Source organism: Helianthus annuus, chromosome 10 (genome assembly GCF_002127325.2).
Source record: "Helianthus annuus cultivar XRQ/B chromosome 10, HanXRQr2.0-SUNRISE, whole genome shotgun sequence".
Taxonomy (NCBI): Eukaryota; Viridiplantae; Streptophyta; class Magnoliopsida; order Asterales; family Asteraceae; genus Helianthus; species Helianthus annuus.
Genome location: NC_035442.2, coordinates 2,994,049 through 3,066,137, shown reverse-complemented (window position 1 = coordinate 3,066,137; position 72,089 = coordinate 2,994,049). Strand labels below are relative to the sequence as shown.

Sequence of the window (72,089 nt, the reverse complement as noted above, 5' to 3'; positions counted from 1 at the left end):
AATGACAAACCATGTCAGTCAGGTTGGATTGGTTAGCTAGACCGGTTGGTTTGACTGGTTGTGTGGTTTAATAGTTTGAATTACCCTTTTTTTGCATTAAAATTTATAGGATGATAGGGATGCATCATCTTGTAACACATTCACATAACTACATATTTCAATAAATGGAAAAAATATACACGTATAAATACTAAAGGTTAAAATGTCAGTTCGGTTTACATACCCGGTTTCAAGTTCCAAATCACTCTAAACCATTAGGACTCTTAAACCTTAAATCGAACCATTGGATTTCAAACTAGTCAAACCGGCTGACTTGCGACGGCTAGATTAGACTAATTTAATTTGAGTTACTTTTACATATTCAAATAATAAAAAAAATAATTTAAATCCGAATATGTATATATTGATGTTCTAAAATGTAACTTTGTAGTAATAGTAATTTACTAAAGTGTCATGTAGCCCTCAGTTAGTACCCTATAAGCCTCAGTGTTTCAATTTTTTACGACATCATCTTACTAATATATGTATTTTGACACGTTCAATTATAAATATTAAAATGTATATTTAATAATATTTTATTATTTCTATCATATTTTATATTTAAACGTTTTTATCACATTTTCTATTACCTTTGTCTTTATACGATTTAAAAATAATAATATATAGTGACCTTTATGTTTCTTTTAACTTTTAACATAATCGACATAAATTGTTATCAACTTGTTATATCCTTTAAGTAATAAGAAAATGTTAGTTACAGTTGGTAAAATATATGCCTTATGTCCCAGTTGTTGAGTATCATGTGTTTCATGTATAAGGCTTGATGCAAAGCTACTATCGAGCTGAAAGTCTCACTGTAACCAACATTTCTATTTCTACGGGGTAGAGGTAAAGTTGTCTATGTTTTACTCTCTTCAGACCATAACTTAGCTTTGGTATTAATGGGATTTACAGAGTATAAGGGGACCCGGGGTGGTTCACTAGTGATGGGTTCTAGTGATGGGAGCACCCAATCAAATCATGCCATGTCAGCACCCAATATTCTAGTGATAGTGATAGAAATGTAGTGGGGGTGGTATCACTAGTGATGGGGATTCCAATGTACAAGTATTAATGCACAATGTACAAGTCATACCCTATCAAAACTCAAAAGTTTAACGCGTAATGGTGGTAACGCGTTAGATATATAACGCGTTTTGAAATAGGTGGCGGCGGTGTACGATTTGAGTTTAACGCGTGATACTATATGATCACGCAGGTGCCCCGTGTGCTCTAATGATAATGATGATGTTTAAACATAAACATATAGTCAATAAATTTCTTAAAAACTACGTTTATAGTAAATTGTTAAACAAATAAGTTGATATTGATTACATTTTAATTTAATATCAACTACAATGAGTAGGAAGGAATGCTAGGTTTTTTAGGCTTGGAATTAAATAAGTGCACATTAACTTGTATTATTTAAAAAATTCGATATGGAAAGAGAAAACTCACAAGCATCAAACATGAGACATGGCTATATTGTAGACCTACCAAACGATTTGATATCTCATAAAAACCATTCATAAATAAAAGTAGATGGTTAGGTTTGATCTAAACGTCTAGCTTCAACCTTGTAGCCATAACTATCCAAAAAGCTTGCGGTCCGTAACTCGTTTGAAGCTTGCTCAGATGTAACTGGAAAAAAGCTCGTTTGATATGGCTCGGTTTAAAACTGAGTCAAGCTAGCTCGACTCGGTTAGAAAGCGAGCCTAGCTCTGCTTAGCTCGTAACGAGCTGGCTTGGCTCGCTCGTTAACTCAGATTATTTTATTTTAAATATATTTTATATTTATTTACATATAATATATTACAAAAGGACTAATTATTGCTTGCATATATTTAGAGTGCAATTGGATATCTACGGTATATTTATGGTTGATTGTCATGTTAATGAACTTGTATTGTATTTTGTTGAAATTGTAAACTTATTTTGTGTTTGATTGTACTTGATTTTTGTTTATAATATGTTAGTTTGAACTTATTTTGAATATGTTTTTTTTAAACTATTGAATAATATTGCACACTACCGAATTTTAAAAGTTGTATATTAAATTTTGTTTCTTAAATCGAGCAAAACCAATTCGAGCTGAGTTAGTTTGGTTAAAAGTTAAAACCCAAACCGAGCTTGAGCTTCGATTTTCAGCTCGATTTCAAATCTGAGTCAAGCCCAAACTTCCTCTAGTTCGGCATGACTAGTAAACAACCTGTCATATAAACCATATAAACCGGTTAAGGTGTTATGCTTTAACCGGTTTATAAAATTTATATCTTTTGAAAAACAACATATTTTCAAAAAGTCATGGTTTCACCTTTGGATATATGTTCCTAGATAGATCCCATAAATCCAACAAACATCATGAATGGGCCCCCTCAGTAACTCCCTTTCACACACAACTATTTTCTAAATCCACACCCCCTCCCTTTACACGACTTGTACAACTCCACATTAAACTTGTACACTTCTCTGGCTCAAGCAACTTTACCTCTGGTAAAAGCATAAAACCACAACCCCCTCGTATACAAATAAAACCAAAACACAATCCCATAAAACCCTCTTTCCACTTCCCACTTTTCCCACCATGGATTCCGGCCACAGTAGCAGCGGCGGCGACGGCAGCGCCACCGCCGGCGATGTACACTTCAACCACATCCCGATTCTCCAACCGCCGCCGTCTAATTTCTTCAATCCGTCGTCGTTTCCACACCCCCCAAACCCTAACCCTAATTCAATCTACACTCTCAATTACCCAAATTCGATCCACACAAACTCGAATTTGATACACGACCCGAATCCAGTGGATCATTTGGTGGATAATGATGATCCGAACCCGAATTTTGGACCGGAAACGTTAGGCGCAACGAAGAAAAACCCGAAAAAGCGTACACGAGCTTCGCGGCGAGCTCCAACCACCGTGATGACCACCGACACGACTAATTTCCGGCAAATGGTTCAGGAGTTTACCGGAATTCCAGCCGTGCCGTTTTCGTCCTCGGCTTATTCGAACCGACGTGATCTTTACGCCGGCTCGGCTGAGCCAATGGCCGTACGGATGCAGCAGCCAGTACGGCCATCGGCTCACAAGATTGTTCAGTTACAACCGTATTTGAATTCTGTTACTGCAAGTGGTAGTAATTTTCATTTGCCCCCTTCTGAAAGTCATATGTTTACAAAACAGCCCCTGAGTTTACAGAATTTGCAAAATCAGATGTTTCCGTTTCAATCGGTTTCTCAGCAATTTGATAACAATAGTATTAATAATAATGATCAGAGTTTGGAGCCTTTGAGTGGGTTTGTGGGTTCTTCATCGGCGAATTTGAAAAGATGGAGGGGTGAAAGTGAGAATTTGTTGAACTATGAAGGGGTGAACGGGAATTCTCAGAACGTCGTCGTTTCGTCAAGTGATGGTGAGCAACATCAGCTTGGAGGTAATGAGGATACGTGGTCGTTTTGAGTATGTTAATTTTATTATTATTATTTGATAATAAGATTTTATTAGTAAAAAATCATTTTTGTAAATTTGTAGAATTGTTGTAATTTTGTTTACTACATGAAGTAGTTGTACATTTGGTAATTGGGGATATAAAATTGAAATGTTGGTAAAATTATGCATGAAGAAAATATGATATCCATGCATGCTCATTTATATATAAATTAACTAAATATGTAGTATATAAGTTTTGTAATCTATTTATGATAAAGGAATATATAAAATAATCTATACTATATAATAAAAGAAACCTGATTTTGGACACGTGTCATTCATTAAAGATGTCTACATTTGTAATTTCCTACCTTTTCATACTTAATATTATTATTTACCAAATTGACACTTTTTTATTTAGTTTACCCTCATCTCATATTTTATGAAAAAAAAATATCGATTATTCTATCTCTTATTTTCATATTGCATTTTTTTTTTTAAAATTTAGTTTGTACTTATCGTTTCCGTTCAAATGGGACAGAAGTAAAATTATTGGGTTTTACATTTGTAATTAGTTGTTTTTTTATTAAGATGCTATCGTTCTATTTGCTCATGTTCAAAATGATCAGAAAAAAAAAAACTCTGTTATTTTTGTTTCTAGGAAATCATAATCATTTTATTTGATTCAATCATTCTAGAAGTTTTAAAACTAAAATATAATCTATCATAATCAAATTCACATTTCAAAACCCTCAAAATTCAACCATTCAATAATCACAATTACTCACATGTATAAGCCCATATATAATCTAACCTACTTTTAATAAAGGATTCCAATTAATTCTACGTGAAATTTATAAAGACTTTTTGTTATACACTTAATTTCATATATAATCTAATCTAACTTTTAATAATATATATATGTGTGGACGCTCGAAGGGCAAAAGTGAAATTGCACTAATTTTATCGTTATTTCACTAAATTTGTGAAAATAACGTTAAAAGCGGCGGACGGTTAATCATGCATCATCATCATGTGGTGGCGTTGATAGCAGAAAGACAAAAAGGAACATGCACTAATCGGTCTTTGTCCCGATTGCTAAGTGTTATGTGTCTTATGTCCAAAGCTTTATGCAAAACTACTATCGAGTCGGGGGTCTTACTGAAAGCAACCTCTATATCTTACTCTCCTCAGACCCTACCTTAGCTTTGCTATTTGTGGGATTTATTGAGTATGATGATGATGATGATGATGATGATGATGATGATTTAGTATATATAATTAGATTTATTCAACCCGTATAATACATGCGGTTTATAAAGATATAATTTTTTTATTATTTAGTTTATAAAATTACATTTATCCAACCCGTGTAATATACAAGGTTATAAAATTACATTTATTTAACCCATGTAATACACAGTGTTTTTAAAAATATAACTTTTTTTTATTATTTAGTATATATAATTAGATTTATTCAACCCGTACAATACACGGGTTTTTATTATTTGGTATATAAAATTACATTTATTCAGTACAATACATGAGGTTCTTAGAGATATAATTTTTTTATTATTTAATATATAAAATTGCATTTGTTTAATCCGTGTAATAAACGAGATTTTTAAAGAATAATTGTTTTAATTTAATATATAAAATTATATTTATTCAACCCGTGTAATACACGGGGTTCTAACCTAGTATAATATAATATTAATAATATTCAAGTTGTTGTATCAACTTTTAGCCATCACTTTGGCATTATGTGGGATGGGTATTCCTACCCTAGCTATATATACCAAATCTGATTAACGTGAAAATAATAAATTATGTCTATTTGTAGTTTTTTTTTTATTTTTTTAATTTTAGTGTAAACTGTATCTAAGTTCGTGTATGACCATAAGGTGGTCGAGGTACATAAGTCTCGACCCACCCATGTTACATTAACGAATACAAAAGTAAAATCTTAGTAATATACGAACTTAGAATACAGTTTCACTATATGTGTTGAGTTATGTCAAAAAGATCTAATTTGACTCGTATGGTTTAAAGTATACAGAAGCTAAGTTAGTAAATATGTGTAAGTTGACCAATAAAAGATGCTTGAGATTTCATTTTCATATGACAGAATAAAGAGTGAAACTCGGTCAATAATAATATCGATGAGATATAAGACATATCTACTTATATAAGAATGTCAGGTATGAAGCTATTTCTCTTGCGATACATTATAATACGATGCAGATAGTTTTACGCGAGTTTGGGAATACACCAATTCAATGGAGGTATATGAAATAATTTCGCGTAATTTATGGGTATGAGGCCAAAGCTTAGTCTTAGACATATATACGGAAACTACTTGTCAATACTCGAACACAAGGTTAATACGTTAAATAATTTTTATGCTTATGGTGGTAAAATTTTATTATTCATCAAAATTATTGTTATAGCTTTTCCTAAGAAAATAAACATATTTATGGTTCCCATTTTGGGTGTCCATTCACTTCATATAGTATTGTCAAATTACCATTATATCACTTAATTCCTACCTTGGTTATCCACGTTCACTAAAAAAAAAGTCATAACATATTGTCCAATAGCATAAATTAAGATTTTAGAAACTTTGAACATGTTTCGAACGTGTCAACCTTCTTTGGTCGTGGGAGCTGTCTCTGTTTTTGATGAAGGCATTCGGGGAGCATTAGAGGATATTGTTGTTTGTGGGGTGCCTTTTTTGGAGATCTCCAGTGGAGGTTGGCTTCTCACCCGACCCGGTTCGGATGCTTAGGGATTTGTACGGCTAAGGATGCCTCTTCATATGCTTTCGTGGCTTCAAGGGCCCAATCTTGGGGTTTACAAGACCACATACTCCGAGAATGTGGTGGGGATGTTTTAGACTCCGATTACAGAAGTGCGTTGGACCTTTTGCATAGTTCTCTTCCCGACTTTGATATTGGCGGTTTCTACATTAAAGACACCGCCCCTCCTAAATCCCATAAAATTCTAGCGAATGCCTTATATGGCGAAATTGTCAAGAGGTTTGAAGAGAAGTTTATTTTATCCCCTCGGCAAAGAGCTGTGTTTGAATGCCTACGTGCCCCACTGCCACACCCCGATTTCCACGTGTATCACCGGTGGGCCCGGTGGGGGATTACCGTGACGTAGTTGGCAACAATATAGTCAAACCACAATATTTAAATGCACAGCGGAAGCATAAAGATAAATTATATTTCAACCACTTGGTTGTAATATCTGAGTATCACGAGTAGTTGAAACAAATCCACAGAGGATCAAAATAAAAGATAGAAAAATAATTGTTCAACAGATATTGGCATCCCAAGCTTGCGAGACTCTAACGATGCTAGGAGTGGCCAGCCTATTACGTGTAGAACCTGCATTAATCTTTTTGGGGAAAATACGTCAGTTTACACTAGTAAATACATTCAACCGACACTTTTGTAAAATGTTTAATAAAATTGATTTGAATGCACAAGGCACAAACTCTTTATAACTTGAGATAATTTATAATTAAATCTTGTAAAAGAATTACATGTTTATTATGCGTTCGGTAGCCCGGGTCGTGCCGGGTTAAAGGTTAATAGACACGCCACAAAGCATAAAGCCGTGGCGGGAAAACCAACGGTTATACCTTTAATTATATAGACACAGTACGGGTGTACGCCTACACCCGTGTGTCAGGGTCGTGGCCATTTCGTAAAATGATGCCAAGGATATCCGGGACATGGTCATTAAGCTCCCAAAGGCGTAAAGCCAACAAAACAAGTTTTTAAACGGGTCACATTGATAATACCCAGCTACTAATGAGTTGGGGTCAATTGCCCGACCAAGCGGTATTTTACATACCGTAACCCAAGCCCGTATAACGGAAAAATAAGTTAAAAGTATTTACCTGAGCAAGTATTATCCTTAATAACAAATGCAAGTTTCTTTTACTGGTCTCCTATTCTGGAACGAAGGTTTAAACAACCTATTAGAATCCTAACGGGTCTTTAATTTAGCCGTAGCTTAGACCGGTTAGTTTCAAAGGATATTTACGGTTTAATCGCGTGGAGGGCGAAAACCGGGAATAGGACGTGGTTTGGCCCCAACAGGTTTGAAGACCTGTTTTATATGGGTATTATAACCACACTCTGTATTTTGAAGTATAAACGATAAGGTTTGACCCGTTTCGGCTAGTTTATGTAAACTAGTTACATAACGAACCGTGCGCGCAAAAGGCGTAACGGGTAACCGTAAGAGTCCTACACAGGTTTCCTAAGTTAATATGCCTTAAAGAGGTTGTGGTATCAGTAGAATACCTTCCATAATACCCGTAACGAGTTTAAATCCATTATATGCCCCGTAGGGGTATTTCGGTCACTTTTAAAGATTTTAAAAGAGGTTTCTGAGTTCTACAGGAAAATCTGAGTTTTCCGAACAGCTTATAGAGTCCAAAATACTCTATTTATTATTTAAAATTAGTAGCCACTGGAATCGGGTCAAAATACATTGTAGAACTCAAGTTATGTCCAAAAAGGGAATATTCGGTAGTTACCGAACCGATGCCATAACCGCAGGTTATGAGCAGGCTAAAAATAATTAAAAATGTTTAAAAATCCCAAAATATTATTTTACATCAGTGTGTAAAAGGTTTGGTGTCGAAATTTGGGTTTAGATAGGCTTTACGCTAAATGCGCCGTTTAATTACCAAAGTTTTCGTAATTGCGCTATTTAGCATAACTCCTATTCTACACCTCAGACTGACATGGAATTTTTAGGTACTTGTTTAGAAATCAGTAAGAAAGATTTTTGCTCTCTCACATTTCCCAAATTCTCGTTTTAAAGTCATAAGGGCGTTACGGTCAACTTTTAAGCATTTAACGGAAATGTGCTAAAGACTTGGACAAACAACGAACCGGTCACAGAGGGTTATACCATCATGTAACCTGGTCCTAAGAGAGTCCTAAGGCATATCTAAAACATACCATAACGGGTCAGAACTGAAGTCAAAGCAAAAGTCAAAGTTTTGCGACTTTCGGTTCCGAACCGGGTCAAAATAGTAAATGGTCGGATCAAACAAGCTTAGACTAGTTAATATACTTATTATCATGTTATATGAGTGTTAAAACATTATACATGCTATCTACATTACTGATTATGCATAAAATCGCAAAATAGCATTCTGTTGACTTTTTCTAAGCAAGTTTGACTCGACATTTGGACTAGTTAGAGTGGGAATCAGATGGTGCCCTTTTAAGGGTTTAAAGCCCACATGATTACCAACATATAACTACCTTTGATTCGACAAATCACTGGACCATTTGTGATTTATCGTAAAGTCAATCGTTAATTACGACGGTTTGACTTTTAAGCTAGAACTAGGCAAAAACTAAACCACAAAGGGTTAAACATACTTACAAGATTCCTATGCACGACTTGTGAAGCTTAGAGAGAATGCTAGAGCCTTAGAGATGATCAGAAATGTTGAATGAAGGTGTGAACAATTGCTACAACATGAATGGCCTTTTATAGTGTTCAACATCCTCCAAGATGGTGACAACTATGTCTATGGGGTGATCTAGATCATTTACAAGTGTATCCTAGTGCCTAGGAAGTGTTAGGAGTCGCCCATGTCTCCAAAAATATCTTGGTAAGTCGGTTTAACTGTTATAACAGCCAACAACCAACTTACTGTCGCTGGGCATCCCTTACGGATCGTAAGGCAGGGCCCTTGCAGTCCGTAAGCCTTTGGCGGGGAAAATGTTTTAACCTTTTGTCCCCTTACGGACCGTAAGGCAGGACTCTTGCGGTCCATAAGCCGTTGTCAGAGGCAAAAAAAATTTAACCTTTCATGCATTGAACAGACAACTGTCAATGCATGATTACTGGCCATGAATTATTAGTACCATGCCTTTAACCCATGCTTGATCAAATGTCTACCCCATTATGCAATGTAAAGAAGTTGAACAATGATAGGATTCATGAATAATGGTTTATTGAGCATTATTTTTCTTAGGATCCAAATTAGCAAACTTGGACCTCTTTTATTATTTGTAATTACCGGATTAAGGTACAATAGATGCTTATTAATTATGCTTAGGGTCTTGGGATTTATAACGAAGTCACTCAGAGGTAAAAGTTAACATGCTGACGCGTTCAAAAATCCTACCGTACATTTTTAATTAAATCCGGGTTTACAATACTTTTGTCGTAAGTGACACGTGTCATATATTTATTGGACACAAATTTTCGAGGTGTTACATCCTCACCCCCTTAAAAGAAATCTCGACCTCGAGATTTATTGAAATAAATGAGGATACTTTTCTTTCATCGTGGATTCTACCTCCCACGTGTATTCGTGACCTCTACGGGCATCCCATTTTACCTTCACAATCGGTATATATTTCCTGCGAAGTTTCTTAACCTGTCGATCCTCGATCCACATAGGTTTCTCAACGAACTTTAAGCTCTCGTCAATGTGTACATCTGTGTGCGGTATAACCAGTGATTCGTCAACGAAACACTTCTTCAGGTTACAGATGTGGAACACATTGTGGATACCACTGAGCGCTTCTGGTAAGTTTAATTTGTAGGTAACCGACCCGACACGTTCGATTACTTCGAAGGGTCCAATATATCTCGGGCTTAACTTGCCTTTCTTACCGAATCGCATCACCCCCTTCCAGGGTGATACCTTAAGCAAAACCTTGTCGCCTACTTCGAAATTGAAAGGCTTACGCTTCAAATCTGCGTAGCTCTTCTGCCTGTCTCGGGCAGCTTTCAATCGATCGCGAATTCGGGCAATTTTGTCCGTTGTTTCGAATATTATATCAGGTCCTGTCATCTGGACATCTCCTACTTCTGCCCAACAAACGGGCGTTCTACATTTTCTACCATATAGAGCTTCAAAAGGTGCAGCCTTAATGCTCGTATGGTAACTGTTGTTATAGGAGAATTCGACCAATGGTAGGTGGTTATCCCAACTGCCACCTAAGTCAATTGCACATGCACGAAGCATGTCTTCCAACGTTTGGATCGTACGCTCACTCTGTCCATCCGTCTGAGGGTGGTAAGCCGTACTGAAGTTTAGCTGAGTGCCTAAAGATTGTTGGAAACTTTTCCAAAAGTGTGACGTGTATTTGGTATCTCTATCAGAGATGATAGACACAGGCACGCCATGAAGGGCTACAATCTTGTCTACAAACAACTGGGCTAATACATCGGAGCTATGAGTCTCCTTTATGGGTAGGAAATGTGCTGACTTAGTCAGTCTGTCCACTATTACCCATATTGTATCGTTTCCCTTCTTTTTCTTTGGCAACTTGGTAATGAAATCCATCGTCACAATTTCCCATTTCCACTCGAGAAGTTCAGGTTGTTGTAGCAAGCCTGACGGTCTTTGATGCTCAGCTTTTACTTGCGCACAAGTCAAACACTTTGCTACGTAGGTGGCTATAGACTTCTTCAAGCCTATCCACCAAAAATTTGTCTTTAAGTCCTGGTACATTTTATCAGCACCAGGATGAACGGAATATCGGGAACTGTGGGCTTCCTGAAGGATAACGTCACGAAGACCTCCATAAACAGGAACCCATATCCTCCCATTCAATCTCAGAATTCCGTCTTTGCCACAGGATAACTGCTCCTCGGTTAACCCTAGCTTTTCGTTTGGATAGTTAGCTTCTAACACAGCTTCTTTCTGTGCAGCTAACAATCTCTCATTCAGGCTGTTCTTAATTTCAATGCTCTTGGCATTGATCCTTATCGGTTTGATTCTTTCTTTTCTGCTCAAGGCATCTGCGACTACGTTGGCCTTGCCTGGATGGTATCTTATTTCACAGTCATAGTCGTTTAGAGTTTCCATCCAACGTCGCTGCCTCATATTCAGATCTTTCTGATTGAACAGATGCTGAAGGCTTTTGTGATCAGAATAGATCACAAATTTAATGCCATACAAGTAATGCCTCCAAAGCTTTAGTGCAAATACAACGGCACCCAACTCCAAGTCATGGGTGTTGTAGTTCTTTTCATGCACTTTCAATTGTCGCGAAGCATAGGCAATCACCTTGCCCCTCTGCATAAGCACACAACCCATACCGGTGTGCGATGCGTCACAATACACGACAAATTCTTCCGTTCCGTCTGGCAACGTCAATACTGGAGCATTGCTCAGCTTTTGCTTAAGAGTATCAAAGGCTTCCTGCTGCTTCGGTCCCCAGTCGAACTTAATCTTCTTCCTAGTTAAAGATGTTAGGGGTGCAGCAATTCTTGAGAAATTTTCTATGAAGCGTCTGTAGTATCCTGCCAGACCTAGGAAACTACGAATCTCCGTAGGTGTCTTCGGCTCCTGCCAGTTCATGACGGCTTCAACCTTGGCGGGATCTACTTGGATGCCACGCTCACTGACTACATGTCCAAGGAACTGGACTTCACGTAGCCAAAATTCACATTTAGAGAACTTGGCATAAAGCTTTTCTTGATGAAGCAGTTTGAGAATACATCGAAGATGTTTCTCGTGGTCATCTTGACTTTTGGAGTAAATGAGGATGTCATCGATGAAGACAATGACAAATTTATCCAAATAAGGCTTGCAAACGCGATTCATGAGATCCATGAATGCGGCAGGTGCATTGGTGAGCCCAAAAGGCATCACTAGGAACTCGAAATGACCATAACGAGTCCTGAAAGCAGTCTTGTGCACATCTTTGTCCTTGACCTTCATTGATGGTACCCTGACCTTAGGTCAATCTTGGAGAAGTAGCTAGCTCCTTGCAACTGATCGAACAGATCGTCGATCCTAGGCAAAGGATACCTATTCTTGATTGTAACCTTATTCAGCTCGCGGTAATCGATGCATAGGCGCATCGAACCATCTTTCTTCTTGACGAATAGAATTGGTGCTCCCCAAGGAGATGAACTTGGTCTAATAAATCCCTTGGTCAGCAGATCATCTAGCTACGTCCTCAGTTCTTTCATTTCCGTGGGTGCCAATCTATAGGGTGCTTTCGCAATAGGCGCGGCTCCTGGAATGATGTCTATACTGAATTCCACTTGCCTTTCTGGTGGTAAACCAGGCAGTTCTTCCGGGAAAACCTCAGGATAGTCAGAGATGACTGGAATGTCTTCAATCTTGGGTCTCTCCTCCCCAATAGTCACATGTGCCATATAAATGACACATCCTTTCTTCAAACATCTGGATGCCTTTAGCATAGATACATGTGCAGGCAATCCATGTCAAGTATCTCCTTGGATGGTAAGTGGTTCTCCAGATGGGGTCTTGATTACCACTTGCTTCTGGTTGCACACGATTTAGGCTTGGTTATGCGATAACCAATCCATACCCAACACTACGTCAAAACCAGCGAGTTTAAAGGGTAACAGGGATAAAGGAAAAGAGTGATTCCTAATGGATATAATATATCCATCTAAAACAGTCGAGACTGCTCCCATAGTCCCATCAGCTAGTTCTACTTCATATTTCACATTCAAGTTTTTAACAGGCAATTTTAATAACTCGCAGAACTTATCATCCACAAAAGATTTATCTGCTCCAGAATCAAACAAGACTCTTGCGAATACATCATTGATAAGAAACGTACCGGTTATGACTTTATCGTTCTGGATAGCCTCTTGAACATTCATCTGAAAGACCCTCGCATTGGTCTTTTTACCATCTTCAGTCTTCTTCGCTATCTTCGGGCAGTTAGTCTTGATGTGCCCTTTCTCGTTGCAACTATAGCAAGTTGCATCCTTGAGTTTCTTGCACTCAAGAGTCTTATGCTCAGAGGACTTGCATATCCCACACTCCTTCGGTGGGGATTTCTTTTCAAACCTGCACCTTCCGAAGTGGTGCTTCTGGCAAACCTTGCACAAGGGCTTATCGCCCGACTGTCGGTCATTCTTCCTGCTCTCTGACCCCTTCTTGTGGTCACGATTTCCCCGATTCTTCTTGCTGGATCTACGTGAATCATCATTTTCACGTTTTCTTTTCTCACTTTCAGCGTTTCTCAACGATCTCTGTCTCACTGCATCCAGGGTGAGAGACAGAGATATATCTGCCACGGACCTGAAGGTAGCAGGCCTTGAGGCCTTCACGCTAGCTTTTATTTCTGGGGCCAAACCCCCAATGAAGCGCGCGATCCGTTTGGGTTCCGGTGTAACAAGGTACGGAACCAATCTCGACAGAGTGTTGAAAGTCGTGAGATACGCCTGGCAATCCAGGTTCTTCATGACCAACGATAAGAAGTCAGACTCTATCTTCTCAACCTCGTGCTGAGGGCAGTAGTTTTCTTTGATGAGAGCAATAAATTCCTCCCATGACATGCTATACAAAACAGCCTTCCCAGAGGCTTGAACCAAAGATCTCCACCACGCTAGGGCTTCACCCTTGAACGACTGGGATACAAACTTCACCACGTCTCTCTCAGCACAACCACTGATGTCCACAACAGTGTCCATTTCGTCTAACCAGGTCATACAATCCACCGCGCCCTTCTCCCCAGTAAAATCTCGGGGCTTGCAGGAAACAAAGTATTTATACGTGCAACCCTTGGCGCGAGGTGCGTCATCGACCACTTTCTTCTTAGGATGGACGCTATTCTCATTGGATGAGTGCCTATCGTCGTCCTTCTTAGGCTTGGACGGAGTCGAGGGCGGTTTGCTGTGAGATTTAGAGTGGGTTTTTGGCTTTGAGTGTGGTGTCGATAAGGTTCTGCTTCGGGATTCGTTGTACTCTTCATATTGACGATCTAAGGCTATCTTTACAGCGTTGTCTACCAAAGCTTTCAACTCAGCGCCCGTTATATGAATTTGGGCGTTATCATTGTCATCTTCTTTCGAATGACTATTAACTCCACTTGGGTCAGCCATCGCAACTTGAATCTGTTACAGAAGATAATGACAATGTTTTATTCAGGAGTTTATTATGGAATTGTCTTTTATGGCAATTCATTAACCATGGTAAACATAGACCATATCTGGTTAATTTGTTACTCGCTTTTATTTAGGATTTGAACATAACTTATCCTAATTACAAATAATATTGTTAGTGGCACCAAAAGCCTAGTCACGAGGACGTTTTATATATTATTAGCCAGGATTTCAGAGAATCAAGGCATGAAGGTTTGAACCATAGTTCTTTTACCTTTTCTGACAGGGAGTCATAGACTACAACTGTCTTTTGTCTTATTTGACAATAAGTAGGGCCCGTAGGCACTTCATCACTAATGGATGTTTGATAATCGGTCATCTTTATTGACGACTTAACCCTTGATTTACAAATCATTAATTTGGGTTTTGGAATCCTTTGAAGGATTCTTATATAAGAATGACGCGTGCGATTTAACGAATCACATCTGCCAAGAACGTTAACATGTTTACAGAGGTTAACGGAAATCTGAATCTTTCAATCAGGTCTTACCATCTTGGCCGGGTCTTATAATGACACCAAGCTAGGTTTCACCATTAAGATTCTTTATTTAGTAGGCAGATTAACTTAAAAGGAATGATTTTTGATTCACTTCATATAATAAGATATATAATGACAGTAATGAAATTTATAAACTAATATTCCATTAATCATAATAATGGTTACACACTGCCCTAAACGGAACTTTTTAATAGACAAATACCTACGCAGAGGTTTACAGAAAAACAAGTCCACACAGGGACCAAATACGAGGATAGGTGTCCCCACAGGGACAAAAGATAAGTCCACGCAGGGAATGAAAGGCAATTGTCCACGCAGGGACTAAAACAAATAGATGTCTAGACAGGGACTAGCATAATAAATGTCCACACAGGGACTTGGTTTAAAATAGAAATTACATTAGAACATATAAAGACTAATGATCCTGTTTCTTCTTGCCCTTCAACAGGTTCGCCAAACCCTTGAGGAACCCACGGTTGTTCTTACGTTCCTCTTCAAAATCTCGTTCCACACGATTCAAACAGTGGAGGATTTCTTCCTGTTCTGGTGGAGAAAAACGCGGCTGTTGTGACGGTTGTTGAACCGGAGGTCTAGGAGGTGCTGGATACCCATGAGCTGAGTAATCTACTCCCCAAAGATTTCCATATTGTCTGTCGGGATGGAGGGCGTTGTACCTAGCCGCTACCACGTATGGGTCGGCTTCATAATTATAATTGTAGTCAAATGGTGGCGAAGACGGTGCAACTGGTGCAACTGGCGCAGAATTCGCCTCTTGGACTGGGCTTGAAGGCCCCTCTTCTTGCAGTGGCGGATAATGACTACCACTGGAGTGTCGAGGGGTGCTGAAATGAAATTCCCCTCTTCGAGTGGACATACGTGCGCCTGATCTCCTACGCCTTGGCGGATCAGGAGGTGCTTGCTGAACTGGTGGCGGAGGAGGTGGTGGCGTAACTGCCACGAAACGCGGATCCTCGGAGGGATCTTGCTGCTGCTGATGATGCGATACTTGATGAGAGGGCGTAAAATACCACTCATGCTGGTTGAATAGCGCCTGGAAACTGTCTGGACCTTGATAGGGTGTTCCGTGGAAAGAAGATCCGTCAGAGATCTCAATAGGGTGCGTGGGAGTACCGCGCGCAGGTTCTATGGGATCCGTGTCCTCATCCATATCTACCGCATTATCTTCGGAGAAATGATCTTCTGGTCCCAACGGGTTAAAGCCCGCTGGTTCTTGGATATAGTCTGCCGGGTTGAACCGGCCTTGGAAGAAAGGAGTGGGATCGCCAAAGGAACGATGCGAAACAGAACGTTTGAGAGGTATATAGGAAGGTTGAGGGTTACTGGGATCGTTTTCCGAATTTGGCCCAAACGAGTGACGGTATGAAGGCGTCGAGCTGTGTGAGATAGACCGTCTTGCTGGTTCAAAGAGGTTTCTTCTATGTCTCTGAGGCTTTTCGCTCCTCGTGCTGGAAGGAGCTCGCATGTTCGAAGGTCCGGCCTCGTGATCATTATGAGTAGTGATCGGCCCTTTGCCTCTTCCTCCTCTTCTAATTGCTGGCGTGTAACACCCCAAAATTCGAATTATTAAATTCATTAGCATGTTATCATGATTAATAAAATGTGAGAAATATGTTATTTAACTTGGTTACCGATACAAGTTAGATAGTAGTAATAAAGATTGGTGCATAAACAATTACCACACTAAACTTAAGGGGCTAAAGGTGACATGTTATGAAAGTTGAATTAATAAAAATGAAATAAAAAAAAATAAAACACACACATCAGATGTGTGTGTGTGTTCGACGCCAGAGCCAAGAGAAGAAGGGGAAACCCTTTCTAATCACACAAATTCATCCAATTGAAGCCCTAATCATGGCCATTGCTCATGCATGTTGGTGATTTCTTGATCATCTAGACTTACTAAAGCTTAAGGTAAGAAGAATTTGGCATTTTGATGAACTTGATTATGTTAGGGTTCAAGAAAATCCATGAGTTTATATGGAATTAGAATGATGTTGAACTAGGATCACCATCTAGAACATTATGTGTGCTTAAAAATCGGCTAATCAATGTTGGAAGTGAAAACCCACATAGAGTAGAGTGGGTATGAGTTGTATGCTTGCTAATGTTATCATGTTTAAGTAGAATCATGGCCGAATTGTTAGTTATCTTAGTGAATTAGAATGAAACCCATGTGTAGCGTAAGAATGATTATGATGAACATGTGAATTTTGATATTAAGATTATGTTGTTGCACAAGATGTTATATGATAGGTTTTGATAGTAAACATGATGTAGAATTGATGACAATGTGATATTGCTTGAAAAAAAAAATAGTTCAAGAGATGAATTTGGGAAGAACATGCTTAAACCACTTGTACACTATGCTTGGAAAGTAGATCGCACACCAAGTGTTTGATGAAATGCCTAGTATAGGTTAGTGTGTGTTATCACTTGTATGGAATGTTAATTAAATAGTAATGAAGGCGATTATGTATTATAAGTATGAAAAGTGCTTAGTTATGATTGTTGTGTACAAAATGACATGCTACGTGTATCGAGTAACAAAGCTGATTAGAATTAAAATTTGTTGCGCAACAATTTTGCAAAAATCATATAAAATCATAGGAAGGACCTGTGAGGTCGAGCCTTATATGCTCAAAAAGCTATTTAAACATATTACGTTTTGTGTTTGAACATGTTTGTTGAATTCGGATGTTAAACAGGCCAAAACAGTGCCCAAAGTCGGCAATACTGTTTTGACAGCAAGCTGTTTGGAAGCATTTCAGCTTCTGTGCTGATTTTGTAAAAATCATATAAAATCATAGGAACGTCCGATTGTTACGATCTTTATATGCTTAGAAAGGTCTCTGAGTGTAGATCATTTCATATTTGAACATGAAGAACTGAATCAGAAGATAAATGGGTTAAAATGTGTCGTGAACAGCTGCTGCACTGAAAGTTGCTGCACATTTTTAGTATAAATATTAAGTAAAAATAGTTGTATTGTTATGCACACTTGTATTAATCATGAACTACTGATTTTAATAAATTATTAGTAAGTTATTTGATTGTTTTAAGTGTCTAAAATACTTACCAACTAGTTTATGCATATGATTGCACCAACGGGTCGAAATGGGTTGTTGATAGAAAATAGTAGAATGGATGTGTAAAAACCAAGGTGTTAAGAAATGGTATGAAATGTTTAACGTATGAAACAAGTTGCCTAACTTAGAAAATGTTATCATTCGAAGTATGGAATTTTGAAAGAATAATGAACATGATGTAAATACATAATTATGCATGCTAGAAGCTCATGTATGACTTTTGTGATGATGGAATGATAAATTGTTAAATTGATTAGCATTGTAGTATTATGATACATGTTGAACTCGTTAAGCGATTGACACGTGAATAGAAGTGTGATTAGTGATGCGTATGATTACGTATACTAACTATTGAATGGATGTAATGGAATGAGATAATAGGAACGTGTCAAGGAGAGCTCAAGCATAGGAGGATAACGGGTCAAGATAAGGCAAGGTGACAAATACACTTATTGGAGTACTCAAGGTAAGTGATTTCCGTAGTCACTTCTTAGTTTGTTTAAGTAATACAACGCTTTTTTTAATTAGACATGATGTTTGATGTCAATTATGCGTTGAAGTCTTTCATTGTGCATAATGGGAATAAAGTTGATTAAGACGCCCTTGATGGGTATGTTGGGCGAACAATCTTAAAGTAGACTATAAGGAAGCTATTCGATTAGTGTAATGGTTATGGTCTAGTGTGAAAATGTGGAGTATGGTTTTGTATGTCATAAACCACTTAATGCGTAAATAACCATAACGGGTCGAAAATAAGCATTTGAGCGATAATGGGTTAAGAGGATGCAAGACATCCGAGAATTTAATCTTTTATGATAGATGTCAACGAAATTATTAAGTTCATATGAGATTGAGGTCAAATAATCAGATTATGTTGATGTACGCTCGAACGGGTCAAATAGTTAGAAAATGATTATAAGTCGAATGCATGTAAGTTAAGAATTTCCTTAATCCGGATGTAGGATTTTAAGTTCATATGAAAGAATGTGAATTTACAAGCATGTAGGAAGAAACGGGAGGTTAAACGGGTAAACGGTTTAAAAGTTATGCGAGTTTTAGTGCGTTCGAACGATGAAAACAACACAGCAGAAAAATGGCAAAAGCAGAGGCCGTCGCCGACGCCCCTATGGGCCGTCGCCGACGCCTCGTGCTTTTTCAGTTTGCTCCGACGTCCTGTTTTCCTGTCTACGGGGTTTTTAAGCTACGGGAAAAACTAAAAGCCGTCGCCGACGCCCTGTAGGGCCGTCGCCGACGGCCTCCCCATGTTTAGAATGCTGAAATTTGTTAACTAAGTTGTTTAATATATCGTAAGCTTCAGTATATCAACCGTGGTCTATGGTAAGCCTTCTAAACCAAATTTTGGGTGTTCTCTTGATGTTTTTGGGTTCTAAATCCAAGAATAAGCACCGTATAAATAATGTACGAATACGATAAGTGTATACGAACAAGTTAAACAAGAATTGGATGTAAGTAAAATATGCGTAGACACGAATATGTAAGCACGCAAGTACGTATGCAGGTATGCTTGGTTTCAATATGTTTGGGTAAGGATCTCACTAATAATGTGCTTGAGATTGGTAGGTAATGCAGGAATGAGAACGACGGATTCTCGTGGAATGGAAGCTGAACTCGGAACGAGAGATTCCGAGAGGATAGTCGGATAAATCAAAGTTTACTTTGTCGAATGTTATACTATTTAATTATATGTGAATTTGGTTGTACGATGATGTCAACGACTAATGGTTAGGTTGTATGTGATGCCCACAGGTACTACTCGGACTCCTTCTACCTTTAAGGATGATAAGCGGGCGTGGATCGAGTCGAAGAGCAAGGATTGTACGGAAAGAACGGTCACATAGTTTGAAATACGTAATGCTTTGAAACGTTAATTTAATGTAAATATTGTAAACCTCTTCCAGTAAGCGCTTAACATTTTCGTATTTGAGCTTTTATGTAAGTAATGTGTCTAATAAAGATAGAAATTTTAAGACTCGTATTTCCGCTGCGTCATTTTAAAGCTATTACGTGTTAGGGTGTAACAAGTTGGTATCAGAGCCCTGGTTTGAGAGAATCAAGTAACAGGAGGTAAATACTTGAACTCAAACCGGTGTGCTCTCGTGACCAAGAACCCGTGCAATCCAAGACTCGATCGAGGCCTAAAGGCAAAAGCGAATGTAAGTATGTATTAGATTATGTATTTGAAGGAAACTAATAGTATGTTTTGTGAAGGGTAAGCGCAATTGTTGGAAGAGATGATCCGTGAATGCGGTCTAGGACCGGCATCGAGGCAAGCAATGAAACGAATTGACCCCAGGTACGTAAACCTAACGTATGGGCGTATGAAATGGTATGGTTAAGCAAGTGAAAGAAAAATTTTGAACAAATTATGATAACGACATGGTAAATAAGTTTTGAAAATGTTACACGAGCCGAGACTAAATTCTTCGGACATAAGGTGGCGATTACGCGAAGACACGAAACTAGTACGTGGAATGTGTACCTGGCCAGTACACAAGAAACGTATGACGTTCGTGAGACCGTGATAATTATTACAGGTATGTCCGATAGAGTTTGGTAGCTGCTAGGCGTATGGGTGAAATGGGTAGTAAGACTCTCGGGGGATTGAGAGTACCTTGTAGGAATGAAAGATGTGAATGCAATGCTTGAATCCGCGAGGCGGATTCAAGGAATGAAATATGCGAATGCGATGCTTGAATCCGCGAGACGGATTCAAGGAATGAAATATGCGAATGCGATGCTTGAATCCGCGAGACGGATTCAAGGAATGAAATATGCGAATGCGATGCTTGAATCCGCGAGACGGATTCAAGGAATGAAATATGCGAATGCGATGCTTGAATCCGCGATACGGATTCAAGGAATGAAATATGCGAATGCGATGCTTGAATCCGCGAGACGGATTCAAGGAATGAAATATGCGAATGCGATGCTTGAATCCGCGAGACGGATTCAAGGAATGAAATATGCGAATGCGATGCTTGAATCCGCGAGACGGAATCAAGGAATGAAATATGCGAATGCGATGCTTGAATCCGCGATACGGATTCAAGGAATGAAATATGCGAATGCAATGCTTGAATTCGCGAGACGGATTCAAGGAATGAAATATGCGAATGAAATGATTGAATCCGCGAGACGGCTTCAAAGAATGAAAGAGGTGAATGCAATATTTGAATTCGTGAGGCGGATTCAAAACATGAAAGGTACGAAAGGTATGAGTAAGGTGTTCGAATCCGCGAAACGGATTTAAGATATAAAAGACAAAAACTAGTCTACTTAAGAAGAAGTCAATAGTTTGACCATGATTGTGTCACACAAGTCATATAAGTAAATGTAAAGCAAATGAACAAAAGTATGATAGGAGTGAAAATATCCGAAGTGTAAGTAATTACGAACCAGACAAGTAAATGTTTCTTAAGTGATATGATTCAAATTATGCTTAAATTTTCATATATATTTATATATATATATATATATATATGAATGTATTTATGGAAATAGGTTGCATGCGAGAAGGTCGAAAGGATAAACGGGTCATGCGGGTCAGATGGCGAATGCCATTTGAACTCGTTAGTTAATGTTTTGATATTTTAAGTTTTGTACTCATAGGTGAGCTTGATGAATGGACACGTAATGTCACTAATCGGAAAGGAATGATCTTCGTATGGTATGGATAACAAATCAATGGAATCTACTTCCGAGAGGTATGTATAAAAAGAATCATAACTCAAATAGGAGGTTATGACTCGACTAGAGACTGATGTATTAGAATAGAATATATATATATATATATATATATATATATATATATATATATATACAAACCGTAATGCAAAAATGTAAAATGAATTTCAAAATGTTCGTAATGATCGTCGGGTAGTATTGAACTTGAATGCTCGTAACTGTGGAAATTCTGATAGAATATACGAGACAGCAAGTATCGTTAAGAAATGCTAACCTTGATGCTCGGCTTGTTGGCCATGTTCATTTGAACAAGACCTTGTAGAAAAGATACGCATGGCATAATTAACAATAGTAACCTTGGAAATGATGCTTAGTCTTCGTGATAAGTACAGATAAGTAGGTTTGAGAAGGGTGATTTTGGTTGTAATAATAAGTCTTTGAATGAATATAGTATGCGTATGATAATATATCGACCCCTCCTAAGAGCTTAAAGGTAATCAGAAGTAATGATAGTAATGGAATGTTTAGGATGGCTCATAGTGAACAAAATGAAAGATTGTACATGATGTATGAGTAGAATGAAATAAATCGACTTATTTCGATGAATGAATGTAATATGCTTAAATAGGAAGCTAGAAACAAGCCGCAAACCTAAGTCTATACGAGTAATAATTGTATACATTTGGAATATGTTCAATGAATGAAATGCTATGGATAATATGTGCTAGAAACTAGCAATATAAAGTGAAAGACACTAATAAGAGCTCTGGATCAGACCCTGACCATTGTGTGATTATGAAAGTAAAATTACTAATTTAAGAAGATAAGAACAAAGTGTACGATTATATTTATGGTTAAGATTTTTATGCAAAGACCCCGAACGAGTTATGTGGTAGTGTGCCCATTGAATGAGTACAATAGAAAGGTAAATGTAGGAACGAGAGAGGTTTCGGGGACGAAACCTTCTTTAAGGGGGGTAGACTTGTAACACCCCAAAATTCGAATTATTAAATTCATTAGCATGTTATCATGATTAATAAAATGTGAGAAATATGTTATTTAATCTTTTTGGGGATTCGAATAAAAGATAGAAAAATAATTGTTCAACAGATATTGGCATCCCAAGCTTGCGAGACTCTAACGATGCTAGGAGTGGCCAGCCTATTACGTGTAGAACCTGCATTAATCTTTTTGGGGAAAATACGTCAGTTTACACTAGTAAATACATTCAACCGACACTTTTGTAAAATGTTTAATAAAATTGATTTGAATGCACAAGGCACAAACTCTTTATAACTTGAGATAATTTATAATTAAATCTTGTAAAAGAATTACATGTTTACTATGCGTTCGGTAGCCCGGGTCGTGCCGGGTTAAAGGTTAATAGACACGCCACAAAGCATAAAGCCGTGGCAGGAAAACCAATGGTTATACATTTAATAATATAGACACAGTACGGGTGTACGCCTACACCCGTGTGTCGGGGTCGTGGCCATTTCGTAAAATGATGCCAAGGATATCCGGGACATGGTCATTAAGCTCCCAAAGGCGTAAAGCCAACAAAACAAGTTTTTAAACGGGTCACATTGATAATACCCAGCTACTAATGAGTTGGGGTCAATTGCCCGACCAAGCGGTATTTTAAATACCGTAACCCAAGCCCGTATAACAGAAAAATAAGTTAAAAGTATTTACCTGAGCAAGTATTATCCTTAATAACAAATGCAAGTTTCTTTTACTGGTCTCCTATTCTGGAACGAAGGTTTAAACAACCTATTAGAATCCTAACGGGTCTTTAATTTAGCCGTAGCTTAGACCGGTTAGTTTCAAAGGATATTTACGGTTTAATCGCGTGGAGGGCGAAAACCGGGAATGGGACGTGGTTTGGCCCCAACAGGTTTGAAGACCTGTTTTATATGGGTATTATAACCACACTCTGTATTTTTAAGTATAAACGACAAGGTTTGACCCGTTTCGGCTAGTTTATGTAAACTAGTTACATAACCGAACCGTGCGCGCAAAAGGCGTAACGGGTAACCGTAAGAGTCCTACACAGGTTTCCTAAGTTAATATGCCTTAAAGAGGTTGTGGTATCAGTAGAATACCTTCCATAATGCCCGTAACGAGTTTAAATCCATTATATGCCCGGTAGGGGTATTTCGGTCACTTTTAAAGATTTTGAAAGAGGTTTCTGAGTTCTACAGGAAAATCTGAGTTTTCCGAACAGCTTATAGAGTCCAAAATACTCTATTTATTATTTAAAATTAGTAGCCACTGGAATCGGGTCAAAATACCTTGTAGAACTCAAGTTATGTCCAAAAAGGGTATATTCGGTAGTTACCGAACCGATGCCATAACCGCAGGTTATGAGCAGGCTAAAAATAATTAAAAATCTTTAAAAATCCCAAAATATTATTTTACATCAGTGTGTAAAAGGTTTGGTGTCGAAATTTGGGTTTAGATAGGCTTTACGCTAAATGCGCCGTTTAATTACCAAAGTTTTCGTAATTGCGCTATTTAGCATAACTCCTATTCTACACCTCAGACTGACATGGAATTTTTAGGTACATGTTTAGAAATCAGTAAGAAAGATTTTTGCTCTCTCACATTTCCCAAATTCTCGTTTTAAAGTCATAAGGGCGTTACGGTCAACTTTTAAGCATTTAACGGAAATGTGCTAAAGACTTGGACAAACAACGAACCGGTCACAGAGGGTTATACCATCATGTAACCTGGTCCTAAAAGAGTCCTAAGGCATATCTAAAACATACCATAACGGGTCAGAACTGAAGTCAAAGCAAAAGTCAAAGTTTTGCGACTTTCGGTTCCGAACCGGGTCAAAATAGTAAATGGTCGGATCAAACAAACTTAGACTAGTTAATATACTTATTATCATGTTATATGAGTGTTAAAACATTATACATGCTATCTACATTACTGATTATGCATAAAATCGCAAAATAGCATTCTGTTGACTTTTTCTAAGCAAGTTTGACTCGACATTTGGACTAGTTAGAGTGGGAATCAGAGGGTGCCCTTTTAAGGGTTTAAAGCCCACATGATTACCAACATATAACTACCTTTGATTCGACAAATCACTGGACCATTTGTGATTTATCGTAAAGTCAACCGTTAATTACGACGGTTTGACTTTTAAGCTAGAACTAGGCAAAAACTAAACCACAAAGGGTTAAACATACTTACAAGAGTCCTATGCACGACTTGTGAAGCTTAGAGAGAATGCTAGAACCTTAGAGATGATCAGAAATGTTGAATGAAGGTGTGAACAATTGCTACAACATGAATGGCCTTTTATAGTGTTCAACATCCTCCAAGATGGTGACAACTAGGTATATGGGGTGATCCAGATCATTTACAAGTGTATCCTAGTTCCTAGGAAGTGTTAGGAGTCGCCCATGTCTCCAAAAATATCTTGGTAAGTCAGTTTAACTGTCATAACAGCCAACAGCCAACTTACTGTCGCTGGGCATCCCTTACGGACCGTAAGGCAGGGCCCTTGCGGTCCGTAAGCCTTTGGCGGGGAAAATGTTTTAACCTTTTGCCCCCTTACGGACCGTAAGGCAGGACCCTTGCGGTCCGTAAGCCGTTGTCAGAGGCAAAAAAAATTTAACCTTTCATGCATTGAACAGACAACTGTCAATGCATGATTACTGGCCATGAATTATCAGTACCATGCCTTTAACCCATGCTTGATCAGATGTCTACCCCATTATGCAATGTAAATAAGTTGAACAATGATAGGATTCATGAATAATGGTTTATTGAGCATTATTTTTCTTAGGATCCAAATTAGCAAACTTGGACCTCTTTTATTATTTGTAATTACCGGATTAAGGTATAATAGATGCTTATTAATTATGCTTAGGGTCTTGGGATTTATAACGAAGTCACTCAGAGGTAAAAATTAACATGTCGACACGTTCAAAAATCCTACCATACATTTTTAATTAAATCCGGGTTTACAATACTTTTGTCGTAAGTGACACGTGTCATATATTTTTTGGACACAAATTTTCGAGGTGTTACACCCACATGCTCAGGATTTTCTGTCTGTCGCACCTATTGAAGGCTTGGGGCAACACATGTCGGCTGTGGAAGACCGTGCTATCCTTAGATACCGACTGATGATTCCTTTGCTCCCAGTTGACGTGCCATGTCCGGTATGCTGCAAAGCGTGTTTGGATTCTTTCGTCGAGCACGCGATCCACTGTAAAGAGCTACCAGGGTTTAAATATCGGCATGATTGGGTGAGAGATGTGTTATGTGATGTTCTTAAGCGGGCCGGGATCTCTGCCAAAAAGGAGGCTCCAGTAAATTTCCTGACTGACCCCTTAGAGGGGAGGTCCACTCTACGCCCGATGGACATCCTTGTGTTTGGATGGGAAGGGGGAAACACACTTGTGTAGATCTAATTGGAGCCTCCCCCCTTGTCGGGCTCAAGGACAAGGGCTTTGTCGTAGGGCAAGCGGTGAGGCGAACAAAGTGGCAAAACATGAGAAAGCCTGCATGGAGAATCAACATATGTTTGTCCCGTTTGCGTTTGATACCTTTGGTGGTCTCGCTCCTGACGCTGTGCGACTTTTGAATCGGGTTCAAAAAGTCGTTAATAGTAATTCTTCGTCACTAAAGGTTTCAAACTTTGTATTTAGCAGAACTGGTTTTTCTATTCAAAAGGGGGTGGCGGCGCAACTTGTTGCCCGACTACCTGCCATTGCTTTGTAATTGCCCTTTTTCGTGTGGAATGATATTAATATGTTATTATAACATTACACATTTCCCTTTATTTTATCCTAACATATATATATATATATATATATATGTGTGTGTGTGTGAAGTAATAGTCTAATTGAGAAACTTGAGAAGCATTCTGGACGACACATTTTCTCTAAATTTTTCGTAATATAAAAATATGTATAATTTAAAATTGACTATATACATGATTTCAGATGACTCCTTGTTATGAAATACAAATACACACACTAAAATAACTTATGAAATATCATGTATAAAGTATTTATTCAAGCTGTTTGAGTTATTGTCCAAGAGAAAGCAAGTGCTTTACAAGTAAAGTAATACAACCTGTGTAATCTTTCTTTTAGTAACTTTCTTTCTAAAACTATTTTTATAAAAGTGGTCCATAAAGAATCGAGACAAGAGTACACAATGTAACATAACGGTTGTTCTAATACATGAATAATCGATACATGATGAAGAAGTGTGTGTACTCCACAATTAAAGGGTTGTTTGTTTACCTCTTAATGGTTCAGACCTATTACTGGTTCAACACTTAATAGTTCAGACTGTTTGTTTCACGAGCAGATGTCTGAATGGTTTAGACATTTGCCTCTGAATGGTTAAGATTTATACAGAGTCTGAATGGTTAAGACCTCTAATTTGAATTGGTCAAACATTTGTCTCTGAACGGTTAAACATTATACAGACTCTTAATGGTTCAGACCTCTTACTGGTTCAGCACTTAATGATTCAGACCTCTTACTGATTCAGCACTTAACCATTCAGATACTGCCAAACAACCTCAAAGTTAGTTTCTACTTGAAAATATATACCTTTAAATTCAATTAGGTATTTGTTATAATTGTATTATTCAAATCATGAATGCATTTCCCGCTTGTGGCTCTAGAGCCATAGAATGGTGTCTCTGCGCGGTACTACCTTGGCACATCAGTTGAAACCACTCTCGCCCCACCTGCTCTTAAGAGAAGTGTGTTTGCTTGTGACGTGACGAATTTACAAAAAGAGAAGGCTTATTGGTTATTAAAAGAGATGTTACCGATTAACGGTCACAAATCACATGTATTGTGTGTGTTTTTTTAATAAAATGCCTTTTTTTACTTTTGAAGGAATTTAAAGTTCGTCAAAGTAACAAACAGAAGAGGGGACATGATAAACAAGTAGTTATTGTAAAATGTTGATTTTCGAAGTATAGATTACAAAATAAATACTAAGTATATCCCAATCTTATAGAACTTGATTATAAATTAATTGGATAAAATGAAATAGTGATAGGTTGTTAGATCCACCTAATCTTACATAATTACCACCAATAATTTAAAAAAGAGATGCATTAGCTAGAGACATGACAAGTCTACGGATATGATATCAATTTGAGTGATTACCATTTCCTTTTTGGCTTTATTGGATGTAATAATGTTGAAACTATAAAGAGAAACATTCGTTTTGATACACAATGAAATAAAGTGTAGTCTTATCAATAAATAACCGAAAATAAATTTTACTAGAAGATGCTACAGTAAAATTATATGTTAAAATCAAAGTTATAAACTGTGACTAAAAAAATATTAGTTAAAAGATAAAATAAAACTATAACTTACTCAAAATGAAACATTGTTTCCCTTTGAACAACTTGATTATTTTTTTTTAATTTTTCTTTATGCATTTTAAGGAATTACTTGAATTAAACTATCTTGTTTAATTAGAAATATCATGTCTTTAAATTATCTTGAATTAAAATATTAAACTTTTTAGACTGATTTAAATTATAATATTTTATTTTTTGGATTCACTTGTAGTCTTTGTGATGGTTTATCTTTCTTATATGATTTACTTATAGCATGTGTTTTTTTTTCAATCTTTCATAGGTGATAGAAGATACTTGGAATGGCTTGATTAGTGACTATAGTTACACATATGGTTCAAAGTATAAGCTTACACCATCAACTTGTTAATACCATATACAACTATAATTTTAGTATATGTAATGCTACTTATCGTTTTCGTCATTATAATATCTTCATGATAATGCATGAGTGTAACAATAATAATCTTCATTATACACATAAGCATAAAATTCATACTTTAAAAGTATGTCGAAGTATTCATCCATCACAACTTTAAGTAAAAAGAAAATGTGAACTTCTAAGTGTAGAAAATTAATAAAAAAACAAAAAAACATTTGATTAATTTGTATGTTAAATGTAAAAGTGTTATCAATAGGTAGACATTCAAAATGATAGTTTATGCATAACTAAAAACAGTGATTTAAAAGACAAATTAGTCTTTTTTGAAATTTGAAGAAACAAATAAATTGCAAGGAATATGAGTGATTGAGAACTGAAGGCATGTGAGATTCTTATTGGAAATAAATGGTGTTAAGTGGGGGCCTTATTTTAGAATAATTTTGTTTCTATCCATCATGATCTTGAAATAATGATACATTTATTGTCTCTATTCTTTTTCATTACTTACTTTTGCTTTAAAAGGTAGCCTGGATTCATGGAACCAAATAAACTTATGATATTTGATAATAAGATGATTCTAAAAATATAATGACCAATCACCTTTTCTCCTTTTCTAGTTAAATTATTTTGACATCCTCTAAGGTGAACTTAAATTCTACACATTAAACATTAAACATTTTAGTGACCTCAATCCCGTCATGATAATAAAAACCGAAAAAATCAAAACTAAACGGTTAAAATCGAAAATTAATGTAAGCCTAAAATCAACCCGGGCACAACCCTACAAATCAACCCGTGCAGAACCCTACAAATTAGAAAGAAACGAAGAAAGCAATGGTGTGAAATTATATCTTGTCTTTCTTAATTCTTGAATTCAATTTTATATATTTATATAGCAAATTATCCACTACAAAATAACTCACTATATTAATTGATAAGGCAATAATCTAATGAACTACCGGTTACTAAACAACTCAATAACAGGATAACTAGTTACATTTTAATACACTTAACATGTTACATACATGCCCCTTCAAACTAAAAGTGGGCTTTTATTCTATGTTTTGCTTGACGACTAACCACCATTTAATACTTCAACTATTGCGGAGGGTGTGATGAGCGGTTAACAATGATAATCTAGGTTTCCTTTTCTATTTTTTTTGTTTGTTTTACTTGTTTACATACGTTTACAAAAGTTTTTTTTTTAAAAAGAAAATTTTAAGAACTTTTATATATGAAAGAAAAAGAAAAAGAAAACCCAAATATTATCAGTTAAAAAACAAACTACCTTAACCATCATAAATCACAAATTGTTGATGTTTGCCTCTCAAAACCCTACGAGTGCTTTACTAAGTATTTGTTGGTGGTTTAAACGGTATGGGATCGGGAATAGGCAAGACGGGATCAGGGGTGAAGGTTGGAAGGGGCCCGGGGGGGGGGGTCCGACCCCCCAAAGTTTTCACTCAGTAGTATTATGTATGTAGCTTTCGTATAGAATTTTTTGGGTGTATACGTTTTTGACCCCGTCGGAAATCTCAAGCTTCGCCACTGGGCGGAATGGGAAGAGGTGAGGTGGAAAGTGACGTGGGATGGAATGAGGTTGACAACGGGAAGTACATTAATGTGCATGATTAGAATGTAAGGAAACAAGAGGTCGACTACGAGAATTTTTAACAACGGTCCGCCTCACTTGTAAGGAATTAGAATGTACAAGCATGATTATATATAAATAACATATTAGGGTTACTAGCTTATTCAACAAGAAAACATAAACGTGCCCTAATAGACCTCCTGTGTCTTCAATCTTCATTAACCCAATAAAACATGTATTCAAGTATTCGTGCCAAAACCGAAACCCAAATCAAGCCTACAAAATCCAACTCATGCCTTGTCGTCTAACTTCCGTTACAAATTTCGAGTTCTAGCAAAAAAAACTTCAGATATTATTTTCTACACACTGATGTGTGTTGCTATTAATAGCGAATATATATTTCTTTTGAACGGTAAATTTGGATCACTGATTTATCATTGGAGTATCATTGTGCCACCAACGGAACCACCCGATCGATCATATCAATCTGCACTAGGCAATAATGCCTATTCACCAATTCATGGGGAAACCCAATAAATCTGGAAAAACCCCTTGTGGGAATCAAACCCAGAACCTAATGATCCATAAGTCTTATCTCACCCCAAGATGCCACTAGCCTATAATGTCATGGAAATAGGGAATATTTATAAAGGCTAAAATTGTTGCCCCTACAAAGTTACAAACCTTGACGATTAAAGTATCAGTTTGGCAACTTATGGATTATGTTAGAATGTCTTTAAAATAGTTAACAAGTTATAAGTGAGATATAAGTAAAACAATTGTTTCAAAATTAGATAATGTTTAGAGCGTTCACATCCGGTTCTCCATCAACATCCATATCATTTAGCTAAAACTCACATTTATCCTTTAAACTTGTCCATCTTGTAAGAACATCCTTGCATCTCATTCTTACTATATATATGTGTTTTGATGTATAGAGAACATAACTCTTTCTTTAAACAAGCATAACTTTAGTTATATTTTCAAAAGACGACACACTGAGTAACAAATATATTTACGCAATTCTTGGGTGTGTATATAGTAAAGTTACGCGATTATCGGGTATTCGCAACACACATGAGGTGTGTATAGTGAACATACTGTCATTTCATCATATTCATCGCTTTTAAATATATGTTTATAATAAAATAATAATTATAGGCAAATTTTAAGTACTTTTTAGTTCTCCTTTTTTGTGAAGTTAAATAATTTATCCAAAACAAAAAGAAAAAAAGGGCAAAGTATGTGTCTACCTTTGAGGCACCAACATGATCTCAAAGACCCCACTTGTGCCCCCTCTTTCCCCTCAATCGTTACTCTTTTCATCATTTTATTTGTATGTACGTTTGAGAAAAAAGTTAAAAAAAAAGACACCAAAGTGCTACAAAATATTACCTTGATCTTGTTTCCCATTAATGGTAAAAAAAATAAAAAAGAAAATTCACTTTAATGTTTGATAAGTTTCCTATAATTTAAAATTGTAAAAATAATATTTTTTTTTACAATTTTACAAATGATTTTTAGATAAGTTATTCTCATCATCTTTTAAGGTTTTTTTATGATATACCAATAGGCAGTGAAGATTTAACTCGATAGATTTCACACCGAATGCAATTGACAATTATTGTGACAAATGAGTAGAATCATCTCAACAAATGAGTAGAATCATCTCATATAAACACTCTTTTTTCTTGAGTGTGCACACTAAATATAAAACTGTGTGTATACATTCGTTTAACTCGAGTCATTCCCTACAACGAGAAAGTAGTCAAGATAATTATGGATGCAAACATCGGCTTGTGTCGGTTTCCACCAAGGAAGAATAAAGCCTACTCGAATCTCAACTGTTCCATTTCATCGACTAATCAACATTCACAAGCCTTTTGCTTGATTTTATTTTCTTGCATAAGGTGTTTGTATACTGTCAATACTCATGACAATAAAAATGTGTCTCTAAACGTACACCCTTCTTTACAAAGCATACCCTTTACGTGAGAAGGAAATTATCTACTAATGGCAAGCCTTATCCTATGTTTGCAAGATATAGGTTTACGATTTAACATAAATCCATGAAATTAAATAATAGCGAAAGATAAACGGACCACAAGTTACACAGCAACCTCGTTTTAAATTGGAAAATCAATAACTTGATTTTCAACCTTGGTTTTTTGTTTTAGTTGTATGGGTAAAATGCCAAAGTATTATGACGTAGCAATGACGTTAGCACAAGATTTGATACTATCTAGAGAAAGGGACCACACAACAATATCCTTTGGTTAAGGAGAAATCGCCACGTGGAACTTACTGTGGACCCACCCACTTGCAAAATTGCTTGCAATTTGAAATTAGAGTAAAGTCCTTAAAAATTCACTGTTTATGTATTTTAATTATTTGAATTCAAAAATTAAATTTGTCTTGATTTGAGTCCCTATACTTTCTAATTTTAACCATTTGAGCCTCTGTGGTCTTTAATTTTAACCATTTGAATACAAAAACCAAATGCACTACTCCCCAAGGAGCCGAGTGGGAAGGAGTGGCCTCAGCTTCGTCCTATAACGCGGAGTCCTTTAGTTCTCACGCTCCCATCTCAATCATGTTTCTAATTTGAATGTTGTCTACGTTTTGGATTCAAATGGTTAAAATTAGAAACCACAGGGACTCAAATCAAGACAAGTTTGGTTTTGAGTAAATTACTTTTTGAGTCCCCGTGTTTTAGTGGTTTTAACCACTTGAGTCCAAAATCAAAAAGTTTAACGCCCTGAGTCCCTAGCCATTTATTTTATAACGTTTTGAGTCCATTTTTGTTCATTTTATAACGATTTGAGTCCACAAAATTGGACTCAAAATGTTAAAATTTGGACTCAAAAGGACTCAAATGGTTAAAGAAAATGCTTATAGGGACTCAGGTCGTTAAATTTTTGCTTTTGGACTCAACTAGTTAAAACTACTAAAACAGGGACTCAAAACGTAATTTACCCTTTGGTTTTTGAATTTAAATGGTTAAAATGCACAAATCACAGGGCCTCAAAAAGAACTTTACTCTTGAAATTAAGATCCCAAGCTTCTAAACTTATTACAACTAGCCCCCTTGTAACACCTCGAAAATTTACGTCCAATAATGTATTGACACGTGTCATAGGCTTCGCATATGCAAAAACAAACTTTAGAGGGACTAAAATTGACAAAAGGTGAAAACTATGGAACGTAAGGGTCCAAAGTGTCAACAATGGCTAAATAGACTCCATAATAACCCTGCATAATGTTTATAACCTTAAACGGATGGATCATGGATCATACGAAGCGGAAATTGCACAAAAGTGAGGAATTACAAACTATAGGGGCTAAAAGTGTCAACATGTTGAATTTATACCTCTGAGTGAACTTTTGGCAGACCCGAAGCTTTGTAATGCTAAAATATACTCACTAGAATATGTGGTAAAAATTTCACGAAGTTTCGTTATCGTATGAGAAAGTTATGGCCAAAACCGTACTTGAGGGGTTAAAAGCGTCAACGTCGAATTTCATGACTTTTCGGGTGAGCGCAAAGTTATCCGAGGACATTACCATGTTGGTAAATGTCCCAAGGTTCTTAAAAACCATGTTGGTAAATCACCCCCAATTCTCACCAATAGATGGCCATGCATGTCTAGGACACCTGGTGCACTCTTACAACTCCTGAATTCACAATAAATCTGATCAATTCATCACTTTTTGAGGACTTGTGTAACCACCAAGAACACATACAATTTTTGCAAGAACTCTCAAGGCATTCCAGGAGCTTTCTGGTCGTCAAGGCAGCCTCCAAGTGCTTTCTAGGCTTCATTAGGACCTTTGTAAGCATTCATATCATCCTCTAATCCGTTCTAGCATAGATTATTAGTTAAAAGTCAAACCGTTGTTCATATAGTTTGACTTTTCGATTAAACGAGTTTGGCTCTGTCATTTCTCAAATTGAAACCACTTATAAGTTGGTATTTATGTGGGAAACAAACCCTCAAAAGGGTATTCTCTGATTCCCACTCTAAGCATGCTATTTGTCGAGTCAAAGATGTTCTTAAAAAGTCAACAGGAAGTGTTTTTGCGAAATGTAGCGTAAATGGTAATGCAGATGACATGCAATCAGTTTGATCATCAAAAATAACTTATAATGAATATAAGAATGTGTTTTATCATAATCAACTCGACAATCTTTAGTATAAACACGAATCGGAACCGAAAGTCTTGTAAAACGACTTTTTCGTTGACTCTCGATTCGGATCCGTGCATGCATGTATGAGATCTGTATTAGAGCTTATTTTAGACCATTTTTATTTTAGTTTAACTTTCTGGAATTTTTACATCTTGAGTCTATGCTTAACCGATTCATATGCATGTTTCCGATTATGCTTAAAAGTTGACTATTTTGCCCTTTTTGATATAAAACGTGATTTTTGGAAAAGTGAAAGAGTAGAAATCTTTATTATTAATTTATAAACTTGCACCGAAAATTTGAGATCAGTTGGTGGTCCAGATTTTGAGTTATGGCCGATATCGTAAAACTATATCTTTATGTTAAATAAACGGCGCATTTAGCGTATAACCTATTTAAGGCCACTTTTCGATATAAAACCTTTTTACCCACTGATGTTATATAATATTCTGGGATTTTTGAAGATTTTTATTTAATTTTTGGCTGATCGGATCATACGTCGCTAAGTCGATTCGGTTAACGCCGGTTTTGACCGTTTAAGCCATAAAATGAGTTTTATAAATCCTTTTGACCCCAAACCTTTTTCTACTGATTTTATTTGTTAAATAAATTATTTTAAGCATTCTGGAAATATAAAAATCTCAGCTTTCTTTTAAAAACCCGGAAACGGCTCTAAATCGCATTTTAAGCGTTTTTAGCGCATAGTAAGCGTTATACTCATATTAAACACATAAGATTCATACCTACTGATGTATTTAGTATATTTGCATATAATAACAGTAAGTATAATATTTTGAACTCAGATTTCCAGTTTTGACGTTTTTAGCCCTTGTGAAATTACTAAAATACCCCTACGGTGCATAGTTTGATTTTAAATGATAAGTTTTGTCTACGGGTCATACACTACTGTTATAACATGACAAATTAAGTATATTTACTGTATAATTCAGACCCGTAACTCAGATTTCCAAATTGACTCTTTTATAATCTTTTAAATGACCAAAATGCCCTTATGAGGCGTAAATTGAGTTTAAATACATTCGGGGCATAATAGGACATAACTTGCTGATATTATATCATATTTAAAGCATATTATCTCAGGGAACTTGCATATGACTCATTTGGCTACCCGTAACGCCCTTTTTGCGTTCGGTTCGGTTTATGTAACTAGTTTGCATAAATTGACCGAAACGGGTCAAACGTTATCATTTTTGTCTCAAAATCCAGAATGTATTTAGTATACCCATATTATACAAGTATTCAAACTTGTCGGGTCTAAATCACATTCTATCCGGTCTTTCGCTTAATCGTGCGCTTGTATCGTATCGTCCTTAAAACTAACCGGTCTAAGCTAAAGCTTAAATAAAGACCCGTTAGGAATCTAATAGGTTATTATAAACCTTTGTTCCAGAATAGGAGGCCCAGTAAAAGCTATCTACACTTACCAATTGTGATTCACACTTACTCAGGTAAATACATTTTGACTTATTTTCCCTATACGGGCTTGGGGTACGGTATATAGAATACCGCTTGATCGAGCGTTCAAATCTTGCACCCTTGGGTATGCAATTGGAATAGTTTGTCCGGCTCGTTTAAACAGTCTTGTTTTACTTTAAGCATTTGGGGGGTTATTGACCGTGTCCCGGATATCCTTGGCATTATCTTACGAGATGGCCACGACCAGAGCACGGGGTGTAGGCGTACACCCGTCGTGTATAACTCTTTAATGTGGTGTGTCATTTAATCTTTAACCCGGAAAAGATCCCGGGCTACCAAACGTACGAGTAGCATGTAATTCGTTCACAAGTTTATATTGCATAATTATCCCAAGTTAATAAAAATATTTATGTCATGTGCATTTAAATCAATTTTCAATCATTTTCAAAATGAGTCAGTTGATTTGTATTTACCAGTGTAAACTGACGTATTTTCCCAAAAGGTTAAGTGCAGGTACTATACGAACTAGGCTGGCTGTCTCCTAGAGCGTCCACAATAGTCTCGCAAGCTCGGACGACAAATAAACTGTTGAACAATTTATCTTATTTTATTTGATCCGCCTGTGGATCCGTTTCAACTACTTGTGATATTTATTATTACATTTTATTTAAAGTTGAAATGAATCTATTTCTGCTTCCGCTGTGCATTATTATATTGTGTTGTTTGTCTATGACGATGCCAACTACGTCACCATACCCCACACCGGGCCCACCGGTGACACGTGGAGATCGGGGTGTGAAAGGTTGGTATCAGAGCCAACGCTGAGTGAATTAAACACTAGTCTTTTGTGTTTAATCTCAGTTACACAATTGCACATTCCTCGATTTTCGAGTCTAGACAAAGAACTTAGGAAATGTTCAAATTTCTTTTATTTTTTTTCTAACTTTGTCTTATATATATTTTGTTGTGCCACTTGTTTGATTTTTGACAGGTTCAGGATGCCGCCACGTGTACGAGGAAGGGGACGAGGAGCGTTCGCCACCTCTCATGACCATGAGGCAGGGCCTTCGCATAGGCGAGCCCCATCAGCATCCCATAACGCGGATGCCCTTAACCTTTGGAGATCGTTCGCTGAACCCGTCAGGCACTCACTGAGTACCTCACCTTCCCTACCCCCCTCATTTGGGCCTCACTCTGAAAATGGGCCCCACGACTCCCATGGATCCTTCATTCCTCTACCCCAGTTACCTTATGACTACCCAGCACCCGTTTATCAGGGCCTGTACAACCCTGATGCCTACTTGGAAGAACCAGTGGGTCATAACCCACTCGGACCTGAAGACCACTTCTCGGGTGGCAATGAGATATAGGTCGATGAGGACACCGATCCTTCCATGCCACCGTCCGGCACACCGAACCACCCCATTGAGATATCTGATGGGTCACCGTTCAGGGGATCACCTTACAACGGTGTTGACAGCTACGAGGAGAGGTTTAAGCAGCACGACTGGGTGTATACCCCTAGCTACCATAACTCTCCCATGCACCAGTCCTACCACAACTCCCCCGTGCACTCGCAGCATCACTCCCAGCAGCAGCTTCAGCAGCAGCCTCAGCAGTAGGATCCTTCTGAGGGATTCTGGCGCGACGTAGTCACTCCGCCGCCGCCACCACCTCCGGTTTTGCCTCCTCCGCCTCAGAGGCAAAGGAGGAACGCCCGTATGTCTACGCGAGGAGGGATACGCATTGGCACCCCCTCGACATTCAGGTAGCAGCCGCTACTCGCCGCTTCACGAGGAGTCAGAGATGGGAGAATCTCAGCATCCCGTCTCAGAGGTTACTTCTGCGCCTATCGCGCCACCACCACCACAGGATTTTGGGAACCCGATCCCTGCGTATGCTAGCGCAGCATAGTTCAACCCTTTCGAGCCGACTTTTCCCCCAGGTTATGATTATACGGGAGATCCCTACTGGTTAGCTTCAGGCTACAACCCTCTCAACCAGGAGAGTGCTTTTGGAGGTCCCTGGGCTACGGGACAATCAGCTTTTGGATACCCACCGCATGGATACCAGCAGCCGCAGCCTCCTCAACCACCGCAGTATCAGCCACCGCCGCCGGCGCCGATGATGTCGCCACCGCAAGTCCAAGAAATCCTACAAGGGATAAACGACGTGCGACGTGAGTTGCGACATAAGATGCGGGAAGATCGCCGCCACAACCGCGGAATGTTTAAGAAGATGGTTGACTTGATCAAGGGTAAGGGTAAGAAGGATTATTAAATCCTTTGTTTGTTAGCTCATTTACTCATGTCCCTGCGAGGACATTTATTCCTGTACTCTACCCCTGCGTGGGTATATTTCTCTTGTTCTACCCCTGCGTGGGTATGTTGTTTCTGTTTAACCCCTGCGTGGGTTTGTTTTGTTTTGTTTGTTTGTTATTTGGTTTAGCCCCTGCGTGGGCATGTTATTTGAGTAAAAGTCCCGTTTAGGGCAAAGTTGTACTAGTCTACTTTTATTTAAAAATGGTTAATTTAAGTATTTCATTTCATCTATGTGCATGAACATAATATACAAATAAATGAAAAGTATCAATTATTATTTTAATTTACCATTTTAATAAGAATCTTAAGAAGGTAAAACCTAGCTTGAATGTCTTATTAAAAGGCCTGGCCAATATGATAAAACCTGGTTAAAAAGATTCAAATCCCTGTTAACATCTGTAAACATGTTAACATTCTTGGCTAAGCGTGATCCGCAAAATCACACAAGCCACCCTTTTAATAAATTATCTACAGATTGTATCTGTATACAAGTCTGATTATGACTTGATGCCTACGGGTTATGACTATGTCATATAAAACAAAAAGGCAGTTGTGGTTTATAACTCCCTGCCAAGCAAAGGATTATTTGTTTAATTATACAATTCTAATCCTATAAAAATCTAAATTTAAAATTTAGAAGTTGTCCGAAGTGACTAGGCCTATTGTGCCAATATATATATTTCATTCTATGATAAATGCTGATAAAAGTACTGAATGAAATTAAATAAATTAACTATTATGGCTATTATTACCATGGTTAATAAATCGTCAAAGAACGATAATACTGTTAGGTTTCTAAATAGACCTTGTCTTTACTTTATTGTAGCTCTTAAAGCTACATGGCAAAATCGGAAGAAACAAACAGTCGTTCTGAGGAACACCCTGATAACACTAAGATTCATGTAACTGGTGCGGAACTGCAAGCACTAGTTGAAAACGCTGTTGCCAAAGCTATGGATAGGCAATTCAGAGAATCGAGCGGGACCCGAAGTAGGACCCGGACCGTATCGCACGCCAAGCCCAAGACTCATTCGGAGGCTCATAGCAAGCCGCCTTCTAAGAAAAACGAGCCGAAGAAGGATGATGAGGATAATCACTCCTCCAACCACAGTAGTGTGCCGAAACAAGAAATCAAGCAGAAGCACGATACGCACAGTAAGTCCTGTACGTATAAGTATTTCGTTTCATGCAAGCCCAGAGATTTTACTGGGGAGAAAGGAGCAGTTGACTGCATGACGTGGTTAGATGAGATGGATACGGTTGTTGATATCAGCGGGTGTGCTGATAGGGACGTAGTGAAGTACGTGTCCCAGTCGTTTAAGGGAGATGCGCTAGCATGGTGGAAATCACTCCTACAAGCTGCCGGTAAGGCCACACTGTACGGTATGACATGGGATCAGTTTGTAGCTCTGATCAAAGAAAATTTCTGCCCGCAACATGAGGTCGAAAGGATCGAATCAGATTTCGTATCTCTAGTGATGAAGAACCTCGACTGTCAGGCATATCTCACCACCTTTAACACTTTATCTCGATTAGTGCCATATTTGGTGACCCCAGAGCCGCGAAGGATCGCCCGTTTCATTGGGGGTTTGGCACCAGAGATCAAAGCGAGCGTTAAGGCATCAAGGCCTACGACGTTCAGATCAGTAGCTGATCTATCTCTCTCACTCACCCAGGATGTAGTCCGGTTGAGAGCCCTTAAGAGCTCGGAGGAAAACAAGAGGAAACGTGAGGACGATACCTCACGGAGATCGGAGAAAAGACACCGAGGGAACAACGACCACAGGAAAGGGTCGGGATTCAAGAAGGGAGATCATCAGTCGGGTGAGAAACCCAGGTGCAAGGTTTGTAGGAAGCATCATTTTGGGAGATGCAGGCAGGAGTCTAGATCTCAATCTCAGCAGAAATTATGTGGGATTTGTAAGTCCCCGGATCATAAGGCATTAGATTGCAAGAGGCTTAAGGACGCAACTTGTTTTGGTTGCAATGAGAAAGGGCACATCCGGCCAAATTGCCCAAAGAATGCCAAGAAAGCTGATGAAGGAAAGAAGACCAATGCGAGAGTCTTCAGAATGGACGCCAAGGAAGCAGTTCTAGACGACAACGTCATTACAGGTACTTTTCTTGTAAATGATGTCTTTGCTAGAGTCCTATTTGATTCAGGAGCTGATAAGTCATTTATAGATGATAAGTTCTGTAAATTGTTGAACCTACCTGTTAAAACCTTAAGTGTGAAGTATGAGGTGGAATTAGCCGATGGAACCATAGAAACCGCCTCGACAGTTCTAGATGGATGTGTTATATCCATTAGGAATCATTCTTTCTCGTTATCCTTGCTTCCCTTTAAGCTAGCCGGATTCGATATAGTGATAGGCATGGATTGGTTATCGCATAACCAAGCCCAGATTCTGTGTAACAGAAAGCAGGTAGTAGTTAAGACTCCGTCCGGTGAGTCACTTACTATCCAGGGAGATACCCAGCACGGATTGCCTGAGCAAGTGTCCATGCTCAAGGCATCCAGATGCCTGCAGAAGGGATGTGTCATTTATATGGCACAAGTTACTATTGATGAGCCAAAGCCGAAGATCGAAGATATCCCTGTTATCTCAGAATACCCTGAAGTATTCCCTGAAGAACTACCCGGTTTGCCACCGGATAGGCAAGTGGAGTTTCGAATAGACATCATTCCAGGTGCAGCGCCAGTAGCAAGAGCACCATATAGGTTGGCACCAACGGAGATGAAGGAGTTGAGGACGCAATTGGATGATCTGTTAGCTAAGGGTTTTATTAGACCTAGCTCGTCTCCTTGGGGAGCGCCAATCTTGTTCGTTAAAAAGAAGGATGGATCGATGCGTCTGTGCATCGATTACCGTGAGCTTAACAAAGTCACTATCAAGAATAGATATTCGTTACCCAGGATCGACGATCTGTTCGATCAGTTACAAGGAGCAAGCTACTTCTCAAAGATCGACCTGAGGTCCGGTTATCATCAGTTGAAGGTCAAAGATGAAGATGTGCACAAGACAGCGTTTAGGACTCGTTATGGACATTACGAGTTCCTAGTGATGCCTTTTGGGCTCACTAACGCACCAGCCGCATTCATGGATCTCATGAATCGTGTCTGCAATCCTTATCTGGATAAATTCGTCATTGTCTTTATCGACGACATCCTTATCTACTCAAAGAGCCAAGCCGACCATGAGAAACACCTTCGTTGTATTCTCAAACTTCTGCATCAGGAGAAACTTTATGCCAAATTTTCGAAGTGCGAATTTTGGCTTCGAGAAGTCCAATTTCTTGGACATGTGGTAAGCGAGCGTGGTATCCAAGTAGATCCCGCTAAAGTAGAAGCAGTTATGAATTGGCAGGAGCCAAAGACGCCTACCGAGATTCGCAGTTTCCTTGGACTAGCAGGATACTATAGGCGATTTATCGAGAACTTTTCAAGGATTGTTGCGCCCCTAACTTCGTTGACTCGTAAGAAGATTAAGTTCGATTGGGGCCCTAAGCAGCAGGAATCCTTTGACATTCTGAAAAAGAAGTTGAGCAATGCGCCAGTGTTAACACTGCCCGATGGTATAGAAGAATTTGTGGTGTATTGTGATGCATCACATACTGGCATGGGCTGTGTACTCATGCAAAGAGGCAAAGTCATTGCCTACGCTTCTCGACAACTAAAGGTGCACGAGAAGAACTACACCACCCACGATTTGGAACTGGGTGCAGTTGTATTTGCATTGAAGCTATGGAGACATTACTTGTATGGAACCAAGTGTATAATTTATTCGGATCACAAGAGTCTTCAACACTTGTTCAATCAGAAAGAATTGAACATGCGACAAAGGAGATGGATGGAAACTCTAAATGATTATGACTGTGAGATAAGATACCATCCAGGAAGGGTGAAACCGATCAGAATCAATGCCAAGCGCATTGAGATAAGGAATAATTTGAATGAAAGGGTGTTAGCTGCACAGAAGGAAGCTGTGTTGGAAGCTAACTATCCTGAAGAGAAGTTAGGAGTAACTGAGGAGCAGTTATCCTACGACAAGGATGGAATGCTTAGACTAAACGGACGAATATGGGTTCCAGTTTATGGAGGACTTCGGGATGTTATCCTCCAGGAAGCCCACAGCTCTAAATATTCCGTTCATCCTGGAGCTGATAAAATGTACCAGGATCTAAAAGCAAACTACTGGTGGATTGGTTTGAAAAAGTCAGTAGCTGGGCATGTAGCTAAATGTTTGACTTGTGCGCAAGTCAAAGCGGAGCATCAGAAACCGTCAGGTTTGCTTCAACAACCTGAAATTCCCAAGTGGAAATGGGAAATGGTGACAATGGATTTCATCACCAAGTTGCCAAAGACGAGAAAGGGAAATGATACTATATGGGTCATAGTAGATAGACTGACGAAGTCAGCTCATTTTCTACCCATCAAGGAGACGTATAGCTCCGATATGTTAGCTCAATTATACGTTGATAAGATTGTAGCGCTACATGGTATACCTGTATCTATTATCTCCGATAGAGATACTAGATATACGTCACATTTTTGGAAGAGTTTCCAACAATCATTGGGCACTCGTTTGAATTTTAGTACGGCCTATCATCCTCAGACCGATGGTCAGAGTGAGCGTACTATTCAAACTTTGGAAGACATGCTGCGTGCATGTGCGATCGACTTGGGTGGTAGTTGGGATAAGAACCTACCATTGGTTGAGTTCTCCTACAATAATAGCTACCATTAGAGCATAAAAGCTGCGCCTTTTGAAGCCCTATACGGTAGAAAGTGTAGATCGCCCATCTGTTGGGCAGAAGTTGGAGATGTCCAACTATCAGGACCAGATATCGTTTTTGAGACGACGGACAAGATCGTTCAGATTCGCGATCGTTTGAAAGCTGCCAGGGATAGGCAGAAGAGTTATGCGGATCCAAAGCGCAAAGATTTTCACTTCGATGTAGGTGATAAAGTGTTGCTTAAAGTATCGCCTTGGAAGGGGGTGATGCGATTTGGTAAGAAAGGCAAGCTAAGCCCGAGATACATAGGACCTTTCGAGATTGTCGAACGTGTCGGGTCAGTTGCTTATAAGTTAAACTTGCCTGAAGAACTTAGCGTTATTCATAATGTGTTCCACATCTGTAATTTGAAGAAGTGTTTCGCTGATGAATCATTGGTTATACCGCATACAGATATACACATAGATGAGAGTTTGAAGTTCGTGGAAAAACCATTGTCGATCGAGGACCGACAGGTGAAGAAGCTTCGAAGGAAGTACATACCGATTGTCAAAGTCAAATGGGATGCCCGTAGAGGTCCCGAATACACGTGGGAAGTGGAATCCACGATGAAGGAAAAATACCCTCATTTGTTTCAGTAAATCTCGAGGTCGAGATTTATTTTAAGGGGGTGAGGATGTAACACCTCGAAAATTTACGTCCAATAATGTATTGACACGTGTCATAGGCTTCGCATATGCAAAAACAAACTTTAGAGGGACTAAAATTGACAAAAGGTGAAAACTATGGAACGTAAGGGTCCAAAGTGTCAACAATGGCTAAATAGACTCCATAATAACCCTACATAATGTTTATAACCTTAAACAGATGGATCATGGATCATACGAAGCGGAAATTGCACAAAAGTGAGGAATTACAAACTATAGGGGCTAAAAGTGTCAACATGTTGAATTTATACCTCTGAGTGAACTTTTGGCAGACCCGAAGCTCTGTAATGCTAAAATATACTCACTAGAATATGTGGTAAAAATTTCACGAAGTTTCGTTATCGTATGAGAAAGTTATGGCCAAAACCGTACTTGAGGGGTTAAAAGCGTCAACGTCGAATTTCATGACTTTTCGGGTGAGCGCAAAGTTATCCGAGGACATTACCATGTTGGTAAATGTCCCAAGGTTCTTAAAAACCAGATTTGAGGGTTTACGAGTCAAGATTCATAGCCAAAACCTCGCGTGCAAGGACAGGGACCAAAACTGCCAATAATTAACAAAGTTTGGCAGCTGCCAATAAACCCAGGTGCAGCAGATCGCGAGCAGGGGCTGTTTAGTCCATTTTTTGAGTGGGAAACAGCCGGGATCACCTCCAATTCTCACCAATAGATGGCCATGCATGTCTAGGACACCTGGTGCACTCTTACAACTCCTGAATTCACAATAAATCTGATCAATTCATCACTTTTTGAGGACTTGTGTAACCACCAAGAACACATACAATTTTTGCAAGAACTCTCAAGGCATTCCAGGAGCTTTCTGGTCGTCAAGGCAGCCTCCAAGTGCTTTCTAGGCTTCATTAGGACCTTTGTAAGCATTCATATCATCCTCTAATCCGTTCTAGCATAGATTATTAGTTAAAAGTCAAACCGTTGTTCATATAGTTTGACTTTTCGATTAAACGAGTTTGGCTCTGTCATTTCTCAAATTGAAACCACTTATAAGTTGGTATTTATGTGGGAAACAAACCCTCAAAAGGGTATTCTCTGATTCCCACTCTAAGCATGCTATTTGTCGAGTCAAAGATGTTCTTAAAAAGTCAACAGGAAGTGTTTTTGCGAAATGTAGCGTAAATGGTAATGCAGATGACATGCAATCAGTTTGATCATCAAAAATAACTTATAATGAATATAAGAATGTGTTTTATCATAATCAACTCGACAATCTTTAGTATAAACACGAATCGGAACCGAAAGTCTTGTAAAACGACTTTTTCGTTGACTCTCGATTCGGATCCGTGCATGCATGTATGAGATCTGTATTAGAGCTTATTTTAGACCATTTTTATTTTAGTTTAACTTTCTGGAATTTTTACATCTTGAGTCTATGCTTAACCGATTCATATGCATGTTTCCGATTATGCTTAAAAGTTGACTATTTTGCCCTTTTTGATATAAAACGTGATTTTTGGAAAAGTGAAAGAGTAGAAATCTTTATTATTAATTTATAAACTTGCACCGAAAATTTGAGATCAGTTGGTGGTCCAGATTTTGAGTTATGGCCGATATCGTAAAACTATATCTTTATGTTAAATAAACGGCGCATTTAGCGTATAACCTATTTAAGGCCACTTTTCGATATAAAACCTTTTTACCCACTGATGTTATATAATATTCTGGGATTTTTGAAGATTTTTATTTAATTTTTGGCTGATCGGATCATACGTCGCTAAGTCGATTCGGTTAACGCCGGTTTTGACCGTTTAAGCCATAAAATGAGTTTTATAAATCCTTTTGACCCCAAACCTTTTTCTACTGATTTTATTTGTTAAATAAATTATTTTAAGCATTCTGGAAATATAAAAATCTCAGCTTTCTTTTAAAAACCCGGAAACGGCTCTAAATCGCATTTTAAGCGTTTTTAGCGCATAGTAAGCGTTATACTCATATTAAACACATAAGATTCATACCTACTGATGTATTTAGTATATTTGCATATAATAACAGTAAGTATAATATTTTGAACTCAGATTTCCAGTTTTGACGTTTTTAGCCCTTGTGAAATTACTAAAATACCCCTACGGTGCATAGTTTGATTTTAAATGATAAGTTTTGTCTACGGGTCATACACTACTGTTATAACATGACAAATTAAGTATATTTACTGTATAATTCAGACCCGTAACTCAGATTTCCAAATTGACTCTTTTATAATCTTTTAAATGACCAAAATGCCCTTATGAGGCGTAAATTGAGTTTAAATACATTCGGGGCATAATAGGACATAACTTGCTGATATTATATCATATTTAAAGCATATTATCTCAGGGAACTTGCATATGACTCATTTGGCTACCCGTAACGCCCTTTTTGCGTTCGGTTCGGTTTATGTAACTAGTTTGCATAAATTGACCGAAACGGGTCAAACGTTATCATTTTTGTCTCAAAATCCAGAATGTATTTAGTATACCCATATTATACAAGTATTCAAACTTGTCGGGTCTAAATCACATTCTATCCGGTCTTTCGCTTAATCGTGCGCTTGTACCGTATCGTCCTTAAAACTAACCGGTCTAAGCTAAAGCTTAAATAAAGACCCGTTAGGAATCTAATAGGTTATTATAAACCTTTGTTCCAGAATAGGAGGCCCAGTAAAAGCTATCTACACTTACCAATTGTGATTCATACTTACTCAGGTAAATACATTTTGACTTATTTTCCCTATACGGGCTTGGGGTACGGTATATAGAATACCGCTTGATCGAGCGTTCAAATCTTGCACCCTTGGGTATGCAATTGGAATAGTTTGTCCGGCTCGTTTAAACAGTCTTGTTTTACTTTAAGCATTTGGGGGGTTATTGACCGTGTCCCGGATATCCTTGGCATTATCTTACGAGATGGCCACGACCAGAGCACGGGGTGTAGGCATAAACCCGTCGTGTATAACTCTTTAATGTGGTGTGTCATTTAATCTTTAACCCGGACAAGATCCCGGGCTACCAAACGTACGAGTAGCATGTAATTCGTTCACAAGTTTATATTGCATAATTATCCCAAGTTAATAAAAATATTTATGCCATGTGCATTTAAATCAATTTTCAATCATTTTCAAAATGAGTCAGTTGATTTGTATTTACCAGTGTAAACTGACGTATTTTCCCAAAAGGTTAAGTGCAGGTACTATACGAACTAGGCTGGCTGTCTCCTAGAGCGTCCACAATAGTCTCGCAAGCTCGGACGACAAATAAACTGTTGAACAATTTATCTTATTTTATTTGATCCGCCTGTGGATCCGTTTCAACTACTTGTGATATTTATTATTACATTTTATTTAAAGTTGAAATGAATCTATTTCTGCTTCCGCTGTTCATTATTATATTGTGTTGTTTGTCTATGACGATGCCAACTACGTCACCATACCCCACACCGGGCCCACCGGTGACACGTGGAGATCGGGGTGTGACACCCCTTCACACCTACGAATTTCCATTTAAATCCTAAAACACTCACAATAATGTAACAAGAATTATATTATGTATTTAATCATAAGATAGGTGCCCAAAAAAAGTTTGTTCGGAACCGGAACCGTTATTGAAACCGGTTTGACAAGAACCGGTTAGGAACCAACCTGAACTGCAATGTTTCAATTCGAACTCAACAATAAACGGTTTTGACGTTTGTTGAACCAAAACAGAACGGATTCTGAATCGATCACTAGAACCAGTTCCAACATGAATCGGTTTGTAGAATCCACAAGAAATCAGAACCATTCTTTTTTATTGAAATATTTTTTTTGCTACATACGTGATTCATGAGGTCCATAATTCAAAGAATGTGATGTTTTCTTTATATAATATTTTTTAAATATTCTCTTATGCTAATGCTAATTAGCAATCCTTCTAAACCTAATTCCGATACACAGGTTATATTTGTCATTGGTGAAACGTTTAGAGAATATTAAATAAAAGAATTATATTATGTAGGTTATATAAATCAAATCGCCTTTACTAACACATTTGTTACCGATAAAATTGTCAAAATCGTCTTTGAGGTTTGTGCATGTTTACCATTTTCATTCAAAACAACTTTTTTTAACCATGTGTTTGATTGAAAAAATAAAGTAAATTAGACGTTTGGATGAAAATGGTCCCTGAGATTTTCATCTAAATGTTTGATAGAAAAAAAAATAAATAAATGTTTGAAAGAAAATGACAAAAAAATCTCAAATCTCAGGGTAAAACATTAAGAATGCCCTGTTTCACATGAGGTTTTTAGAATGAATGAGAGATGTCACCGGATAACGAAATTATAACTATGATAATAAATAATTATAAAAGTTAATAAATAGAAACTAAAAAACGTAATTCTAATAAACAAATGTATTAAATTATAAGTTTAATGAAAAAAATTTAAATAATTAAATATCATATTTATAGTTTGGAGTTAAATGTCATTTTAGTCCCGGTGGGTTGAGTCATTTTGCCAGTTTAGTACAAATGTTTCATTTTTCGTCTGTGTGTCCAAAAAAGGTTTCACCATTGCCATTTTAGTCCACTGAGTTAAGTTCATCCATTATTTATGTTAACGAGACGGGCAATTCGGTCATTTTATGTTACCGAATTGTCTTTCTAGTTAACAGAAATACATATAAAATGACCGAATTACCCATTAACCCATTGGACTAAAATGGCAACGGTGAAATCTTTTTAGACCCACATGCGAAAAATGAAACCTTTAGACTAAACTGGCAAAATGACACAAATCATAGGGACTAAAATGACATTTAACTCTATAGTTTGTTATGGAATTGAATCAACTTTCGATTAGGCATTTAACCCATGTTATTTATACCACTTAGCAGGCCTTTGTGATCCAGTATAAAAAAAAACTAATTGGGCCTCAAGAAGCTTTCAAGGCCTCTGTCATTATGTTTGTAAAATTAAACAAAAATTTATTTATGCAAATTAGATTTTTACATGAAACATCCATCATGTGAGAACTTGATTAAATCATCATGCGATTTTAGGAAGAATTTCATTTCTTTTACTTGTATGTGTTACACTTATTAAAAGTATTTTTTTTAATAGCAAAGTTACACAATTCCCAATAAAAAATTACACCAATTTTTTTTAATGGCAAATGTTACATAATTCATACTTTTAAATTACATCAAGTTTACACCATGTTAGGAATTAAACCCTCTCTCTCTCTATGATGCACAAAGCCTGTACCAACCCACAAAATATGGACATATTTGTTAAGCGTAAATCATCATTAATCCACAATACAATGAATATCATTAGACCAAGAATACACCGTTGACTCTATTTGACTTTCTAAAAACCCCATGGGCAATCGATTTCGAGTGGCTACTGTAGAGATGATCTGCAAACTAACATCACAATAAATATAATGTTGTGATATAACAAACTCTTGCAATTAACTTACATATTAACGAAAAATTAAAGTATTGCCGTCATGTAACAATTAAGTACACAAAAAACATAAAGAAAAAGAGAGCTCACATTGTTATCTTTGAACGGCTGACTTGTCATCGGTTTTCTTGCTTTGCAGACACGAAGCACAAGAAGTTGAGGTGCCAATAACACATACGGCTTCATTTGTAGGTATACTCTTTGTGCAGCTGTAGTCATGAAGGTTCCACATCTTTACAACCTAAAGTTATCGGTGCATCAGATGAAGAAGGGTCAAGTGGTCAACCGTACAATACTTGCAAACTAAAGCAAAAACAAATAAAACATCGGCTCGGCTAATAACTAATAAACAAAAAATACCCGAGTCCCTCCATCTTCTGTTATTGCAACGGTTGTCACAGATGAACGATGTCTTTCTAAGGTAGATCCCAAACGCGTACAGTTGTATCATCAGATCCAGAATAAAGCTAAAAGTGAAAATGATGTTATAAATTGATAGCATATGGTTGTAAATCATGAAACCGAACCAGCCAACGAGTTGGGTCAGGATGAAAAATGACACTTGTCACAACCCCTTTATGACCCTTAAAGGAATGTGTACAGAAATGCCCTTCAACGTCCCACACATTTACTTTGCCATCTGCTCCAGACATTCACTCTCGCCGTAAGCATGACATGTCATCGCCATTATTGGACCCTGATGACCACCCTGCATAACTCAAAAACATTTTAATATTAAAATAACCAAATGAGCTCATTTAAATAAATATAAAAACTTAATAATAATTACCTAAATTTATCAAATGATATGACGCGTCACACGGTTAAATTACACAAATGACACTACCCTAACACAATTAAAAGAAGCTCAGTAACACTTAAGACATAATCAACACACTAAATCATATACAGTCAAACACCTACCAGGTCTATATGTTAATAAGTAGTTTTAGCTCATTAGAGTACTAGACAAACTTTATTACATTTATTGATTTTCTAATATATAAATTCAACTTTTTAGCTCATTATTTAAACTACAAAAGAAAATTTGAAGTGGAAAAAAATAAAAAAAGAGCTCAGAAGGGCCTGTATTTTCCTTCAGAAGAAGGTTTATATGATGGACCCAACCATCATGAAAGGCTTGTCATCATAGCTCACAAATGCACCAGCCGGGAATCGAACCCGGGTCTGTACCGTGGCAGGGTACTATTCTACCACTAGACCACTGGTGCTTTATGTTTGGTAAAGATATTTTATATATTTTGAACCTAATAACTGTGTATAGAAATATGTATATATTTTGTGAGGATCGTCTCAGAAAGTCAAGTAGATAATCTAATTTGCCCATTATGTAATATTTTAATTTTTTTTATTTTTTTTAACTATTGTTAGCTATATTGAATCCTCTCTACAGTTTTGTCTTCTACACCTGATTAATATTTTGGAAACACACATATAAAAAATACACACACCTCTAGTTTCGATTCTAAATACACACACCTTATGAAAACTTGAAAAGCATAACAAAAACCCAAAATATCAGTCTCAAGCCCATTACCTTTCCTAGTGGGGCTTGGGCCTTTCTAAAATGTTTTCATCAACTTGGTGGATGGTAAATCAGATGAGAAAAATCAATGTGGTAAGTATATAAGATTTCGCTGTATGAAGCATAAGGGTAGACCGGGCGTCCAGTGGTGGAGATTTGGCAATGAGTTGAATGGCGTGGAAGACCATCGCCGCTACCATTCACCACGCGTGAATGTGGCAACACGTGGTGGTCTTCACGCGTGGAAACTTGATTGATGAATGATGTTTTGTGTGGTAGATGTTTGGTGAGTGTGGGCATTTCCACTAAAATCCATCACTAGTGATGGAATAAAGCTCGATGACGCGGCAGAACTTGATTGGATGTTGTGAGTGTTGGAAATCCATCACTAATGGAGCGCCCCTACCCCTAATAGTTCACTTTGGATTACCACATGACATCATCATCGATAACAGAACTTATTTCGCTGACAAGGCTTTTTCATAGCTTAACAATCACAATATCAAACAAATTTTTTATGGTTGTCGTATATCCTCGAGTGAATGGGCAAAGTGGGGTTAGAAACTACTCCATCATACAAAGGTTGATAATAATATCGATGTATTTTATACGTAAATAATAAGTATTTAAGCGTATATGAAATACAACAATTAATCAGCGTAAGCTGGCTCGTTTTAGCGTGCATGAAGGTTTATGGCCTCCGGAAATAAGGGGAAAAGACAAAAAGAGTTATGGCATCGACATGCCAATTTTGAAAAGAGAGTTTATGGCATTCGAATAAGATAAATCCCCGATCTGTTAAGAACCCTCCTTGAACATATGTAAGATTTGAATATTAACAACGAAAAACTATAGTTTGTATTATACAGATAAACTGTACGGTTATCTATATAGTTTGAAAATTCAAATTGATGGTTAGATTTAATTCTTATTATTGTTAAATTTTTTGTATAAACTAATGATTTTAAAAAGATTACTGAACCGTGTCAAATAGGCAGACCGAGGCGGTTTGGGTTTGGTTTGACGTTTTCTAAAACCATAATTAGCCATTCTTCTCATAACTTTTGTTGATACCAATCGTATAAGAGCGTAAATACCTAGCCGGTTTTATTTGGTTTGGTTTCATGTGAAAAATAAACAGGATCAATAAAACCACCCCGTTCTAATCTTTAAAAAAGACATCTATACTATATAATAAAATAAACTAATAAAGGACACTTGTCATTATTTTAGATCATCCTTATTGTAGATAATTATTATTTAATTTAAATTATTAAAATTACAATTGCATATAAATGATACGATATCTTAAAGCTTTTTAAATTTTAATTTAGATAAAATACGATATCTTAATTATTTTAAAATAAAATCTATACATATAATAAAAGAAACTTGATTGAGGACACATGTCAATCTCTGGGCTACTCTTTAATTAGGTTTCCCTCCTAAATTATAATATTTTTATTGTTTTTTTATTCCTAAAAATATGACATATTTCTAGATATTTAAACAACTGAAATTATATGTTATCAATCGATAACAAGTAGAAAACTCATTTTTATTGTTATTTTATTCCTAAAAATTTGCCATATTTCTAAATATTTAAATAACCCGATAATTAAGTACAAAAATTATTAAGGTGACCACAAATTATTTTTTTTACGTATCATTAAATATTATTCTTTACGTTAAAAAAATTGATATTATTATTAATTAATACTATCGCATAGGACACTATGACCAGGGCCGGCCCCGGGAATTCATGTAGCATGTTCGAGCTTGAAAAAACGTGCCCTATCGCCCTTAGGCCTTAACGAAATCGGGTATTGGGCACAATAAATGTCTGAACCTAATGTTAATGGGCTAATAACTACTAAACCTTAAAAATAGTTTTGTAAGTGGGCATATGTTGATGTTTGTATGGGCATACTCTATTAATTTATTTTTTTACATATACATATCAAATTTTTTCAAAATAGTGTGCCCTTCAAAATATCGGGCCCTGGCCGGTGGTCCTCCCCCCACCCTCAGGGCCGGCCATGACCATGACTAGAGGGCATAATTGAATTTAGGTTTTTTTACTTATAGTTTGTTACTTGGGGGGGGGGTAGTTGCACGGACCTCCCATCCGCCGGAGTATTGCAACTCCGCAAGCTAACAACGTCCCAATGTTGCCTGGCGGTGAGTACCCACGGTGAAGAGCCCCAACACCCCAATAGGGCATTGCCGGGAGTCGAACCGGTGACCTCAAGAAGAGGCCTGGGTGGGACTGGCCAACTGGGCTACCCCAGAAGGTTTTATAGTTTGTTAGTTTATTTTGAGAAATTGTATATATATAGTTAGGTTCTTAATTTTTTTTTCATAATATTATGTTATTGTCTTGTGTATTATATGGATTCAATGAATTCAATAATGAAAACTGTTTATTTACATTTTTTTTAAATAACAACAAATAATCATGTTTAAATAGTCCTGGTAAAGGCTTAAAATTAGATTATATATGAAATAATGGCCATCATTATAAATCTAATATAAAAACACTTTCGTAAAATATATTTTTTTTGGTAAGGTTTAAACAAAAAAATATCATTATTATAAGTTATAAATAAAAATATATTTTAGGTAACGGTTGATTTTGTAAGAACGTTTAGGAGACCTAATCTAACAAAAAATATTCATTAGTTTAACATATATATTTAAAGGTCGGATATTAAGGTAAAGATTTTAAAATAAGAAATGTAGATAGTAACTAAATGAAATTATTTCTGCTTATTGTTTCTTAGCTATTTATTACTTTTCTTTATTAATATTTACTTTATGAATATTTTATTTATTTATTATTTCTTTTCCAATGTTTCTAATTTTTTTTCTTATTTAATAATTTAAAATTTTATTAACTTAACCCCGTGTAATACACGGGGTTCTAACCTAGTTACTTGTATATTGAAGAGCATTGACTATAAACTGATTGGTATTTTACTTTTGTCGTATAGACTATAGACTTTTTTTTTTGTTAAATATATTAAATACTAAATTGCACAAATCAACCTTTATATTATACCTAAACTACACTTCATACATTTTATTATAAAATCGACGAACCCCAACCTTTATTTTTATGTTTTGTTACGTTCTATAACCTTTACAACTAACATCGTCCAAAAACTCAGTTAAGTTACCTCACATGTTTTTTCATGTGAGGGTATCATGGTCTTTTCACCAGCCTTCCATAACATAAAGGATGATTTATGAAATTTTGTCTTATTATTATTATTATTATCATTATAAAATAACTTTCAAAATTGTTTGTAAAAATACTAATAATTGATTTAAAAAAAAGTTTAAATAATAAAAAATGTTATTATTTATTAATTACACTACAACGTTTAAAGAAACGTTTTCAAAAAATCCTTAATTATTGTTTTACAAAATAACCAAATCCTTGTCCAACAAATAATAAAACAAAGTGTTATTATTTATTAATTACAAATTTATAATGCAACGTTTAAAAAACATTTTTAGAAAATCCTTAATTCTTGTTTTTACAAAATAATCAAATCCTTGTCCAATGTATTAGTTTTCCGCTTTTTAAAACCCTATTCGTATTTTTTAGACATGATTGTTAGTCTGGAAATTATATGAATTTTACACAACCATTTATTTCTTAAATATGATTTCTATTATATAAAAATAATAATCCTACTCATAAACTATAAAACCGCAAATCAAAGAAATAAGTATATAGCCATATATATATTCTGTTTATAGATACATTTTGTTTTCTAGTTTATTAAGATGTAGACTTGTTATAAAAAACAATGATTATATGTATTTTATTAATTAGCTTAAATAAAATAATTTCCTAAAATCTTTAAATAATCATGTTATGTAACACGAACCCGAACATGAAAACGGACCCAAAAATTGTGTTAGGCAAATGAATCCATTTGACAAACATATTTGCGGATTGACACGAACATAACCTATTTAATCTAAAATAGTTATTTTTGTTAAATTTAAAAACAAAACAAAACGTTGAACACAAATATTGTTTGGCTTTGTTTTATTCACCATCCTGAAACAAAAAAAAAATTGTTTAAAAAGCATTCTTTAAAAATAAAAATAAATGCCTTCTCTAAAAAATTAAAACAACACTTTCTTAAAGAAAACATTTTATAAAACCATATAATAATAATAATAATAGTTAATAATAAGAAGACAAAATTTCTCAAATCAACCTTTATATTAGTAAAGGCTGATGAAAAGACCATGATATCCTCACATGCAAAGCATGCAAAGTTACTTAACTGAGTTTTTGGATGACGTTAGTTGTAAAGGTTATAGAACGTAACATAACATGAACATAAAGGTTGAGTTTGACCGATTTCAAAGTGAAAGGTATGAAGTGCAGTTTAGGTGTAACATAAAGGTTGATTTGTGTAATTTTATCTATATTAAATAAAGACTAAATTGCATCAACCTTTATATTATACTTAAACTATACTTCGTACTTTTCACATCAAATCGTTGATTGATAATTATAAACATGAACATAAAGGTCGGTTTTTGCCGATTTTATAGTAAAAGGTACGAAGTGTAGTTTGAATATAACATAAAGGTTGATTTCAGCAATTTAATCTTAAATAAATAGTGTGTGTGGCACATTACACATAAATCGTGACATACAAATCATCTCCCACCAATATATTTTTTTGATTAAATTTGAGGAATTAAGTACATTACTTAATAATAAAAACAAGTTTAAAATTAGGAAAGATGTTGTGAGTTTAATATTCGTGATGTTATAGTGAAATTTGTTTTCTTTAGAATTTTTAGTTTCTTGCTAACTCATTTTACTATTTAATATTGTATATTGCTGCTAAAAAACTATCAACATTTATACTTTCAAATTTATAATATATGGCTTAACATAATTAATGTGTAATTATTGACATTTCAAATTTGTAATGTGTGTTTTAACATAATTAATGGGAAATTATTGGGCTAGTTACCAAATAAAAATGTGTTAGTTATGTATCAAGAATCATTAGGCCATGTGGTACGGTCACCTCGCAATCTTTGTGAGCATGATGTTAAGACGCGATGACATAGGGAACACCACGCTACGCATAGTGGCGCTTGTTGGGGGTGTCCCTACTCCCTACTCGGGATGAAGACATTGTCCGCGATGAAGCGACCCCTTCTTTTGTAGGTTGTACTTTATGCATCTAGGGTTGTACATAAGGATTAATAGATGAATGATGAGTATTTTCATGAAAGTTAAAAGAGGGTGATGGTGTAATGTTGAGATGACACATAATAGAAAAACTTATTCCCTTATAATAAACTTGTTAGAAAATCTTTTTGATGCATGTGGAATTGTGGATCCCATAAAAGATGCTCTAACAAATGTTTTTTTCATCCAATCTCCTATTATCATATTTATAAAGGCCAATCACTATCACAGTGAGCATGAATGAATTTGGAGCTATAAAAACAGGCAAAGATCCCTTCATTTTTAGGAATACAAAGTGTGATAAAAGTGATCATGGCATGCAACCCTAGTTCATCATCTTCTAAGGTTGACAGAAAAACCATTGAGAAAAACAGAAGGATTCAAATGAAGGCCCTATACTCCAAGCTCCATTCTCTTGTTCCTCATGACTCTCCTAGGGTTTTTACTCTCTCTCTCTCTCTCTCTCTCTCTCTCTCTCTCACACACACACACACACAAACACACACACACAGGGACATTTCTGGGAATTCATCTACCATGTTCGAGCTCGAAAAAATGTGTCCTTACGCCTTAACGATAAACAATGCAATTATTATTTAAACCATAAAAAATGAGCTCACTAAACCTAATGCCAATGGGCTAACTTCTAAACCATAAAAGATGATTTGTAATTGGGTCTATATTGGAATTGGTATGGGTATACTATTTAAAAAAATTAACATCACCATATCGGATTTAAAAAAAAAAAAAACACGTGTCCCTTAAAATCACGGGCCCTGTACGGTAGTCCTCCCCGCTCACCCTCATCACCGCCCATGCACACACATATAATGTATGTGTATAAGTTACTTATTTCCAAATTTTAAGGTTTTATGAGGTTTTGAAACTCCCTTGGGGGACAAGGGTTCTGCTAAACGTACGTACCCCTTATCCATATTAAATCAGTCAGGTCACCTCTCTACTTTTACTCGTAGGCGGTGCATTAAGCATATATATATAGAGTGGGTACGTTTAGCCTCACCCAATAATTTTCTATTTGTCGATTAGTTACAATGAGGAATGTTTCAGGGTATGGTATCACAACCAGATCAACTACATGAAGCTACAAACTACATTAAGAAATTGCAAATAAAACTGGAGAAGATGAAAGAAGAAAAGGAAAACTTGATGCGGATCAAGAAAAGAAAAGGTACGAGTTTGGGGCAACAAAGCACACCACGGATTGATGTTCGTGAAATGGGGTCATCTCCTGAAGCAATTCTCATCACTGGGGTTGATTTTCAGATCATGTTAAGTGAAACTATTCGTGTGATTCATGAAGAAGGCTTTGATGTCATCAATGCTAGCTTTTCTATCATTAATGATATTGTTGTTCATACCATACATGCTCAGGTAGATATTCTCTTCCCTAGCTTTTATTTCATTTACAAACACTTATAAACACATCAGGGAGACTTACAAGCAGAAAACAGTTTCTTAGGAGAACATGATAGAACAAAATAATAATTATTTTTTTATCGTAAAGTTTTTAAAGTATAAGAAGATTGATTGAAATGCAATGCTTGTTTTTTATCTTGAAATTCTAACAAAATAATAAATGAACAAACTCCATTTATCTATAGATACTAAACATGCGCAATGTTGGGTGTATATGAAATTTTTCACGTTTATGAGGTATATATGAAATTAATCCTAACATTTAAAAGTTAGAAAATATATAAACAAATTAGTTTGATGTTTTTTATATAGATATAACTTACATAATTGCATAATTGCGTGAAGAAATAAAAATTTTAAACAATATGAACCATGGAGAAAAAAGTTATGTGCTAGTTATTAAAAAATAGAGTTAATTACTGTTTTCGTCCATGTGGTTTGTCAAAAATCACTATTTCAGTCCATTAGTATAAAAATTGCGATTTCAGTCCCTGTGGTTTCACTTTCGTAACCATTTCAGTCCACCTCGTAACCATTTCAGTCCATGTACTAACAGAATAAATAGATTGAAATGGTTACGAAAGTGAAACCACAGGGACTGAAATGGTTACGAAATTGAAACCACAGGGACTGAAATCGCAATTTTTAAACTAATGGACTGAAATAATGATTTTTGACAAACCACAGGGACGAAAACAGTAATTAACTCTTAAAAAATATTTGAATAAGTTAGTTTGATTGTTTGTCATATACATAATAATCTATGTATGTGTATGATGTAAATAATTAGATTTGTTCAATTTATTCTTGCAATAATTTGATGTTATGTACTGCTACTCATTGTTTAAAAATATTTTGTCATAGTAAAAGCTTTGGTGTTTAAATGTGTTTCCCTACATGTGTGGTGCACTCATTAAAAATGTTTATCAAGTACTATACTAATTTTGTTTTCTATGGAAATATCATTTATCTTAGATGAATCATTCAACAAGACAAACATCTTGGTTCAAATGATTAGAAGAGCTAATTACTTGATTAAATAACTGTTGTATGCGCTTTCTTTTATAGCTATTGTCATATGTAACAATCCCTTGTTAATTATGGTGGGTTGTCCCCTCCTATAGAGAGTTTTTATTGGTTTTTATGCTTGTTATTTGTCTTCTCTCTTTCATGCTTGTTAAGCCTCTCATGCCCAATGTTGTAAAAGGCACTAGGCGCTAGTCGGGCGGTAAGGTACCGCCTAGGGATTAACCGGGATTAATAGGGATTAATCGAATTGGACTTTTTAAGTATAATTTTACAAAATTTTTTATATTTATAGATAACTTTATACTTTTTATTAATAAATTTACAAGTTTAGGAGATAACTTTATACTTTTTATTAATAAATTTAAAAGTTTAGGAACCATATGTAAACTAGTGAAAGATAGAGGAGGTTAAAGGGTTAAAATACCTAAACTTAAATGTTAAAATAGGTTTATAACTAAAATTTGGGCTTTAAACCATGGGCCAGGTTTCAAAAATTGGGTTTATTGGATCAAAAAACATGGGCCCGATTAGTCCGATTTTGACCGACTTTTTCCGATTTTGTCCGACTTTTACCAACTTTGACCGATTTTGACCATAACCGATTTTTTTGACCGACTAGCTTAAATTTAGGCAGTAACCCACCAACTAGCGCCTAGGCGCCGATTAATCGGCCGCCTAGGCCCCGATTAATCGGCCGCCTAGGCCGATTTCTGCAACATTGCTCACGCCCTGCTCAAGCCCACAAAGTGGTGTTTAACTAACGCCTTAAGATTGCTGATGTGTAAGTGGATGTTAACCCACTACAGCCGGCCTAAATACAAGTTAGAAACGCCCATCTCTTATGATTGAAAATGATAAAAATTGTGCCACTTTGAGATACAACCATGCTTTTACCTTTTCATTTTGCGAGTTAAGTTGGTGGATTAAATGTGGCATTCATTTGAGCTTGTTTATGCATTAATCAGTGTCTTAATTATATTGTGTAAATCTACAGATTGGAGAGACTTATTCCTCAGAGAATGGTATTTCGAGGATCAAAGACAAACTAAATAACATTGTGTATAGCACTTGATCTTTATACTACATTGCCTCTTTAGTTATTTGGAATAATTTAGTGGAATTATGTATTGTTAAATTGAATTAAATCGAATTCAATATCTTTCAAGTATTATAAAGAACTTCCAACAACTTTTCTTTTATAAATCCATTGTTTCACTTTTTAAATGGAGTGTGTTATTAAGCCAATAGTGAAACCCTATCACATGAAGAGTTGAGTTGTTATTGATATATTTTTGTTTACGAATGTTAAAATATATGATATGAGCACATGAATAATTGTATTCAACAGTTGCATCACATGATGTCCATATTTTTAGTCATCAAAAACAAAGAATGCATAACAAAAGGTTTAAAAGAAATTGATTATGATCTCAAAAAACAATGTATAAAATGTTACAATACTGAACAAACACCAAGCTAACCGGGTGGTCAGCTTGTAGGAGCGGTCTCGTCCAGTGGCGAAGCTTGAGATTTCCGACCGGGGGGTCGAAACCTCTGTATCAAAACTTTCTATAAAACCGGGGGGTCAAAAAACGTATAAACCCAAAAAATTCTATACGAAAACTACATACTCTCCACTAACGAGCAAAAAGTTCGGGGGGTCGGCCACCCCCTCCCGCCCCCACAAAACTACGCCCTTGGTCTCGTCAAGAATGATTAATCTTCTTTCTTTCCTCAAATGATGACTTGAATGATTCAAACCTCGATCATGCAAAACAAAACAACACCGTGAAGCTCGTTACAAGGAGGAGAGGTGGGAGGGTTCTCCTTGTAACCACCCTTCGGCGTCAGAATAAGGACTCGTTTTTGAGGATAAACAAGTGCGTGTTAAGAGTGAGGGAGTGAGAGAAGCAATCCCAAACCTAGAGAGGTCAAGTTCTCTATTTATAACCGAACAACAAGGAAGGAGATTGTGGGCTGATGGGTCTTTGCCAGCTGTCGTCCCTGAGGAATATGCGTTTGGTCTCCCATGGCAGGACAACAACATTTGCAGGAGTAGGGTTGACGAGGCGTGACTCCGTTCGTTCCACCTCAGCGCCTCCATGTACACTTGGTTGGCCTGTCGTCAATCGTCCTATGGAGAACATGGTGTAGAGTTTGAGGACCAATGAGTGGTGCCACATGGTGTCTTTTTGTACGAGATGATCCCTGGACGATTTCTCCCTCATGGTGGGTCTCGGGGACAGGCCTTGTTATCGCCTGATTGGTTGCCTTGATTTCGCCATGGCCCATCCTGACGGCGTCGCTTTGGTGATATGGCCACGTGTGTGCTCAACCGCACGTGTCATCTGGGGTCATACCTCTTCAAATATGGAACCAAATTCAAATAGGTGGCAACAATATATTTTTGTATGATGTAGAATTTATGTGTTGGATAAAGAAGTAATTAGTAAACTTGGCAAGAGAGTAATTTACGATTTTAGAGTAATTTAAACCAGGCAAGAGAGTAATTTACGATTTTAATGCAAAGTATAGTATGAGTAATAAGTATTTTTAGTTGTTAAAAAATTAATATATGTATGCTCATAAAATAGAGGTAAAATGGAAAGATGTTTGTAAATACTTGAACCAGATTCGCTTGAAAAAGTAAAAGAGAATGCTAAATTTGTGAGGCACAAAACAAGATTGTGGTGTAAATTATAAAGAAACATAATTCACATGTAGTTGATCTGTTGATGCTATGACTTTTAAATATTTAACAAATCTAATAGTAACTAAAAATCCTCAAATTTTCTCATGGATGTTGTCGCAATTATCTCTGTCACTTGAAAATGATATTTTATATGAAAGTGTGAATGATTATAGATGTCTGAAACATTGGAATCAAAATCTCAAAAAAAATAATTTTATAAAGTTAACAAGATCTATCTTTGATGATGGATAATCATTGAGGAGTGTTATAATACATTATTATGACAGCTACCCACGGTTGTAACTCTGTAGACTTTTTCTATTTAAGAATTTTGAATTAAAATGATAAAACTGATCAAACCATAGGAAGAAAACTAACACCTAACTCTTTGATATATGTATTCTTACACTTTCTTAGATATCATTATCAAGTCATACCACATAATAGATTTTTTATGTAGACTAACATGGTATGACCTTAAATTTTATTTTGGATGAGAAGTGTGAAAAATAAAACAATTGGGCTATGGTAGAATATTAGATAAAACTCATAGACTACTTTTGTTAATTTTAAAGTTTAGTGGCGGCAGGTAAGTAGTAGGTGTGATCGGCATATGGGAACATTTTATTGGATTTGAGAATCATTAAACACTTTTCGATTATGTTAATGATTTTGACATCTACTTACTACTAAGTAATAATTATCATTGGCAAGGGATCTATGTTGGCTCCACCATTAACAAACAATTAAGAAAAAAATATTTTTTAGACCATCCGTAGTAAGGTTTTTTGGCGTTTTTTTCCAAAAAAAAGCCCAACCACGCCCTTCCACCGACCCCAAGGGCGTTTTTGTTGCGAAATTGGGTTGAGGAGTTCCAAATTAAACGTCGGGTGAAGAAATCTTGGGCGACCCTTCCACGGTCAAATATCATTACTTTTAATTTAAAAAACAAAAAAATAAATAATTGGGTAATAATTGGATGGGACATTATTGAGCATTATACCACTACACCCATTTTAGAAAAACGCCTCATAATGCCTCACTGCTGACTGGACCGCCACATGACGAATAAGGGTGGAGGGTATGGTTGCGGTGAGTTAGGGTGTTTGAGTTTTCTCTACCTAATAATCTCATGCCATGTCAACTCCGGAAATGGTTCACCGATCGGGAAACCCCCTCCCCGATCACACTCACCGAACCACACCGTCCACCCTAATGCCCAATTGTCTTCCTTCACCACTACACATGGTCTTACAGCAAAGGTTTGGACATCCGGGAACATCCTGACAAATGAATCTTCCTTCCATGGCCGACCCTAAGGGTGGGCGGGGAGGACCACGGCCAGGGCCCGATACTTGGAAGGGCACGGTATTTAAAAAAATCCGATATGTAAATGTAAAAATAAATAAATTAATAGGGTATACTCATACAAACACCAACATTGGTCCACTTACAAAACTATTTTTATGGTTTAGATTAGTTGCTAGCCCATTGCCATTAGGTTTAAATCTTTAATGAGCCCAATACCCAATTTCGTTAAGGCCCAATGGCATATTTTTCGAGCTCAAACGGGATATATGAATTCTCATGGTCGGTCCTGCTTCCTTCCATCCGAAGAAGAACAGAGCATAATAACCCGGCTCACCCTTTTTGAGAAAACCCACAACAGAGAAAATCCTATGATTTAACTTGGAGCAAAATTCGTCCCAAAAATATGGGACTACCAGTCTACCACTCAACTAAAAGAAAAAAAAAAGTGAGAATGAAGTGTCACGTTAGTTGGTTCGTGGTTGAAATGGTACGCTAGATCCCCCCTCTCTTAAGTCTTAAACGAATGCTACAATCCAACAAAGTTATTTTTTTAATTTGTCACTTTCATTCTAACTATAAAGTACTAATTAGTTGAGAGATGTTATATGTTCAAGATTATTTCAACTAAAAAGATATATATAAAAACAAAATACAATTACTTTAAGTTGGATTCAAGTTTTATTCTAAACATATGAAACCAAGATAATTATTCCAAAAATAAACTGAGAAATGAATTGAAAATAGGCGACTTTTGTTTAGTTCGTGTCTATTAGACACGTTGTAATTAGTCAAAGTAGATGGTAGATTTGAGTTTTTAAGTTCCAAGCTACAGGTCACTCCCTGACTTTAGCTGGTGAGGGAATATTAAACACACTGTAATTAATCAAAGTAAATGGAAGATTATAAAAATATCTACATTGTATAAAACTCTCACGTTTTACCGGTAATTTCACCGTCGTGCCTACAGGCGGATGGGTTACCGGGTTTTCCCCGGAATTGGTGGTGGACTCGGGTTACTCTCGGAGTACTCCGTTTGTCCAGTGGTGCCCCGAGAGTGCTCGGGATTGATTCTATTGGCCGTTCAAAACAAAATACCACTTTTGAAATCCAATCAATCATAATTACCAAACATTCATTTTCTTATTTGGCTTAACATTAGTTCAAATGGTTCAATGTTAAGTACTTAGGTGTGCGTTAACATATGAATTTACGTTGTGAATCACATTGGGTCATATGTGAAGTAATTTGATTCAAATTTTAGTACACTGTGAATTAACATGATTTCGAAAATTATTTCATGGTGTAAATTCACATTTAATTTTTATTGCGAGTTTTGCTACCATCTAATTTTTTTTTTGTTGGCTCGGACGCTAATGTTGTGACCATTTTGTCGGTAGCAAATTTTGGTAGCCTTTGCTCCTTTTCAAAGTAGTTATGATGTAAGTAATATCATTGAAATCCACAAACACATTATTCTCCGTTCAAGCTTGACCCTTTAGAACGAATACATAAGTATGTCGTTATCCATATCTAACCTCAGTGATGACCATCAATAGAAACGGTTGTTGGGGAAATTGTAAAACAGCGGATAATCTGAGAGGTGTGTGATCACTTTCAGATCAAATTATTTTGGTGGTTCTCTCGAATAATTCAATTAGATACAACTCAGAACTCGAGAACAAGAACTAGTATGTATTATAATTCCCTTTGGTCACCAAGTTAAATTGATTACACTAAAATATCTAACAATGACAACTAGTGTTGTAGATATATGAGCATAGTGATTTGTATGTAATATCGTTATCTTTAAGAAATTTTAGGTTTTATGGTTGTTAATATGATGGACCATTTCCAAGTAAATCTTTCGAAAACTAGATGTTATAGGAAAACATGAACATGTGTATTCAAGCACATATATGTTTCTACAACTACAATAAAAAAACCGTAAGACTAAATTAGTAGGTTGACTAAAAGTCAAGGGGCAGTTGTTGTAATTTGATGTTTTAAAGTCGGCAGGATTCTAGAAAATAAATTATGACAAGAATCTATTATAATAATAGGTATATATTAAGGCTATAGGGTGTGGTCATGACCCTCATGACCACCATGACCCTCTATGTTAGTGTCATGTAACTAATCTTTAATCCACCATCCAAAACCATTACCCTAAGGGTATGGTCATGACCCAAACCATTAGCCCCTTATTTATTATCTTTGTCTAAGCAAAAAGGAAATGATTTGTTGAAAAATGGAAAGGAGGATCATGGTTGCCATGGTTTAATCCATGCAAACCATGGTGGATCAATCAAGGGGGTGGTGTAGCCTTCCATTCATGTTCCTAGGTAGCAAATCATGTCCCAACCATGATCCCCACACCCTATAGCCTAATAGGTAAGAGGATCATGTATGAAATATAAAAAACGTGCAAAATATAGAAGATAACATAGGACACTGATCTAACAATTTAATGATTGAAACTAGATGGTTTCTAAATCAAACAATCATGTAAATTAAAACATCTCCCGGTCTAGTGGTAAGAGACTTGAGTTTTTCAATAAAGACTTAAGTTTAATTCTCAGTTGTGTTATATGGAGTGGATATAGGCAATGGAAGATTTGAAGTAGGCCTTGTGTGAGGTTGTTAGTTTGATTCCAGAGCCCAATCGGGTTTTCGTCCCACCGTGTGTTACGCTAGAGAGTTCTGCTCTTATGATGGCACAACGACTGTCAAGAGGCAGCCGGCAGTATGGTTTCCCAGGCGAACGCCCAAAAAAGCCAAACTTTGAAGCCCACCCACGTCCGAATTCGAAAATATTTTGGAACGAATCGATTTTCTATAATGAAATTTACGTAGAATAAACGATCATGATACAAATCTAATGAACAAACAGTTTTGGTATTGAAATTTTTTAATCCAAATGAATGACGATTATGGTAACAGTTAAGGGGAGTGCAAACTCCGCAAACATCGAGGTGTAACGGGGATACCCGGGAACACCTCCCCACATTTCTCGGACTTGCAAAAGAAAAACACTCGAGCGGTGACCACTTTTGGATCGGGAAGGGTGAGTTACCGAGCCAATATCAAATTCAAACACTTATATAGTCGTTAAAAGATTAAATCATTTTTTTTTTGTTATTCCTCAATATAAACAACCAAAAACTATTATATCCCCCTCTCAAGTAAGTCTCCTTCAATTTTTTTTCACAAAAACTCGCAACAATGGCACGAAGAGTTTGGATGGCGATCAAGAAGTGGCCTTGGCCACAACTTGGGTTAACCGTTCTGAGGACATTGTAACGATACCGATACCACCGAAAGATTAACATGGACCATTATGACACCCTAGACAAATCCCACATCGGTCGTGGCCAGGAGAGATTCTTAGTTCATAAGACATGGCCAGGAGAGATTCTTAGTTCATAAGACATTCCTTGCCCCACGCCCGGCTTCAAACCCAAGCCCCAAGGGCCACACCCCAACCCAAGGCCACCCGGGGTGGTGGCTTGGGCGTTTTCCTCCAACCGATCAGACCGGTCCGACCTTTGACCCCGTAAGGTGACCGGGTCGACCTCCGGTCCGGTTCTGAAAACATTGGTAATAATAACAAAAGCCAAATCAACACAAATCAGCATAACAAAATATATTACCTAAAAACCTAACGTAACCGGATAATACCTTCTAGACATAACGACAATTATGAGTTATTTGATGGGCTGCTGATCCAATGGGGAGCTTGCAATAGGGGCACGTTATAGTAGGAGGGTCTCTAAACATTGGATTTTTGGCTTCAAAATGTGGTTTAAACAAGGAAGTCAGGTGGGCGAAGAGGCTGTTTTGTCTCGGCATTGGGTAGGGGGAGGAATGGGAGTCCGTGGCTGGGGTGGAGGAGCGTGGAGCTGGTAGTTGCGGTGGGTAGACCACCTATCGTACAACTTCCAGCCTTCTTTTGCCGTGTTTCTCGGGATTGGGGTTGTGGCTTGAGGGTTGTAGAGTGGTTTCAGGAAGGTTAGTATGGGTGGATAAATGTGTGCAGCCGGGACTGGGGGACGAATCGGAGTACGTGCTTGGGGTGGAGGAGCATTGTTCCGGCGAGTAGTATAATAACTATAAATCCGGTAGAGTTTCCAGACCTCTTTTGCAGTGGTTAACAAGTTAAAGAGTTTTTTTTGTCTTCAGGTGATCCAAGGAAGGAGGTTGGGAATGAGATAAATAAAGGTCAGAGATAGTACGGATTCCGTACAAAAGTGTAACTTGTGTGGGGGGAATTGGGACACGCACCCTCACACGCGCCCTCACACTCACACTCACCTGATGATTCCAACGAACCTTCAAATGGTTCGTCCATGTCTTCATGCGATGAAGTGTGTCCTCCTTTGTGACGAACCTTATGCTTGACGAGGGATCATGTGTGATGGAAGCCGGAGGTACACTCCTCTGGAGGATGATCGGAGGAGTAGGAGGACGTGGAGATGGGCGACGTCGGGTGTAGTACCCATACAAAACACGGCTGTAGTGCAATATTGTGGTGGCGTTATGTTTTATGAGATTTGCGGCGGCTTCCATCTTTTGGAAGAAGAAGACGACGTGTAAAGAAAGAAAAAGCAACCTGAAGAATGTTTGTCAAAAAGGGGAAGTTTATACTTTATACTAAGGTAGGTAGGGTTTAGTCCGTACAAATTTTGATTGTTGTCGGTTAATGATAGGAGGAGATTTGTAGGGCTCAGGTGAGGTGAATGATAGGTCTGTGAGTGTGAGTGGCACCATTTTTAACATATTATTACATAACTTAAATACAAATGTCGATGCATTTTACGTGTATGGCCCGCCTATTTTTCCCCTATGACACATCAACTTTCATTTGGTTTGCTTAGATCCCTTTGCAATATTTATATACTTCTTTTTTTCTTCCTGAGATATGTCGTAGATCTTTACTTGGTTGTTTATTATTGTTCTCAAAATTATATTAGTTTATTAAATAGTTTTTTTATTACTTAATATCTTAGTAGAATAAGTTTTCTTGTTTATTGTTGCGGTTTCAGGTAAATTATTTGTTACTTAAAGCTATAACGTCACGACTTTGCTTTATAATAGCCAACAAATGCATAATACGTCATGTCATTCGTTCGATGTTTGCGATGTATTCGCGCCGCTAGGGGTGGACGTGGACCTATAGTGTTACAAGTGGTAATGTGACAACCCGACTTTCCAAGGCCTTTCCCCGGCACGTTTCTAGATGATGTACTGTGATGATGTACTGTGATAAACTGTCTTATTGACTGATTAATTACTGTTTATTGTTTGTTGCTTGTGCATGAGCTGAACCGAATTGTTTAAATACCATCAGACTTGTCAATTAACTTAGGAGCTTGCATGACACCACTCGACGAAACTGGACGTTTCGTCACAAGCCCAGTCGACGAAACAACATGGCGTTTCGCCATCACCTTCCCCACGAAACTGACCTTATACTCGACGAAACCAAATGGGCTTCAGCCCAGGATAGTTGCGGCCCATACTCTGGTGTTTAAAACTATTACTTAAACAAAGAAACCCTACTCCCTCAATTGTAACCGAAGGCAGCCCCCATCCTCTCGAAACCCTCGATCTATTCGAAGCCCACTCCCTTCTACGATCGGACTGTCTGTCGTCTTGCATTCATAGCACACTCTTGGGTTAGTCATCATCATTGTTTTATTTACTATGATTTATATGAGCATTGGATTTGATAACTTTATGTGATAGTAATGGATTGTTAGAAAGGGATCTGCATAATAGAAACTAGGGTTTATAGGGTGTTGTGTATTCTTGGTAATGAAAGTCGTAGAATCAGTAGATGAATTGTGATTGATGAACGATGGTTACTGCTGAATGTTTATGCGAGTGTGAACTGTAATATGCTTTTAAATTGCAACTGTTTGATACGAGAGTATTGAGTAATCACCGGATGAGATTTGTGAAAACAATTGATTAGCAATAGAGTCCCCCGACGAGAATACCGGTCTGACGAAACCGGCATGTTTCGCCGTGCTTCCATCCGACGAAACAAACATGTTTCGCCACTATCACCTACATGACGAAACTGGATGACTTGTTCCTGTAGTGCTTGAAATGCAAACTTGTTACGTAGATGGGTGTGTGTGTGCATGATTCTAGAGTAGCTCCGAGTGTCGAGTTAGAACAGTGGATTGTGGGTTGTGAAAGTATAAAGTTGACTGATCTTAGTTGGTCCAATAGAATTTATATTAGTGGCAAGATTGACAAAATCATCTAAAGGCTGTCGGCCATAGTTTTGATATAATCTAAATGGTACAATCGGTTCAATCATATATCCCTAATGGTTAAATTGTACTTGTGATTGTCAGGAGAGTTTATCAGGGTTGCATTTTGTAAAGATCTACTATACACATTTATCCTTGTCGGCCATTAACTACATTTTCCTTGTGCATCTAATTGTGAAGTTAATTTTGTTGAATGAGTATTGCCTACCTGTTAACAATGTTGATTATGATTGGTGGAAACATGACTTGTTTGTGATGAATATCTCACTCAACTGTTAAGCACTATCATGAAACATGTATATGACTAGTGAACTTATCTGTCTATGGGTGCGAACCACTATGATACATGTTTGTAAACAACATGTGTACTGTCACATGATTTATCTGTATATGAAACCCATGCATTTACTACGCGACTTTACGATAAATGTTATGAATCAACGATTGCGTGATAAACGGTTACGACTTGTATAAGGAAACGCGTGCCACTGTATGTTACTCGTGTGACGTGTATGTAGAATATGTGATACGTGCAAAAACTAAACTAACTGTCTTTGGAAACCACGGTAGGGTTTGGTTGACCAACTTGGAACGAGTAACGTAACTGTTAAATACCGAGCAAACCAAGGTGAGTTCACTGTACTTTTCTAAGCATGCGTCCCGGTGGTTTGGGACATCTGGTAAACGTTTCGGAATGGAATACTGGGTAAACTGTTTATTTGGGATGTTGGTTATTAAACACAGTATAAATCATGTAAGACCCCGTACATCTACCGTGTTGCTGAAGAAGCAACGAGGTATTTAGTTGATAGCGCTATTAGGTTTGGCACCCTCACACCGGGCCGAAAGGACGGGCGTGAACTAATTACCTGGACATCATGACCAATGCCTAGTTAAAGGCGTTGGGGTTGGGCATTCACATCGTGTATATATATAAGACCCCTTACATCTATCCAAGGTTGTTTGATACCTTGACATCATGACCAATGCCTAAATGGAGGCACTGGGGTTGGGCATTCACATCTAGTCGCCACATACGGTAATCGAGTAATAACGACATCAAAACAAAACGTTGAACTGTCTTAAACATACATCTGGTAACTAAACACGTTAACAAAACTTTGAACTCACCAGCGTCGTCTGACACACTTGTCTGCATGCTTGCAGGTCTATAGGCTTATATCATTTGGAACTTGCTGTCTGGGAGGCTGGAGTGGTCATGGGTCGAGATACATGGAATCGCAATACAAGCTTAATGGTTTATATATACATGTTTTACGAAACACTTAACAAATGAATTATGCTTCCGCTGTATACAATGAATGTCATGTAACATTTGTAACACTTTATGCTAATGAATGAAAGTTTTGTTTAAATACATTTATGAGTTCAATGTGATTAGTGGCTTGGATCCTGGTACGTCACACGCTTCGCGGGGGCTTCCGCATGTGGTATTTGGGGGTGTGACAGTTTGGTATCAGAGCCACTGGTTATAGTGAACTTGGTTTTAAAACGTTTTTATAAAACCAAACTATAACCGAATACTCATGACAACAAGAATACGACCATGACACTCAGTTCCAGATTGCAAGGTTCGTCTCTCGTATACTCATTGTACTGCATAACTAGTGAACACCTACATATGATATTGCATGCTATTACACGTTTAACACAACAGTATGAACTTACGTATTACTTGCACGTGTTATATGACTGATAGGGTGGTATTTCCCTAAACATTCGTGACTTACGTTTTGTGATGCTCTTTGTTTGCTACTCGAGTTTGGGGAACCATTCGACATGAGTTAGGAGGAGCTGAGATGAGCATGCAAATCACAATATTATTGTGGGTGCACACATAATAATAATGTGGGATGCATGAGAGTCCCAGTGAGGCTTAACAAGTGAAGAAGGGGTTCCGCTCTGTTAATTGATCAGTGTGAAACGTAACAAACTAATAGGAGTCATAACAGTGATCGTCTCCTACTCGAATGTGACTTTCTCACCTCTCTCTGAATCCTTTTGAATCTCGATGCTATCGAGTATTACTTGAACGCCCCTTTGAACGCCTAGCGAACTATGTAGAATGCTAGGTGCTTGTACGAACGTCCCTGAGTGGATGTTGCAGCGTCAATGATTGGTTTATACCCCTTTTCTTTCCCCCTCACTCCCCTTTGTTGTTGGAACTCAATGTACTCACGTCTCAGACCCTGAAGTGCGGTCACACCTGCAACACTCTAGGAAACATACCGTGTTTTACTCAGTTAACTTGTAAGAACGATGGGCATAAGGGTAAATTCAGTACTCTACCGACTTCAGCATTTGAACGACTCCAATTATTGACAATGAACATCAACGATTTGACTCCAAGCGAATCCTTAACTCTAGTCAGCAACTTATGGGAGCCGACTTTTATGAATCAATCGAGACATAAACGATGACAATCGACCAGGATGTGGACTGTGTAACTTCCAACACAACGAGTGGCACCTTAGAACTTAGCACGAAATATGAAGAGATGGACATCGTTGGTGAAGGATCGTGGGGTCCTGTTTCAAGCAACAACATTAGAGGCAACAATTATCGTGACATCAAGGTACTTGTAATAGTAGCTTACAGTATGGAAATGAAGGTGCCTACGACATGTAATGGCAGTTAATAATTCAAGACGACAACAACCAAGGGAGCGATGACAGTATGGTAGAAATCCGTGTGATTGTAACAATAACACCGGCAGTGGCGCTCGCGGAAGGGCATTTAGGATTGATGTGGGCGACGACAGGACAATAACAACATGGTAGTTTGGATGGATAGCAAATCGTTTCGGCTCGATTCCGTTTAACCCTGATGCTTCTTGAAACCAAACCTGTTATGGGACCGGCTGATGGCAAGTCAACTGAAGCCTCATATGTTCATTGGGCTGCAAACTTGACCTTGTGAGACCAGTGTTCGACATCGACCTCCTTTTCACTATCTTTGATGGCTTCGACGCAGTAGTTAGTGTTGGTTGGTTATCTGGATATATCGCGCGGACGTACCCTGTGAGAAGAAATTTAGCGTCACTATATGCTCTAAAGTACCAGAGCGGTGAAAAGATTAGCATCATGTCAGTAATGACAGCCTCGAAAGCGCCTATGGAAGGATGACCTCACTGTATTAGCAACTATCTCTAACGACCAGACTAATTAAGATAGGATCGAAGACCCACCAATTGTTGTGACTCATCTCAAAGTGCAATTCGAGGAACTTTCAGGCCTACTACCACAACTATTAGTCAGAAACTCAGTGATCTCACGATTAGAGGGAGCTCCGAATACTCATACTCTTACCGTCTTACACCAGGAGGGTTGTAAGAACTGTATAGTCTACTACGAGAATTATTGCACAAGAGTTTTGTTGGACCTAATTCTCACTTTGGGAAGCCCCAGTTATATCCGGGAAGATAAGCCTTGTTGTGTGTATGTACCTATTATCGAGCACTCATCGAGACGACAGTTGAGAGCCGTTTGCCGCGGCCATGTATCGAAAACCGGTCGACTAGTTACAAGAGACGAGCTTTCATTCGAGGATTAATTTACGAGCGCATTATTATCAGATGGAAATCCAAGGGGAGAAAGTTCTTAAAGAAGCTTACCAGACGCAATTCGGCCATACCACTTTGTACTCCATGACCTTTAGAGTGATCATCACACAG

General features: G+C 37.2%; 2 protein-coding genes, 1 long non-coding RNA gene and 2 other non-coding genes across 5 annotated transcripts; 3 read left to right on the top strand and 2 right to left on the bottom strand.

Annotated features, from left to right (window-relative positions):
* Positions 1-2,348: 2,348 nt before the first annotated feature.
* LOC110889589 lies at positions 2,349-3,647 on the top strand. The gene has a single exon (XM_022137152.2). The coding sequence runs from the start codon at positions 2,624-2,626 to the stop codon at positions 3,494-3,496; it is 873 nt and encodes a 290-aa protein (XP_021992844.1). The 5' UTR covers positions 2,349-2,623; the 3' UTR covers positions 3,497-3,647.
* A 12,865-nt stretch (positions 3,648-16,512) lies between these two features.
* Positions 16,513-20,055, top strand: LOC110889590. Its single transcript, XR_004870428.1, has 3 exons — positions 16,513-16,826; positions 18,383-18,467; positions 19,583-20,055. It is a non-coding gene; the product is annotated as an uncharacterized LOC110889590 (long non-coding RNA).
* A 29,880-nt stretch (positions 20,056-49,935) lies between these two features.
* On the bottom strand, positions 49,936-50,019 carry LOC118483638. Its single transcript, XR_004870925.1, has one exon. It is a non-coding gene; the product is annotated as a small nucleolar RNA snoR114 (small nucleolar RNA).
* A 5-nt stretch (positions 50,020-50,024) lies between these two features.
* On the bottom strand, positions 50,025-50,095 carry TRNAG-GCC. The gene has a single exon. It is a non-coding gene; the product is annotated as a tRNA-Gly (tRNA).
* A 5,862-nt stretch (positions 50,096-55,957) lies between these two features.
* On the top strand, positions 55,958-59,183 carry LOC110887764 (transcription factor bHLH162). Its single transcript, XM_035978973.1, has 3 exons — positions 55,958-56,083; positions 56,714-57,037; positions 59,106-59,183. The coding sequence occupies exons 1-3, from the start codon at positions 55,958-55,960 to the stop codon at positions 59,181-59,183; spliced, it is 528 nt and encodes a 175-aa protein (XP_035834866.1).
* The last annotated feature ends 12,906 nt before the right edge of the window (positions 59,184-72,089 follow it).

Coding starts and splice junctions, on each gene's coding strand:
- LOC110887764 (XM_035978973.1), top strand. CDS start 55,958: ATGGCATGCAACCCTAGTTCATCATCTTCTAAGGTTGACAGAAAAACC. Junction 56,084..56,713: donor TTCCTCATGACTCTCCTAGG/GTTTTTACTCTC, acceptor GGAATGTTTCAG/GGTATGGTATCACAACCAGA. Junction 57,038..59,105: donor TTCATACCATACATGCTCAG/GTAGATATTCTC, acceptor GTAAATCTACAG/ATTGGAGAGACTTATTCCTC.
- LOC110889589 (XM_022137152.2), top strand. CDS start 2,624: ATGGATTCCGGCCACAGTAGCAGCGGCGGCGACGGCAGCGCCACCGCC.